At 42.0% G+C, this 72,089-nt stretch overlaps 2 protein-coding genes across 5 annotated transcripts in view; both read left to right on the top strand.

Moving 5' to 3' along the window:
• Positions 1-9,238, top strand: part of ints1 (integrator complex subunit 1) — an 18,775-nt gene extending 9,537 nt beyond the window's left edge. The window contains exons 24-43 of the mRNA XM_024012566.2: positions 42-140; positions 577-698; positions 994-1,251; positions 1,448-1,607; positions 3,035-3,166; positions 3,711-3,891; positions 4,166-4,295; positions 4,377-4,492; positions 4,617-4,704; positions 4,844-5,115; positions 6,246-6,375; positions 6,488-6,621; positions 6,819-7,011; positions 7,304-7,431; positions 7,573-7,679; positions 7,871-7,984; positions 8,081-8,151; positions 8,272-8,363; positions 8,594-8,703; positions 8,879-9,238. Coding sequence (XP_023868334.2) covers positions 42-140; positions 577-698; positions 994-1,251; positions 1,448-1,607; positions 3,035-3,166; positions 3,711-3,891; positions 4,166-4,295; positions 4,377-4,492; positions 4,617-4,704; positions 4,844-5,115; positions 6,246-6,375; positions 6,488-6,621; positions 6,819-7,011; positions 7,304-7,431; positions 7,573-7,679; positions 7,871-7,984; positions 8,081-8,151; positions 8,272-8,363; positions 8,594-8,703; positions 8,879-8,994 — 2,753 coding nt within the window. The 3' untranslated portion in view covers positions 8,995-9,238. The remainder of the gene's footprint in view (positions 1-41; positions 141-576; positions 699-993; positions 1,252-1,447; positions 1,608-3,034; positions 3,167-3,710; positions 3,892-4,165; positions 4,296-4,376; positions 4,493-4,616; positions 4,705-4,843; positions 5,116-6,245; positions 6,376-6,487; positions 6,622-6,818; positions 7,012-7,303; positions 7,432-7,572; positions 7,680-7,870; positions 7,985-8,080; positions 8,152-8,271; positions 8,364-8,593; positions 8,704-8,878) is intronic.
• An 11,494-nt stretch (positions 9,239-20,732) lies between these two features.
• Positions 20,733-34,477, top strand: micall2a (mical-like 2a). Of its 4 annotated transcripts, XM_024013345.1 has the most exons (19): positions 20,733-20,834; positions 20,951-21,110; positions 22,015-22,063; positions 24,051-24,192; positions 24,576-24,754; positions 28,172-28,305; positions 28,392-28,898; positions 29,030-29,190; positions 29,538-29,613; positions 30,092-30,297; positions 30,419-30,529; positions 30,627-30,689; positions 30,865-30,929; positions 31,110-31,227; positions 32,365-32,467; positions 32,555-32,628; positions 32,753-32,867; positions 33,002-33,048; positions 33,145-34,477. In XM_024013345.1, exons 2-19 carry the CDS (start codon positions 20,968-20,970, stop codon positions 33,225-33,227), a joined length of 2,376 nt encoding a protein of 791 aa, XP_023869113.1. In that variant the 5' UTR covers positions 20,733-20,834; positions 20,951-20,967; the 3' UTR covers positions 33,228-34,477. The 4 variants fall into 4 exon arrangements, 3 of the variants coding, with proteins under 3 accessions (XP_023869113.1, XP_023869112.1, XP_023869114.1); XM_024013344.1 differs by having other exon boundaries at positions 20,733-21,110; XM_024013346.2 differs by lacking the exon at positions 20,733-20,834 and having other exon boundaries at positions 21,087-21,110; positions 24,067-24,192.
• The last annotated feature ends 37,612 nt before the right edge of the window (positions 34,478-72,089 follow it).

Genomic DNA, 72,089 nt, shown 5'->3' with positions numbered 1-72,089 from the left:
TGTTCTCTATTCCTGATGTTTCTGTATGTCCTGTGCTACAGACTACATGGCTCATCTGGTGGAGGTGCAGCATGAGCGAGGCGCCACAGGGGGGCACACTTTCCACGGGTTGCTCAGCTCCTCTCTCCCTCCTCGCAGAGGTCAGTCAGGGAAAGGGGGATACCTAGTCAGTGGTACAACTGAATGCATTCAACTGAAATGTGTCTTCCGCATTTAACCCAACCCCTCTCAATCAGAGAGGTGCYGGGGGGCTGCCTTAATCGACATCCACGTCTTCGGCACCCGGGGAACAGTGGGTTAACTGCCTTGCTCAGGGGCAGAACGATAGATTTGTACCTTGTCAGCTCGGGATTCGATCCAGCAACCTTTCGGTTACTGGCCCAACACTCCTACCCGCCAGGCTACCTGCCACCCCCATACAGTCTCTTACTACTACTACTACGTGATTACATTTGTTTATGCCTCTCTGTGTTACCTTTCTTATAAAAGTTTTGGAACAGCCCAGTAAAAACACAGTTTTGGTATTTTGGGTCCATACCTGTCAATAACCGAAGACTATGACGTTTAACCTTACAGATAGTACTGAGGTGAACAGAGCCAAAGTTACCGTGGAAACTCCTAGTGGCTCCTTGAAGATGAGAGCCAATCAGATCCCAGTGATTGGGCCTGAGGATGACCTCACCGGCATGTTGCTTCAGGTAGGAATATATCTCTGCCTGGAGATTGATGACACATTAATACCTGTCTGAAGTCATTTTGAAGTTTATGGAGCAAATTATTTTTTCTCTCCGATTTCATCAACCATTTTCTTGTAGTTTGTCTGATAAAACAGACACACGAGGCTTTTTTAATCATAACTGCACAAGTAGCCTACAGTGAAGTGATTGATTATCCTAGCTGACAGAGTTGTTTGGTTAGTACTATAGTCAGATCTACCACCTGTTTTTCAGAGTGCTGACTGAGGGTTTAATACTTCTGCCTTTGTCTCCACAGATGTTCCCTCTGAAGGTGGACCACCGCAGGCCCAGCCCCCCTCCCCGGCCCCTCTCCCTGGCCCTGCAGCAGGCTCTGGCCCAAGAGCTGGTGCGTGCCAGACAGGGGGGGCAACCCCAGCAGGGTGGGGTGTCAGTGCGTCTCCTACAGGCCCTGACTGCCCTGCTCAGCTCTGCCCACGCTGGGGCCCTTGTCATGGCCATGAACCGCAGCCACGCCCTGTCCTGCCCCATGCTGCGCCAGCTGCACCTCTACCAGGTATGATTGATTTACTCTGCTGTCCTTCTAAACAGTGCTGAATCTCTGTCTCTCTCTGTAGCCTATATATGTATGTGTTTCATCAGTCACCACTATGACAGAATACATGCATGTCTGTCATTACACCAAACAGATGTGAATGTATTGGGTTGTATTTTTCTCCTCCTCTCGCTCTTCCTCCATCTCTTCTACTCAGCGGCTGGTGTCGCAGGACGTGGCCTTCTCCTCTCTCTTCTTCAAGGCTGTCATGGAGATGATGACATGGTTGGAGAACCCGGCCGTGGAGGCGGGGCCGCTGCGGGCCTTGCTCAAGTCCTTCGCTGGACAGTATTCCCAGAAGCACCGACTCACTGATGGTGGGTGCTCCTTATCATGTCCTTGGCTGCGTACAAAATTATACCCCATTGCACATATACAGTTGAAGTCGGAAGTTTACATACACCTTAGCCAAATACATTTAAACTCAGTTTTTCACAATTCCTGACATTTAATCCTAGTAGAAATTCCCTGCCTGTCAGTTAGGATCACCACTTTATTTTAAGAATGTGAAATAGTAGAGAGAATTATTTCTTTCAGCTTTTATTTCTTTCATAACATTCCCAGTGGGTCAGAAGTTTACATACACTCAATTAGTGTTTGGTAGCATTGCCTTTAAATTGTTTAACTTGGGTCAAACGTTTCAGGTAGCCTTCCACAAGCTTCCCACAATAAGTTGGGTGAATTTTGGCCCATTCCTCCTGACAGAGCTGGTGTAACTGAGTCAGGTTTGTAGGCCTCCTTGCTCGCACACGCTTTTTCAGTTCTGCCCACAAATTGTCTATAGGATTGATGTCAGGACTTTGTGATGGCCACTCCAATACCTTGACTTTGTTGTCCTTAAGCCATTTTGCCACAACTTTAGAAGTATGCTTGGGGTCATTGTCCATTTGGAAAACCCATTTGTGACCAAGCTTTAACTTCCTGACTGATGTCTTGAGATGTTGCTTCAATATATCCACATAATTTCCCCCCCTCATGATGCCATCTATTTTGTGAAGTGCACCAGTCCCTCCTTCAGCAAAGCACCCCCACAACATGATGTTGCCACCCCCGTGCTTCACAGTTGGGATGGTGTTCTTTGGCTTGCAAGCCTCCCCCTTTTTCCTCCAAACATAACGATGGTCATTATGGCCAAACAGTTCTATTTTTGTTTCATCAGACCAGAGGACATTTCTCCAAAAAGTACGATCTTTGTCCCCATGTGCAGTTGCAAACCGTAGTCTGGCTTTTTTATGGTGGTTTTGGAGCAGTGGCTTCTTCCTTGCTGAGTGCCCTTTCAGGTTATGTCGATATAGGTCTCGTTTTACTGTGGATATAGATGCTTTTGTACCTGTTTCCTCCAGCATCTTCACAGGGTCCTTTGCTGTTGGTCTGGAATTGATTTGCACTTGTCGCACCAAAGTACGTTCATCTCTAGGAGACAGAATGCTTRTCCTTCCTGATTGGTATGACGGCTGTGTTGTCCCATGGTGTTTATACTTGCGTACTATTGTTACGCAATTACTTGTGTCATGCACAAAGTAGATGTCCTAACCGACTTGCCAAAACTATAGTTTGTTAACAAGAATTTTCTGGAGTGGTTGAAAATCGAGTTTTAATGACTCCAACCTAAGTGTATGTAAACTTCCGACTTCAACTGTACATTTTTATGATACAGACACACATACTTGGGCCTAGTCACAGATAGTCAGGTAATCGACTGTTAACGGTGTGATGATAACTGATTTATGCCTATCCTCTGCAGTTCGTACAGGCTTCCTCCACCTGGCTGAGGCCCTGGCTTATCGGAGGGACTCTGAGGTGGCCGTGAGGGCCATAATCGCCACACTGAAGGCAGGGGAGAGATGTAATGCAGAGCCGGAACTGATAGGCAAAGGTATGGTACTTTAGTGCGTCGTTCACTCTCTCTCCGGCTAGAACATCAACTATCCTCACTATTTCTGCCCCAGTTTGGATGTGGTGGCTGATGTTACTCAATTTCCCCAGATCTGTTTGTTTCATTGCCGCCTCTGAGTCTCTGTTTTTCCTTTGTTGACCTGTTCCTTTATAAGCTCTTCTCTGAAACCAAACCAGACCAGCGGCTTACAGTTTGTTTATGTTCAATATGGGCTCAGCTCTCCATCAAGCCCAGATGAAGGATGTTTTGACTTTAAACTGGTTGCGGCCAAGCTGGTGATCTAGGTTACGCAGAAATYCGATAATGGTAGTTGGTAGTTCATAGTTTTGGTGTGTGGTTTTTGGCTTGCCCCTACACTGTTTTATTTTTCCTCTGAATCACAAGATTTTTCCTGAGCTCAGCATCATGACCAGGTTCGTTTTTTTTAACCTTCTGAATGTTCCGCCGTAGCTGAGGGAATGGCACAACCATCACATCACATGACAGCTCGTAACACTCAGTACTGTTTGTTTCTTGTTCCCAGTGTTACAGGGGCTAGTGGAGGGGAAGTCTCCATATTTGGAGGAACTGCTGGCCTTGCTAATGACTATTGGAACAGAGACGGGGACCGGCTCTACCACCGCAGGCCCTGTTGCCATGGTGATAGCGCTGCTTCTCCAGGAGACTGAAGAGCAAGCCGTGAAAATGGAGGTGGATACAAACAAGTAAGCATGTAAATTCTATCACGCCTAAATCATTCAAGACATGTCTTTTTACCCTTACTCAAACAACAACATACAAATCTGGTTAACTGTGGCATTGGCATCTCATAGAGAACATTTTGTTCGTCTGTTTATGGCTTTATGTGTTTTGTAATGCCTTAGAAATATTACTATTGTATGTTRAATAATCAGTACTTTGTTTGACTGAGGGATTGTATAGATTCATCAATCATGTAGCCTGACCTTGAGCCTGTCGATCTATTCAATTCCCTTTCAGCATCAGCTCCGAGGTGACAAAGACTGGGTCCAGCTCAGGGCTGCTTGTTGATTGGCTGGGACTTCTTGACCCTGAGGTCACATCTGTGTGTCCAGACCTTCAGCGGAAGCTGCTCTTTGCTCTCAACAAGGTAATCTCAGCAAGTGTGTGTGTATGTGTGTGTGTGTGTGTGTGTGTACTTCACCACCTTACTTCATGTGGTTTATTCCAGGGTAAAGGAACTCCCTCCTACAGACCATACCTTCTGGCATTGCTGACCCATCAGTCCAACTGGACAACTCTTCATCAGTGCATCAGTGCTCTTCTCAGCAAGCAGCAAGACCAGCGGTCAGTCACTATATCAATCCCAAATCATTACCTCCAGCAGTAGTAGTCACACTGACAGTGTTTCCCAAATAGTGAAAGTTGTATTGTAATATTCTGTAATGGTGTTGTGTATGCTGTTCTCCAGACTGGACCCATCTTCTGCTCTGGACTTCCTGTGGGCCTGCAGTCACATCCCTCGTATCTGGCAGGGCCGGGACCAGAAGACCCCACAGGTAGCACAGTACACCAGTCTAGCCCTCAAATAATGACTTCAATGAATCCAGTCACATGACACAAACCAGAGAACACTGTTCCCCCTCAGCCTGACTGCTTCCAACACTTCTCTCTTGTGCTCTCTCCCTCTCTCTCCAGAAACAGACAGATACGTTTGTCCTGCGGTTGAACCCGGAGGAGCTTATCAGTCTGGTGGACCTCATCATATCAGAGTCTGAGCTCAACAGCCGCGGCGACTCCTCGCCCCCTGCCAACGCCGCCGTCAATGCCAAGAGCACCCTGGACCACACCTCCTGCTCCCTCATCCAGTCACGGCTGCCCCTGCTCCACAGCTGTTGCCATGGCGACCTGGAGAGAGTGAAGAAAGTCTCGGAATACCTCATCAACTGCACAAAGAAATGGGGAGACAGGTATGGGTGGGCTGTTGGCTCTCGGACTGACATACTTAGTCAGGCTTGTCCAATGGGAGTTTAATACTATTTACAGGGTGATCTGTTGATATGTGATCTACTTTAGACAGAGACCCCCTCTCTCTCAATACCTCATCTGTTCCTTCAGCAACAGCAGACGTGACACTCCATAATATTTTGGTCTCATAAGGTTCACTAAAGTGCCCACAGTTCATTTAGTTAYACATATTTTTCACCCTCCCTAATTAGCCCCAGTATTGAACTTGGTCTTTGGCCTCTTTTAAACTGAGCTGATAAACTTGGGGCCATATCACTAGATTACCCCCAGACGGAACAGATGAAATTCACAGACTGAATGTTCTGTCAGACACAACGTTGTGTGGACCAGGGGAAAGGCAATAATTAGGTCTATTGGTGTGAAATTAAAACGACCAGAAGTCGTGTGTTCTGTGATCTCTTTAAAAGCTCAGTGTATTATAATAAAGCCAAGAGGATTAGGGCTGCAGCTCTAAACGTGCTGCCTGTGTTGTGGATTCCTGCTCCGACTTAGCTGCCTGTCAGAGATCAGGGTGCAACTTCTCTTTGTGGAAGCCAAACCTTCTTTCATGAGTCTGCCTCTGGTTATTAAACCAATTTTAATGGGGAAACTCTGGCCAAGGTCAAGCAGCAAAATTATCTATCCAATTACAATATTTTTATGCACAGCTAAGCTGTCTTGTACAAATAGTTGCGACTGAAAACATGGGTTGCTTAAAACCCATCTTACAAAGCAGACTGTGTTTGGCCTTGTGTGGGATAAACATTTCCCTGTGTGATAGGCATTCTCCTCACAGCCTCTTCTTTTAAGGCTCATCGCTAGATAAGCTGCTGTTTATTCCAATTACATGATGGTTGTTTAAGAGACAGTGGAATCTGACTCTTGGTCAAGGTTGTTGCTGTTTATGGAAAACACCGCCAGTGATGACCAGTGAATACAAATCCTGTTGATTCGTAGACGGTCTGACATGTACGAGCCAACTAACTAAGCCTACATCAGACGAGAGCATTGTAGTAGGAGACCGTTGTGACTGTCTGCTGTGTGGAAACTGTTGTCTGATGTTTGCTAGCTGACTCCATTGTGTGTTCCTTAGTGTGATGAGTAAGCGGTGCCAGAACCTCCTGCTCCAGCTCTACCTGCACTTCCCAGAGGTCATCCAGCACGTGACCTTACCTGACGCCACCCTGAGCAGCGAGGGGGCCGCCGACGGCACCACATGCAAGGTAGACTAGACCTTCAGCTGGCTCAGTCMCRTAACTGTTTCTCAAAGCCATTGGCTGGCACAGAAGCCGTCATYYAGGTCTTAAGGACTGATGTGTGATCCCTCCCTRTCAGCACGACGTCCTGGTTCACCGTCTGGTCACGTTGCTAGGCGATACGGGAGACACAAAGTCGGCTGAGAACCGGATGTCAGACGCTAACCTGGCCTGCAGGAAGCTGGCTGTGTCCCACCCTGTCCTCCTCCTCAGGTGAACACCATGCTCATTACAAACGTAGTGTTGGACATATGAATTCAATGCACCTCTTATGGTAGATTGTAGCTCCATGGCGACGTTCACTGACGTGATTTTAAAATCACCCTGTGAATGTTTTTGTTCTCACCTTTGCTGTGGTAAGGTGGAAACGTCTGGAGAATGATCACAGCTTACCTTTCTTAACTTTCCAGACACTTGRCGATGATCGGAGCGCTTCTCCACGGACGCATCCACCTCAACTTCCAGGAGTTCCGGAGCCAGAACCACCTGACATTCTTCAGCAACGTGCTGGCCATCCTGGAGCTGCTGCAGCCGTTAGTGTTCCACAGTGAACACCAGAGGGCGCTGCAGGACTGCCTGCTGTCCTTCATGAAGATCCTGCAGGTGAGAGAATGAACACGGAACGCACTCACAGATCAGCCTCAGGGTTTTCCAGTTGGTTTGGTGACATTTGCTTGTGTTTTTCTTTTTAGCGTTTCAGAGTTATTTGACTTCTCATAAGTGGGGAAAGAATAGATTGTTGCCACTTACAGCTGTGGTTGGCTGGATATCTTGACTAGATCTAATGTGTTTTCACAGAACAGTAGTATTTCCACACGGTCAGCTGCTTTGTGCATTAAAATAACTATCTTATMGATCATGGAGTTAATAATGTTGTGGTCCATATTCCCTGCAGAACCTCAGGAGACCTCGTATGCATCCGTTGGCCGTCTTCAGTAAATATGTGCAGTTCATTCAGAAGTACATTACCCACGATGCAGCAACAGCCATTCCCTATCTACAGAAGCATTCCGATATCCTTCAGTAAGTCATTGAACTGTTTGTTTTTTTAAATGATTATTGAGACATTAGGATTGGCAACACCATTYCATTAATGTTAGTTGTTATTTCACATTGTGTGGAGCAGCGAAGGAGTGACTTGTTTTTCTCTGTTTGTCCCACTAGGGGGCTCTCGTCAGAGCACCCTGACCTGCTGCTCAAGTCCCTGCTGGCTGGCCTCACCCTGCCTGTGAAGACTGGCTCCTCTGACAGCTCTGCAGAGGACAGAGATGGTAAGCTTATCCGCTCGTGAAAACTTTGCCTTGAATGAAAAAACAAGTGAATCAGAACACATCAACAATTTGGCAAATGAAAAAATATATAATATATTAATTACACATTTTGACTGCGTACAGATACATACGAATCAACCATCTCGCTAAATGTGGTGTTTTTGACACGTGTCTGGGTTTCCTCCGATCAGATGAGTCGTCCTCTGGTTCCCTGCCCATGGTCAGTATCTCAGCCTCCGTTCCYCTGACTGCAGCTGACATGACCAAGTACCTGAAGAAGATRTCCAGGGGAGAAGCCATCGAAGGTCATTAACGTATAATACACTCTCAGGTCAGTTTAACACGTAACTTCAGGGATTTTGCAGAACTTTACCAACATTTTGCTCCCCTCTGTGTTTCAGACGTGCTGGAAGTTCTGACCGAGGTGGAGGACAAGTCCAAGAGGAATCCTGAGATCATCCAGTACTTCACTGTAAGTTRGCCTTCTAATAACACACCTTTATTATGAACAAATAATCCCCCAACACACACTCTGCTGCACCACTCTGTACAGTATAAGTKAACAGGTTTTCATTMCCTTCCCTGCCCTCAGAATGACCTGCAGAGACTGATGAGTTCTACTGAGGAGTTGTGTCGTAACATAGCCTTCAGCCTGGCCCTGCGCTGCATCCAGAACAACCCGTGGTAAGKTCAGAATGCTGACACTAGGATTTRTCTGCTTATTTTTATAGGAATCTAGAGGGCGGCGCACCAGTTGTCTGGCTGGATATTAATTTATAGATGCGTTGTCTAGGAATGTTTAGCTGCAAATGTTGCTGTAGTGATATCTGTAAGGTGTTGTCTTACATGTAAAATAATGTTTCCTTAAAGTTGTGTGTCKTAAGTAAGAATTGTTTTTTTCGGTGGTGCTGCAGCACTGCAGCAGACTTCCTGCCCACCTTCATGTACTGTATGGGCAGCGGGAACTTTGACGTGGTGCAGACAGCGCTTAGGAACCTGCCAGAATACGTGCTGCTCTGTCAAGGTATMATTGTCCCATCTTCTCAGCACTACACAGCTTCTGTGCTTGGTCCTTATTATGGATCTAAACTCGCAAGTTGGAAAGTAAACTGTTCTGTGTTTTCAAGATGTATAAGGATTCACGCTCAAAGCAAACATGTTTTTTTTTTGTTTTTTTTCCGTTGTGCTTTTCTCCTCAGAGCATGCAGACATCTTACTCCACAAGGCCTTCTTGGTGGGGATCTATGGGCAGATTGACACCAGCTCTATGATCTCTGAGTCCATGAAGGTCCTGCACATGGAGGCAACAACATGAGGACCCGGAGGTACAAGTCCTTCTCATCTGACGGGAGGCAGTGTCATCATAACGTTTTTGTACTGTAGATTTAGACTGGTGTCATACACAACTGCTCTGTTCTTTTTATCCATTTGGTCATTTCATCAGGATTTATGGATTGATACGAACTGATTATTTGATTCGAAGGTAATATCGAAGTATTCAAAAGATTGTGATAATGATTATTGTAAAAAATAAAAAATAAAGTCACTCATGCTTGTTTTGCAGTGGTATAGTGCTTCTATTATTTTTGAAATAATGAATACTGGCTATCTATCAACCACTGTCAGAAATGGAAACTTTTGAAATTATGGATTTTTGTCTCTCATATAATAGGAATAACATCACATAAAACCACGGTGCCATATGACATGTCTTTTCTGTTGCGTCTAACCTCAGAGTTCAGACTAAAATGGTGTCTGTGCTGCATGTTTAAACATTTAAAAGAGAAGTCAGTTACCAGCTGAAATTGTGGAGCATAATCTTTGGAATTTCAGCAGAACTAATTATTGCTTTTGGGCATCAACATTTCACCACCTCAAACAAGGGAACCGGAGCAACAGTTAATGGAGCAAGACCCTGGTGCCTTCATATTTCATTCCATGCATTCTCTGAGCCAGATCATGTTTGAAATGGCTGTCATAGTTATGCACTCTTTTCACTGGGGTGTAGAAGACAAATTAAAGGCATGCGATGGAAACCAATTTGCCATGAAAGTGTGAGTTGTTTTGCCCAGTGTCACTGACTCCATCAGAAACCCTCTCGATGGAGTCAAAGGGGTAGCCGAGACAACGTGCAGGCATGCAGGTAACACAGCTAAGTTTTCCTTCCTCACCCATTTATGGGAAATTAACCAAGGCAGTAATTGTTCAATCACACAGACCAAAGCGCTGTTTTGAAGGCTGCATGTGGGCAGGCTGTTTTGGCCAGCACTGAAATGTACTTTGCTGGTGTTGGATTACATGGAGAGGAAGCAGTTGGTTAGTGATGGGAGAATCCTATGTGAAGGTGGAACATGCCCACACTGGTGGGTCAGGGGACGCTGTTGTCCATTGGGACTGACAGCCACTCTACATACTGCACACATGGGGCTGATGAAAGCAGCCTCCTTCAATGAGGTCCACACATGTCCAATGATCTGCTACCCTTTTAACATGTCATAATTGATCGGAAGCTAGGGGTGGAAATGTCTTCAAATGTTCAACTGATTCTGCCACCATCATGGTTTTCACTGTTATATGTGCTGCTGTGCATAGTCAATTGGATACAAATTGGAATGAAAAAGACTCTTGGATGGGTTGACTAATTGTCCAAATATGTTTCTTATTGCTACAAACTAAATAAGACAAGAGGCTTTTTTTGTGAAGAAATTGTAGCACAATTGTTTGCACTACAATTTCTTCACAAAAAAAGCCTCTTGTCTTATTTAGTTTGTATTTGAAAACATTTTACCTCGCATTTGTTTTGAGTGTATTTTTATCTCTATACTTTTCCAATTTAGTTAGAATTTAAAAGCAATAGATTTCTATCTACTGCAATTGTTCTACTTGTCTGTGCTCTCCTCCCACTGTTTGTTTTTTGGTTAATGAGTTAATTGCACCTGTAAGGTGTTCGCTAGTTCACACTGAGTCTGGAGTTGAAAGTTGTTTGTGGTTATCCATCAGCTAGCAGCAGATGCCGTAGATGCCTGGGCTCTTGGTGAGGCGCCAGCCTCCCATTGGCTTGGTGGCAGTGAGGCGGAACAGAGATGAGTGACAGCCAGTGAGGAGGAGGAGATGGAAAGAGAGGGCTGTCATTAACTAGCCTGATGGCCCACTGACATGCTAATAACCTCTGCCTTGATTCATCATCACATCAGACTAGCATTTGATACCCTCAGAAGCACCTGGTGCTGTGGTCTGTACTAAAACTGTCTCAATGTGCCATGCTCCGAGTTAATCATTTTTACTGCTGCACATGAGGTATTTTGTAACAGCCCTATCATGGCTTTATGAAAAGTCACAGATTGCAAACCCATAAAAATTTGTTTAAAGAGTTGTTTTAATGTTAATTTGATGATTTGCTAGTTCATGTGAAAGTGGACAGTGCAGGAAGGTGGGGGTGAGTCCTTGTCTCTCAACCCTGGGAGGGGCCCCGATGTGCCTCTACCTGCCCAGCACACCTGTCTTCCTCTCCTTAGATCATCTCGTCTTCCTCCACGCATGAGTTGCACTTGGCCGACGTGGAAGAAATGTGGACCGGCTCTCGCCTCTCTTTTCCCCTGGCACTTTGAAGCCTAAAGTGTGATTGCTCTTGGATCGTGGCCGCTTTCCCTTGAACGTTTTGTCATGAAAAGCAGGTTGGGCTCTCAGCTTTATCCCATAGCCAGTGATCCAGYACTAAACCAATCAGCCTGCTCTCTGCAGGATACTCTTAGCAACCAGAGAGAGTGAGGCATCGAGCAGATAGGGGCTTCCTCTGCTCTAAAACACATGTCCCTTTGTCTTCCCTGGATGTGACAAACACATCCATCACAATAATTTAATAAGAGAATTAAATAGTACTGCCATGCTTTGATTTAAAGTTCAAGTTGGTCAATAAGAGTAAGTGCAACCACAAGCAACCGATGATGAGATAACCTTGCTGTGATTTCATATGGCATTTTTTTGACAATTTGCAATGAATCGGAAATAAAAATGTGGAGTTTAGGTAGACTATGTATGAAAAATCTGCCTGGCAATCTGAAAAGTCATTAGCAGCAGAGACAGTTAAGTGACAACCCTTAAGCTTCGCTTATGCTCTCATTATCAGTTGATCTTATCAGTGTTCATTGCTGCTTATTACAGACTGCAAATTACACCAGCCATATGCACAGTCCCGTGACACCAACGAACATCATCCATCTTCACAAGACATTTGTCAGAACTTTAGTCGGATGTTTTGAAGTGTCACTCTAATGGGTGAGTATTAATGATATTGTGCGTTGTTCCCAATCTCTGTCATCTAAGTTCCTGTACTAACACATCCACAGTTAAATCTGATAGTTGAGCCAGTTTCAAAGGTCCTTTAGAAAGAACATTGAAGGCTTTTGTTATGTATGGTACATGTATTGCCTAACACTGCACTAACCTAAAGAGCTGCTCTTTATGTTGGTCTTAAACTGCAGAGTATTGGCATTTCTCATTCCAACATTCCTTGTATTGCTTCTCTTGTCCTCTTTGGAACTATCCCTTTACATTTACATTTGTAAGCCATATATACGAGCTCAAACAAGTCCATTTCAAACTAAAGTCAGTAATGGAAAAAGAGGCACAACAACGTTGGTGGGTTTTTGAAATCCATGGAGATTGTGCATTTTGCCCCCAATGTTGAATGCCCACTAATGATGCTGTGATTTTTATTTAAGCCTGCTGTGGAATTCACAGGCTACCATGTGATCCAGGGACCTGGGAATACCTGAGAGACCAGTGAAGACTGGTGTGAGCCACTGCCATTGTTGTCTTAATGCCTCCTTCAATTATCCACAAGCAGCTCATTTGTACACGAGCCCCTTACTGATGGCTAAACCACCCCTGCTGTTTTTTCACCAATTTCTCCCCTGATTAGCTGGATCAATGGGCATTAGAGGAACCCGGGACAGACCAAACACAGCAGGGGGGGGGATCTACTTTCAGACATCCCAGAAATCCCTCTGTCTACCTGTGTGCCAAGGACAAATGGAACGGAGATGGCCATTCAGTATTCAGTGCTAACCCACACACAATGTTTATTTACCCACCCTTCAAACTAGACACTTTTAATCTATTTTCCTTTTTGCTTTAGAAATGACAAAGCCAAGAAATTACTGGGGGCTGCTGGAGCAGAGTGAACGTTGATGCCTCATTGTCGCACGCACACACACGCACCAATAAACATGCTCACAGGTTCATCTTAACATAAAGATTGTCCAGGTATTTCTGATGTTTGTCTATTGACCTCTATACCTGTGCGTAGGCTTTATTTAGTGTTTGAACAGGTGTGGATGAAAGCCCCACTGGAGAGGAGAGAGAGGTGCTGTCCTCTGACTAGACAGTGATTCACCTTCCCCTGGTGTTGGGAGCATGGCTTTGGCCAGATGTCTCCTGCTGATGTTCTGGAACTGATCAAAGGTATMCAGTTCAAACCGCCAGTCTGTGGTGACAACCATGACAGTGGCGTGTTCTAGCCGCCGTCMGATCCGATAAGCAGTTAGCGGGGTGTGTTAGGTGATGCGTATCTCCGGATTAATTGACACACCTGTGTTTCATTCACATCATAGACAGTCAGTCCTCATCATGATCAACTCATCAGAGATCCTTCAACACCAGGGCCACAGCTGGGCTGCTTGGGAAAGGTGTGGATGATCTTTAAGAGTATGCACAGCAACGTGAGTTGACTATGTGAGAGAAAGAGTGTGTGTCTCTCTGTCTGTGTGCGTGCGTGCGTATGAGACCTAATTATTGTGTATACGTTTTGTAGTGGATACGTGTAGCTCTTATGTGAGAGAATGCTCTCTCTCTGTCACGGTCTGTTGGAGTACAGTGCTGTATTACCTTCCTTCCAGCATGTGTGGAGATTTACTTTGAGGCCCCGTACTAAGCTGTGATTTGGGACAGTTTACCTGATGACATGAAAGAGGGATTGAGTAACTCTAACTTATTACACAGTAACAGAACCTGCTTGCATATGTGTATAACACTGGTAATACCTTTTTATAGGTTTATTCGATTTTATTTAAATGTATTTAAACCTGGAAAATCCCATTGAACCCAAGGGAGCCCTGCACACAATCATCCAAATTCACAATATTTACAATTCCAATGCTTGCGGTGATCATTATTGCCATTAATTCCCTATCGATTGGAATCTCTATGTCAATGTATTTGTTATAGTCTTTATGTTAGGATTGTGTATATTACTTGGAGAGAAAGAGGAGATGTTTTAATAAAAATACAAATCTGGGTGACATGAAATAAAATTCCAGTTGAAGCTTAGCTGTGAAAGTTATCTGTTTTCAAAGGCCAAGGAGCCCTGACCCACAGCCATTTTCAGTGAACTCTGTCTTCAGCCGAAGACCAAACAATACCTTCTATTTGAACAGGTGATCCTATTTTAGATGGAAGACTAGTAGAGACTAGATGGGACCACTTTAGTCATTTAATGACAGCATTTCCAATGTTTTTGTTGAACGTTTCATTTGAAAGATTAGACCTAGCTATTAGGAAAGCAATTATTTTTAATTGTATACATTCTTGGGGTGTATAAGGACTGCATTTAGTGTATCTAACATCCAAAATGAACATCAGATCAGGAAATAAGTGTTAGGTAAACATTTTCGATCCAGCTAATTGTCATCATTCAACTTCATGTCAATTAGGTGATGTAATTAGCGTGAACATGTTTACCTTGGCAACAGTGGCTCTGTGTTTGGCACCTCTGAGCCTGTTTTGATCATCTCCGAAGGGCTGTACCAGTTGGTCATCGGAATCGTTTCTTCTTCTTCTGCTTGACAACTATTAATTGAAAGACGAGCGATATTCTCAAATATTTGTGGTGTACGTGTTCAACTGAACGTTCAAGCTTTTTGTTTTTTAATGTCATTTCCACACCTTGACGTCTGATCCATCACTTTGATTGAAATTTCCGAGGCTAAAAGATGTCTTAACTTGTTCAAAGTAAACCTCAGACACCAAATCCATGCAGAGTGCAACATGAAATMGAGYGTGGAAGCTGCTGCTATAATGTAAGTTGAATGCAAAACKTTGTATGGGATTGGTGTGTTGAAGAGGATAAAGTGTACATTGTGGTTRTAAATGGACTTTGATTGAATGATACCATGGTGTGAAAATCTACCTGGAGATMGATCATGGGTCAGATTCACATTCCTGTCTCCATTTCTCTGAAGCCCAGCCCTCTCTCTCACACCCAGGAGTCAGTCTGGGCCCACTGTGAGTCATGTGACTGCTYAGGAAGGAGGGGGGAACAGRAGGATAGGAGAGAGAACRTCYCCAGACTAAGGTGAGACCCCCTTACCTGCTGAGTGCAGTCCTCTCTCGCCTRCCCACCCATCACCTGCATCTCACCTGAGCTCCTCCTGYGTCTCCATGTCAACCTTCATCTTAGGRAMCCTTCTGGATCGAGAYTCAATGTATGGCTGATGACTGCAATTCATCCCTCAGAATTYATGGTGGAAGATTCTGTGARTTCTTTCATTCTGGATCTGGTGATGTACTTCATTAACAGCCCTATTWMATTTCACTSTGGTAAAGAAGCCTCAAGACTTGACCTCTGCTCCATCTTGTGCCAACCTCAACAAGAATGTTTACTCTGATGTTGTGAAGTGCTCCTGAGATACGTCCCATTGTTTTGGTATCAGACTGTCCCCTTTATACCAGTGGATTGACACTTAAGACTCTGGACTCCTCTAAGAGCTTTTGGATAATGTTTGGCCCTGGGCAGTTGGTCTCCACTCTTCTACCTGCYGTCTTCCACTCCTCCGCAGCTCACTTGTTCCCTGCGTTCCCCACCAGACTGGGCTCCCCTCCACAGATCCTGATCCCTGGGCCCCTGATCAGCTATGAGTCCCTGCGGAGTTACTTGCAACCAGAGCCCTGCAAAGAGGCTCTGTTCCTGGCCACACAGGCAGCTGGGATGGGGCAGTTCACGGCCAGCATGGGTGAGTTCCAACCAACAGTCTGCCTTAGAATGTCAGAATTACTGTAACTTTGGAGAGCACATGGATATTTACATTCATGTGTGACAATTTATTACAGATACGTGTTGGCTTATTAGTTGGGGGAATGTATTTTCTCATAGAGAATCATTGAGCACTGTCTAATGGCAGTGTAAATGTTTACAAAAGATTTTCCTAACAGCTCCTAACAAACAATCAATTATCAAGCACGGTTAAAGAGGGCCTAATGAACGGCGGCGCTAATTATCCAATCTAGAGCCATTAGTTCCTTGTCAACTGTTGGCGATTGTGTAATTGGCGGTTGTGCTGTGCTTTCCAGATGAACAGAGGCCAGTGAAGCAGCGTCGTGCGCGGGCCAACTACAGCAGCTGGCAGCTGGAGGAGCTGGAGAAGACCTTTGAGAACACCCACTACCCTGACGTCTTCATGAGGGAAGCTCTGGCCCTCAGACTGGACCTCATCGAGGCCAGAGTGCAGGTACGATCCCAACACCCTCTTCCTTCCAAACCATTTTCACTAATGCATGAACTCTGATTTCTAGAAGCCATCTTTGTTTCTATCAGCTTTCATGCCACAATGTTACTGTATTTAATATATATATATATATATATATATATTATTTGTTTATGAATACATCAAAAAACTGTTAAATCTAGTGGATACTGAAACATTTTTAGAAACTAATGTTTTGCATTGTAAGAGATTTCACTCTCTCATATTCTACATATTACATTGGTTCTATTTTCACCAGGTGTGGTTTCAGAACCGCCGGGCTAAGATGCGGAGGCAGCTAAAGTTGCAGGGCCAGCTAGGAGAGCCATTTCCCAGGAAGGACAATGCTGAGGACACAACAACAGACAAACCCAATAAGAGCTTACCGGAGCTAGAGAGCTCTGACGGCGAGCACTGGGAGAGGAGGCAGGAGAAAGGAAGCTATCCCTGGACTAAAGTACCTCGTTCTGCTGTGATGACCACCCCCATACAGGGTATGATTCAGGGGCCAGCAGGGGAATGGGAGGGGATGGAGGGGCCCAGTCCAGAAGAGTTCCGCTGCTGTAGCATTGCCAAGCTGAGGGCCAAGGCCAGGGAGCACGAGGCTGAGATCCATAGCACTGTGGCCAGGTCAGGAGGAGGAGAGACATCAGCACTGCAGACACAAACAAAGAACACTGACGACAGAGAGAGCAACTGATATGGCTCTTTCTCTCTGCATGGCTTTTGCAAACAGGTCCCTAAGACCTCATCATGGTTGAGGCAACTTGCCTAAATACCCCATCCTTGGTTTTATTCATTCTGTTATTCAATGAGAATATGAACTAACATTTACAAAAGGTGCTGATTTTGTTGTTTAATATTATATAAATGTATTGTGTTTTGAAATGCCATTATTTTTCTGTACTGGACATCTTTTTCTATCAACAATCACGCTAAACGTGTATTTTAAATGCTCAGAATAGGAAGAGGTGAATGCTTTCCAAAATATATAGTATATCCATAATAACATCTTATAAATATATAGTATATCCACAGCAACATCTTATAAATATGTAGTATATCCACAGTAACATCTTATAAATTAATAGTATAGCCATAGTAGCATCTTATAAATATATAGTATATCCATAGTAACATCTTATAAATATATAGTATATCCATAGTAACATCTTATAAATATATAGTATATCCATAGTAACATCTTATATATAGTATATCCAGAGTAACATCTTATAAATATATAGCATATCCATAGTAACATCTTGAAATATTATCCTTAATGTTTCTTTACACTTTGGCTGAACAATTTCAGTTTCTATCATAAACTATCTTGAACTCTTGAACACATGAAACAAAGATAACATTGTTATCGTTTCACATTCCCCACTGAGGTGGTTCATTTTATTTAACCTTTATTTATCCAGGTGAGTCAATTCAGAATAAATTCTTTATTTAATAAATTCATGATTTTTCACACCTAAATAAATCTGTACATAATAGATGTAAAACTCTGATATACAGTCCTGACCTTCATCCATCACCTCAGGGTCTTTCGATATTCTGCCTTATTACTGGTGACTAAATGTTCTTACATTAGCCATCAGATTAGGGTCAAAATCAAAAGAGGAAACGCTCTGATGACTTCTCAATGATCTCATCGATGACAAGCCCAACCCTGGCCGGGGCTATCCTGTTACCTTCACTGCAGACCGAGAGGCAGGATGTCTGCGTGCTGCCACAGGCCCTCGTAGGAAACAATGGAAGTGGCTGAAAGATTACTAGCCCCAATGACAGGAACGCTTTCTGAGGATTACGAGGCAAATACATGTTGTTTTTTGCTGAGAAAGATGAACTTTTTACAACAGTGCTGTCATTTAAATACATCAGAGAGGCTATCACTGTTTGTATTTTTTATAGGTATTGTCGAAATGTATATTAAGACGACTCACATATTGTATCGTCTTGAGCTATACCGTATATCGATGTTTAAAAAAGTACAGTCGGCTAAAACATATTTACAGGATGGGACTATAAGAATAGCCTGTATCATCATTATCACTACTTTTCCAGAGGTGGCACTATTTGTCCTACTAAACCGTATTATGTTGATTTTCAGAGCATGGAAAGAGCAGCTGTTCCAAGTCTAATGGATTTTCAGCCTCACAGTCAGAGCACTTACTTCGGGCTTAGACGTTGGCCTTTTTTGTATGGCCAATCTCCTGTATGACATGAACAGCCTTTAGTTCTGTGGAAGAAACATGGGATATGACACCACTTGGCCAAGGTCACTGCAAATTCCAATGCAGAATCTGGGGATATGAATTGGGAGTTGGAAGGATTGTAATGAAAGGAGAATGTAAATATTGAGTGCAGGGCCAGCCCTAGCCTTTTCGGGGCGTTCTTGACAGCAGAGAGAAACATTTAAAGTTTTACATTTTATTTCCTGCAATTCTAAACATTTTGCCATGGCGCGGAGAGGAAAATGTGCAGTTATACAGAATATTTACTGAAATTCTACATATTTTGCCATGACTTATGATAATATGATATCTGATTGAGAGTGACTAACAAAATCAAAGGGGGCCCATGCACACATGCCCTTCGTGCCCGGTAGATAATTAATTTGCCCATGACTACTACAAGTTTAGATAGCTAGGTAGACTAATTTACCAATCTAAAAAATGCTACCCGACGAGCTAATTGAGTGACTGACATAGCAAGAGGAAAACTGCTAATGCACGACATTGCACCTTGTGTATTATCCTATTCTAAAGCTCAACATTAAGTTGAGTCCCCGACTCCTTTTTTTTAGTTGGGGGCACCATAAAGGCCGTGGGTCGAGCGCCTATGTCACTTATGCCCAGGGCCGGCTCTGCCTGAGTGTTAGTTTGAGTCTTCTGTTTGTTTTCAAAAGTCTCTCTGTAGTCTAACAGTGCCCCCCTCTGGTAATGAAATCTCTTCTCCATTCATGGGCCTTTTATCAGTTAGATTTGCTCACCTCCTCCGTCCTCTCTTGCCTCTGAAAAAGGAACAAGTTAATCGAGGAGTGAACGTGGATGGAAATGCGCTTACTTGAAATGATACGGTCCTTCTCCACTCACTCGTCATTAGGAAAATTACGTTTACTGGGGTGGATCCCAAAATAAGTGTAAAGTGATCAAAACAAATTAAGTTACTTGTGCAAGAGATTTTGTAGAATAAACAAACAATAAGTAGCATATTGTTTTTAAACGTGTGCATGTTTTTCTCCTCTGACAAAACAAAAGCTGATTCCAAGGGGATGTGGAAGATTTCAAAACTCTTCCGCGGTAGGATACACATGAATATCCTTGATGAAAATTGGCTATCGAGAAGGGGAGGACACTTTCGTTTGCCTACTAATGACTTGACACGCTCTTGACCACTTATCGGTTTCCTGGTCATGGAGGAGAGAGGACGGAGGACGATCTTTTGCTCAAACGAGAAAACCCCATAGGTATTATTATAACTGTCCTTCCTTTATTCAATCATTATTGTATATTCATTGTCAGAAGCATATTTATTGCCAGTGTGCATTTGCTTCAGTAATAATTCAACTATCCATATCTTTATATTATATAGATTTCAAGGTCTGGTAACACATATTTTGCTATTATGTTAAAACAATTCATATTTTTAAAAAACATGTTAATACAACGTTTTAGTGTAATTGCAGTGTTACTACACAAGTTTTTCCCAATCGATTTTGTTTTCTTTTTTTTGGTATGTTGTTCCTACTTTATTAGGCTACTTGTATTATTTACACCAAGTAAATGTATCTTTTTTTGCTGTTTGTAAATATATCAATGTCCATCTAATCTCTTTGTACGTTATGCATCTAGTTGAGGTTGTCGAGTTCTTGGTGGGTCAGTTTCTCCTATGTTGGGTCATACTCAAATTTCAGACACACTCAAGTTGTTCTTGATTGTTGTCCAATCTTCATTTGCACCCATCTCATTTGGGTCAAATTTGAAACCACCATTGGTGACCCAAAATGGGTCAGTGGGTCTGGATTAATTCGTTTAATGGAGACTTTAAGCCTCTTCTGAGTTTGCAACATGTAACTTAAAATATGTATCATTGGTTTTTCGAATGAAAATGACCCATATGCAAATTACCCATATGCTAATGAGCAAACAAGAGCTCAGCCGAATCCTTTGTATTCATTGCCTAATTGAGTTGCTCATTAAGGCTTCAACACTAATGTCTGCTCATTAGTGCGTTAATGTAGCCTATAGCCTATTTTGTCCATGAAAACTATTGATATTAAAACCACACAGACTTCAACAATAGTGTAAACATTGATTGTATATATTTTTTTTTATACCAATGATTACCTTTCTGAAATAGACTATTCAGGACATAGTGCAAATGAATATTTGATAACCGGACAGACACTAAAAATGACCGATTAATTGCCAACACTGTGATTATTAAAAAGTGCAATTATGTCACGGTGTAAAATGATAATTAACAGCGTTAACTAGGCTACTGAACCAAAGCCTCGCCCCCTTGCGTCACGCCAATATACTTTTTCATGAGGTATGCAATGGTTGCGTATCAGTCGCGAGCATCAGCTGATGATTGAACAGTTTGAACTGGCTTTTCTTTCTTGGTAATCGGTATCTTGTTTTCTACTACCTGCACATCACCTGAAATAAGACATAACACCCACTGGTTGCATCCTTCTCTTTGGTATATATATTTTTTCTGAAGTCATTTATTTGACAGGACGCGCTCCGGGAAGGATGGCTGCCATCAAGGCGCTTCAACAGTGGTGCAAACTTCAATGTAATGGGTACCGAGATGTGGCTATCATCAACATGACAACTTCTTTTAGAGACGGGTTGGCGTTCTGTGCGCTTATCCATAAGTACAGACCGGACCTAATGTAAGCATTATAATGACTTAAAATATAGATTTGGGTGAAGAATTGATGTTCAACGTAATGGTTAATCAGGTGCAACAAATCATTAGCAGCTGGAAACAATCAATACGTCCAAACACTTCGATGGGCATTCGCTGTTAAAGCTAACGTTAGTTAAAACTTGTAATATTTTGAATCATATTATGAATAACCGACCTCGGGGTTTCCAAACTTGGTGCACTTTTTTTTGTTTTGTTGCCATAACACTACACAGCTGATTCAGATGATCAGAGCTTGATTACTTGATTTGAATCAGCTGTGTAATGTTAGGGCAAAAACCAAAACTTGCAACGTTACCGAGTTTGGGAAACCTTGGCCTACTGTCGAGGTACCTTATCATAACCAAACAGTTCATGTTTTTGTCTTCTACTTTGCAAACACATTTTGTAGCTTAGGCTATAGCTCCAAATCATGATTAAAAAATAATAATTTTCTCATGTAACGTTAGGCCTAATGTAATCCCTTTAACACTACATACAATAGAAATAAAGTGCTATTTGCTATCATGTTCTATTTATTTTGAAGTTAAGTATTCCCAGTGGCTTCCTGTCTAACAATGGTGGCAGGAATCCCCCCTCTCCAGCGTCCTTTTAGCCAGAGGCTTGACAAAATTTGGTTGATAATTTTTTACATTTTATTTAACCTATATTTATCTAGGCATGTTGAAACAACGAAACCTTGCAGCATAACCATTCCCACAAGATTTCTTGCTGTACTAGTGGATTACAATATTATTTGATGTATCCCAGAAACCTGGTTATTTTCCTTGAACAGGGCAGTTAACGTTAGTCACCCAAAATCAATTGCGAATAACCTTTGATCAACCTCCACAATGTGAATTATTAATTTCCCTGTGTTCTATATTCAGAGACTACGACTCCTTGAATAAAGAGGATGTTTTTGACAACAACAACTTGGTAAGATTTACTGTCTATTTATGCATGTAACATCAGCACAGTTAAAGGTTGTACATTGACATGACCATATTGAACTGTTTGGCCATCTTATCAGGAAGTCAGTTGGTTTGTGTTTGAGGGGATTGCATTGTTAGAAATGCATCAAGTCCTTTGTAACGTTCAGGCCTATTATTATTAGCGAAGTCTCCAAAGGACTGGAATTGTGCACAAGTCTATTCATGGTTATTTTGATATAGACCTCAGAGGTCTGTCTATTGAACTGGGGCAAACAAGTTTTGCTCTGAAGGGTGACGTTAAATGCAACTCATGAAAAGAATGTGATGGCTCACCATAAATGTGACCTATTGCTTGTATCATGCATAGTATGTAAACGCAGTGGCCAAATGCAGAACGTCTTTCCCAGTTGATAACTGGACAATATGTGTTCCTAGGATTTCATGTCCCAGGCAAGGTTATTCATATACCAACTGTAGTTTGGGAAAGCATCTCTGCTTGGGGTGCTATACAAGGTCTGTCCCATGTTGCTGTTTTATTGTGAGGAGAATGTCATCTGCGAGTTGTACGGAGCGTGTCTAGTCAGTAAGTCTTACACTGTAAACAATTCACTTGGTAGTGACTTTGGCTAGTTACACTCATTTCTATTGATGCTTCGACAGATGCCGGCTTAGCTATTAATAACTGAAGAACATCAGACATTATGTTTGACTTGGTTGTATTTAACTTATTTTTAACTCTTTGTGGAATTATTTGACCAACTCTTATCCCCCCCCCCCCCCCCCCCRKRRRCCRRCATACCAGGATGTGTGTTAGGACTGTTGGGATAAGAATGAGTCAAACAGCAGCGCAGCTGGGACTTGTCCATAATTTCGTCATTCTCTCTGTGCTGATTTCCTCTGTTTTTGAGGATTACAGACCTCATAGTGTTCTATGCACTCCAGGATCTGTTGCAAAACACTAACTGCTAGTCGTGCCGATCCCCCACAGCGTCTGTTAAGAACCTGAGTACCAGAAGAGGCTCCCTGGGTTATTCATTATGAATGAGGCTTACTGTTATCCGTGGGCCACTCGATCCGCATGAAAAAGGTCCATTTACAAATGTTAGACAGTATGGTGAGACAAGTGTTCTATATTCAGGTTGCATAAGAACATGTTTTAAACCACAAAGAAGAGTGTATATATTTTTTTTCTCAGTTTTAGTAACGCTAGACTATTTGACCAACCAACTAGGAAGGAATTCCCCCATGGTGGAATCCAAACACCCATTTTGTGTAGCTACTTCTTTTTAGTCTGTATTTCATGACAAGGCGGTCCCAGTCCTTCATGTGTGTCTCTCAGGTTTCTCTCTGTGGTGGGTGTTTCTGTCACTACAGACTACAAATATGCATTTGTCTTGTCCAGACTCTGTTTCGTTACGGTACAGCAACAATGGCCAATTCCGTTAGTTATACAGAGAATCTCAAATGTAGAAATTGTTTGGCCTTTCTCCTGCTCCAACGTGAACGGATATGCCGTTCTGCAAGGCTGTACTTTAACATTTTAATGAGCACGTCCAGGTTGATCCTGAACAATGCCCCGTTCTCCTTCTCCCTCCTTGTTCCCAGGGCTGAGTGTGCACAGGAAATGTGCTATTCATTATTCACCCCCTGTCCAGACCTCCCCAGCATGGGGCCACAAACAGCTGCTGGCTGGACTTTACGATTTTCTATTTCTGAAGAGACCATTTTGTCTGGCTTGTTTACAGTTAAATTAAGTAGCTGCTTTGTATATTAAGAAACCCTCAAGAACATTGGGAAAGTGTTATTCAAATTATGTAAGATTTTTCCTTATTACCTCAGCTTTTTTTGAACATTTACAAAAAACATTGTACATTTTTACGAACTGTTCTGCTTACTAGGGGGTACTCCACAATACACCTGACCCCTCTAATTTTTGACTGTCTATGGCTTTAGGGTTGGTTAATAAAACAAGTGTTTTATTTTAACTTCAGGCTTTCCGGGTTGCAGAGGACAAGCTGGGGATCGCTGCTCTGCTGGATGCAGAGGACATGGTGGCCCTTAGGATCCCAGACCGACTGAGCGTCCTCACCTACGTCTCCCAGTACTACAACTACTTCCACGGACGCAACCCTAGTAAGACTGTCTGACTTGAGGCAGCTTTGTTACATTGGAGCACTAGCCTATATGTTGCACTATAAGTGTTTCCTTTCCCGGTGAGGTGTTACTTAAGGTGATTGTGTGAAGTACACAGGTGTCATGTTGTGTTAAATTGGATGAAAACGTTGCTTCAAACCTGTTTAGTGTAATGTGCTTGTCCTTACAATCAGTAGTAAATTTAAAACTTGGCAAATGTTTTTGTTTTTCAAATTGTTTATGGTTATTGGTTTATAAGATGTTGTATATCCAAACTATTTCAGTTTCACATGCACAAAGCATCTCTACTGAGCTGTTGGTTCATGTATCGTAGACTATTGTGGCTCAACCCTTTGACTTCTGATGGCCAATGTTTTTTCCAGTTGGAGGGGTGGGTGCTGTGAAAAGACCAGCAGAGGGCTCCAAGGAGGAGCCATGTGGAAAGAAGAATCTCCCGGTGGTGGCCAAAACCATGGTGTATAAAATGGCCATAGAGAATCGTCCACCTCCCTCCTCTCTCATGGTGAAAACCTCCCCCAAAGCAACCAGAGCTGCTGTTCAGGTTAGAGGAGTACAAATGGCTCTTTGTCTTGAAAAAATTAAAATGTTATCAGATGTTTGACAGGTATACATTTTGGTGAAGTACTGAATGTACGCTGTATGTGGACACCCCTTCAAATTAGTGGATTTGGCTATTTCAGCCACACCCGTTGCTGACAGGTGTATAGATTCAAGCACACAGCCATGCAATCTCCGTAGACAAACATTGGCAGTGGAATGTCCTTACTGCAGAGCTCAGTGACTTTCAATGTGGCACAGTCATAGGATGCCACCTTTCCAACAAGTCAGTTCATAAAATGTCTGCCCTGCTAGAGCTGCCCCAGTCAACTGTAAGTGCTGTTATTGTGAAGTGGAAACGTCTAGGAGCAACAATGGCTCCGCTGCGATGTGGTCAGCCACACAAGCTCACAGAACGGGACCGCCGAGTGCTGTAGTGTGTAAAAATCGTCTGTCCTCTGTTGCAATGCTCACGACCGAGTTCCAAACTGCCTTTGGAAGCAACGTCAGCACAATAACTGTTTGTCAGGAGCTTCATGAAATGGGTTTCCATTGCCGAGCAGCCACACAAGCTTAAGATCGCAATGCCAAGCGTTGGCTCGAGTGGTGTAATGCTCGCCGCCATTGGACTCTGGCGCAGTGGAAATGCTTTCTCTGGAGTCACGAATCAAAATCAAATCAAATTTTTATTGGTCACATACACATGGTTAGCAGTTAATGCGAGTGTAGTGAAATGCTTGTGCTTCTAGTTCTGACCATGCAGTAATATCTAACAAGTAATCTAACAATTTCACAACCGCTACCTTATATACACACAAGTGTAAAGGAATTAATAAGAATATGTACATATAAATATATGGATGAGTGATGGCTGAACGGCATAGGCAAGATGCAGTAGATGGTACAGTATACAGTGGGGCAAAAAAGTATTTAGTCAGCCACCAATTGTGCAAGTTCTCCCACTTAAAAAGATGAGAGAGGCCTGTAATTTTCATCATAGGTACACTTCAACTATGACAGACAAAATTAGAAAAATCCAGAAAATCTCATTGTAGGATTTTTAATGAATTTATTTGCAAATTATGGTGGAAAATAAGTATTTGGTCAATAACAAAAGTTTCTCAATACTTTGTTATATACCCTTTGTTGGCAATGACAGAGGTCAAATGTTTTCTGTAAGTCTTCACAAGGTTTTCACACACTGTTGCTGGTATTTTGGCCCATTCCTCCATGCAGATCTCCTCTAGAGCAGTGATGTTTTGGGGCTGTTGCTGGGCAACACGGACTTTCAACTCCCTCCAAAGATTTTATATGGGGTTGAGATCTGGAGACTGGCTAGGCCACTCCAGGACCTTGAAATGCTCCTTCGTTGCCCGAGCGGTGTGTTTGGGATCATTGTCATGCTGAAAGACCCAGCCACGTTTCATCTTCAATGCCCTTGCTGATGGAAGGAGGTTTTCACTCAAAATCTCACGATACATGGCCCCATTCATTCTTTCCTTTACACGGATCAGTCTTCCTGGTCCCTTTGCAGAAAAACAGCCCCAAAGCATGATGTTTCCACCCCCATGCTTCACAGTAGGTATGGTGTTCTTTGGATGCAACTTGGATGGACCTTAACTTTCCACAATCTCCACTACTGTCCCGTCGATGTGGATAGGGGGGTGCTCCGTCTGCTGTTTTCTGAAGTCCATGATCATCTCCTTTTGTTTTGTTGAGTGAGGTTATTTTCCTGAATCACTCTTCACCGTTTGTCAGTCCGATGGCTGAATCTGAGTTTGGCCAGGAACGCTACCTGCCCCAAAGCGTAGTGCCATCTAAGGTTTAGTGGATAAATAATGGTCTGGGGCTGTTTTTTCATGGTTTGGGCTAGGCCCCTTAGTTCCACTGAAGGGAAATCTTAATGCTGGTTTGTCAAGCTCGGTGTGGAAGAACTTGACTGGCCTGCACAAACCCCTGACCTTAACTCCATCTAACACCTTTTTTGGGATGAATTGGAACGCCAACTGCGAGCCAGGCCTCATCGCCCAACATCAGTGCCCTAACTCACTAATGCTGTTGTGGCTGAATGGAAGCAAGTTCCTGCAGCAGTGTTCCAACATGTAGTGGAAAGCCTTCCCAGAAGAGTGTAGGCTGTTAAAGCAGTAAAGGGTCGACCAACTCCAAATGAATGCCCATGATTTTGGCATGAGATGTTTGACGAGCAGGTGTCCACATACTTTTGGTTATGTAATGTATCTAAAACGTCCCTTTTTCAGGACCCTGTCTTTCAAAGAACTTCACAGATCTTCATTGTAAACAGTTTAAACACTGTTTCCCATGCTTGTTCGATGAACCATAAACAATTAATGAACATGCACCTGTGGATCGGTCGTTAAGACACTAACAGCTTACAGATGGTAGGCAATTAAGGTCACAGTTATAAAAACTTAGGACACTAAAGAGGCCTTTCTATTGACTCTGAAAAACACCAAAAGAAAGATGCCCAGGGTCCCTGCTCATCTGCGTGAACTTGCCTTAGGCATGCTGCAAGGAGGCATGAGGACTGCAGATGTGGCCAGGGCAATAAATTGCAATGCCTGTACTGTGAGACGTCTAAGACAGCGCTACAGGGAGACAGGACGGACAGCTGATCGTCCTCGCAGTGGCAGACCACGTGTAACAATATCGGTACATCCGAACATCACACCTGCGGGACAGGTACAGGATGGCAACAACTGCCCGAGTTACACCAGGAACGCACAATCCCTCCATCAGTGCTCAGACTGTTCACAATAGGCTGGACTGAGAGCTTGTAGGCCTGTTGTAAGGCAGGTCCTCACCAGACATCACCGTCAACAACGTCGCCTATGGGCACAAACCCACCGTCGCTGGACCAGACGGGACTGGCAATAAGTGCTCTTCACTGACGAGTCGTGGTTTTGTCTCACCAGGGGTGATGGTCGGTTCGAGTTTATCGTCAACGGAATGAGTGTTACACTGAGGCCTGTACTCTGGAGGGGAGCGATTTGGTGGAGGGTCCGTCATGGTCTGGGGCGGTGTGTCACAGCATCATCGGACTGAGCTTGTTGTCATTGCAGGCAAATCTCAACGCTGTGTGTTACAGGGAAGACATCCACCTACCTCATGTGGTACCCTTCCTGCAAGCTCATTTTTACATGACCCTCCAGCATGACAATGCCACCAGCCATACTGTTTGTGGAGAGCTCCCCTTTGTTCAGGGACACATTTCATTTCTGTTAGTCACATGTCTGTGGAACATGTTCAGTATGTCTCAGTTGTTGAATCTTGTGTAAATATTTGTATGAACATGACATTTTTGCTGATAATAAACGCAGTTGACTGTGGACTTTATTTTTTTATTTTTTCACATGAGTACATGACCTAAACACTTAATTTGATTTCTCTCTCCCCTCCACAGAAGACTGATGTCTTGGTGGAGAGCTCCAATAAGACGGGCACTCTCAGCAGTAAATGTGTTGTGTGCAAATGCCACGTTCATCTGGTCCAACGGCACTTCATCGAGGGGAAGCTTTACCACAGGAGCTGCTTCAAGTAAATGTCCGCTTTAAACATATACAGCAGCTCCATCATTATGGTTAAAACATATTGACACCTTTTTATGTTGCACCTTTCACCAGGTGCAGTGAATGCTCCAACGTCCTCCTGGCTGGGGCCTATAAACCAGGGAAGGAGCCAGGTTGCTTCATCTGTAATGACCACCAGAACACCAAGAATGGCTACAACAAGCCTCCCTCTGGGGTTGTCATCCAGACCGGATGCCCAAGCGCCAACGTTGAATCCAAAAGTGACACCAGCAGAGTCCAGTCTGTGTCCCGCCCCACCTCTGTGCCTTTGACCCCCATCAAGGGTGTCTTGAAGCCTGTGGAGACCACCACCCCAGCTCCCCAACCATGGACAAGCTCGGCCCAGAGAACCCAGGCAGCACGGCAGAGGTTCTTCCAGTCCTCTACCTCCACCCCAGAGGGCCCCTCCAGCAGCCAGAAGCCCTCAGTACTGCCGACGGTGCCCTTGAGTCCTGAGGAAGAGAAGAACCGAGCCAGGGCTGTCATTACCAAGAAACTAGTTGAGGCGAACTGCAACAACAATAACACCAGATACTTTGTTATCCGACCAGCAGAAAGGAGGTGAGAAAAGGCCTATGGGTTTACCTACAGGCCTTTAGTCTTCAAGTGTGCACAGTTCATGTCATTTTGTGGATGTCAGCAAATACTAAATGTACATTTCCAAACCTAATGGTGATAGTATTGCTTCCTAGGTTTGAAGACATGGTAAGCTCAGCTGACCTCCCCAGCTGGAAGCAGGCTAAATGTGGGCCAGGCACAGCAGGACAACTCTTCACCAGCCCCACCAGCAATAAGGAATTGCTTAACACCGTCAACAAAGCCAGCGCCAGACCATCAACTGTATCCTCCAAAGGCAAGCTTTTTCAATTACACTTCATTTTCAGAACTTTATCACGATCATGTTTTTACAATGGGTCATAAGGGAAGCTTCAAAAGCTGGAACGCTTTCGATTACCTTGTTAATACAAGGGTGTAGCCGCGAACAGCATTTCCATACAGTTTAACAAAAGTCTATTTTAAGAGCATGAAAATAAGATGCGCTGCTAGTGCATTAGCAGTCTTCACTAACAGCCATTTTTAATTTGGTCATCCCAGCTTGTTTAGCCTTTTTTTAAATGTTTTTTTATCACTAAATTAAATTGTAGAATTTGATAATGAGCTTGAATCATACTCTCCTTTCAAAATGTATTTCTTTGGCAGTAAATGCAGACCGTGCAGAGGCTCCTGTTAACTGGCGATCAAAGCTCAAGCCTGTTAAAAATGGACCAGGACTGAAGTAAGTCTGGACTGCTCGTCAGTTATCTATTAATCAACCACTTTCTTTCTAATCCTGTACATCCACACAAAGGGAAGGCAGGTATTGTCACCCGGGTGAGAGATTCAATTATATATCTGATCTGGAGAGCTAACCAGTTGGGCGTCTCATGTATCCACTCCTCCAGCCTGCGGATTCATCGTGCCTCGCCCTGCTCTGTTATGGCTGACTGGCTCAAATTGCAGCCACTCTCCTCCCCCATCCTCACAAGTCCCAAGGAGTGCTATGGCTGAAATGAACCCTAGTGCACCACTAACTAGTTTCCCAGAATTCCCCCTGATGACCCCCTCCACTGTTTTCTCACCTCCATTATTTCTAAATGTATATAAGGTGAGGCTGAATGTTCTTTTTGTACTTACTGTATGTTCAATCCAAAATGGTTGATTTCAGGGGAAAGTACAATATTTTACTGCTCCTTACATGCACCCTCTTTCTCCAGGACCTCTGACTCTGAGGACCAAATGATCATTGTTGAGCAACCCAAACCTGAAGCCACTTTGAAGTCTTTTGCTACTAGTATCGTCGTCAACATCCGCTCTACCTCTCATCCGATTCCCCCACCTGCCTTCAACCCTCCTCCACCTAGCCCGGTGTCTCTCAGAGCTCCGTCTCCCAAGCAGCCCCGTTGCGGCTCTGGAGGCTTGGGTACATGCTTTTTATTATCCTCTATACTTGGCAGAGTAGTGATTACTCAATCATTTATGAGACCCTAAACATTTTCAATGACTTGTTGGGATTTTAAATTATATCACGCTTCACCTTCTAGGTACAAAAAATGGGAATTATTCTACTCCTCTGTTGTCCACTCCTCCCCTGGTTCCTGTCTGGCACAGGGTTCCCACTCCCAATAAGCCTCACCACAGCTTTGCAGGATTGGGTAAAAACAAGAACTCCATTCAGTGATTGCATCGCAACAATATATTTGGAATCTATATATTGCAGTTTATTAATCGGTTACATTTGTTTTTTTTTAGGCTCAACGGATGGCAATTATTCTCCACCTATGTCTCCTAAACAGCTTCGCCAGGGCTCCACAGGTTAGACTGGGCCTTCACTTTCTATTACCAGACATTGTTTCAACCATTGATGTTTTCATCTTTTTTTTTCTTATGTCCTAGCTTGTTTATTTTCAGAAGTTAAGTCTTGTGTGACAATGGCTCCCTGATTGTCAGCCATTAGATATGTAATAATCCTATTTTATCTACCTCTTAGGCTCCAAAAATGGAAAGTATTTGTCACCCACAAACACCTCCCAGTCTGAAATGAGTTCACCCTCGGTAAGTTGTCAGTTATGTCTCATACATAGTGGCATGTTACTAGAGCTTATCAGGAAATAACTATCCTATGTGAAAATATGTAATATTCTTATGACATTTTCATGTCATAGTTAAATAATTACACAGTATTAGCAGTTGGTGGTGACACCATGGGTTTTTCTTTGTTTTGTTCAATGTAAGTCCCATCACATCCCCATGGACCAGATAGTGAAGGAGCTGCGTGATATTGAAGACAGCCTGGGTGACTTGGAGAGGAAGGGAGTGGAGATGGAGAAGAGGCTTCGCAGCTGTGAGGAAGGTACTTTCCAATGAACTTCCCTTTACTCCCAGTGTCCCTCCCTCCTCTGTTGATGTTGACTAATAGCGATTGCCAAAGCAAGTGGGAGGGAGGTCCTCTGCAAACACTTTCTCGCTTTGACATTTTAGTTAAGTTATTGGTTTTGGGACTGGTCTGGCTTTTGAAGGACTTAAAGGACAAGTGATTCTGCACACAGTTATGTTAAAGAAGATGGACCATGTTTCAACCCTAACTGGGTCTTTTTTCAGGACAGGATTTTGAAGGACACCATGGGAGAATCGCAATTGCCTGCTCCTCGCCTCAACCCATTGGATGAGAAAGCCAGAAGCCCCTCCCCTCTGACCTTCTCCCATGGGTTTTGAGAAGGGGAGAGTATGCATTTGAGATTCTCCCCCTCTATCAAAGTTTATTTCCAAGTAAACTTCCAAATAGACCAGCCTTTATGATTAGATATTTATTAATGTACTTCAATTGAAATGGCCCAGTCCCTCCACTATTCTCAGTTTTGAGTTGTGCTCTGATGGTGAGCATGTTATCCCTGCAGCCCACCTGGGACTTTACACAGGAATCCAAACCCACACAGCCTGGAGGGTAGAGGTGTGACTGGCGAACAGGTTCCATTTCCCTCCTCTACGGCCCAATGAGGCGAGAGGCAGGCACTGCCCACATGAGGGCACCTTCTCCCTCTCTGATACTATCCATCTCCCTTGGGTGATAGAGGTGGTGGGTGAAGAGCTGACCAGCCCCAGAGACTGGCTGTGGCTGCAGACAGAGCAGGAGCAGTAGGGGGGCCTGATTGCTCTGCTCAAGGTCACCATCTGGGCACAGTTATATTAATATTATTATCCGGTTCACTGCTTTACTCCCTCCCTCACTCCTTACATGCACCTGTCTGTCCTGCTGATAGGAGGCAGGGAGAGTTAATGGGACACTTCTCTTCTCTCTGTCCCAGGCCAGTTTATACTATTGGTTGTGGCTGGTGTGTTTGTATACCCACAGCCCTTAGGCACTGACAAAGGCTCAATGTGCATGTTGGACTGGAACACCGTGATTCATTTTGTTCATAAGTCTTGCACAAATAGATGTAATTTATTTTATGTATTGCCAATGAACTTCCTTGACACTGGCCTTTTGCAGAGGGCAAGGGGGACATTTTGATGGACCCTCTGATGGTTGACTGGTTCAACCTTATCCGAAAGAAGCAGACGTACATTAGGAGGGAGTCGGAGCTTGTGTACATGTGAGTACTTAAGTTAACTGTTACCCAAATGTATATGCACTATTTCGGGTTTACAATGGCTTAAAAATCACTTATTGCATTTGTCAGAGCTAAGACTCAAGACCTGGAGGAGCAGCAGCCTGGGGTGGAGGGTGAGCTGCGCAGACTGTTGGAGAAACCAGGTAGGAGGCACAATGTTCACACAGCACCTCAACTGTTCACTTTACATCCCCCTAACAGATCAGCAGCTACCGTGTTGTAGTGCTCCTATGTCTAACACAGGTCTTCTTATCCCTGGTGTCACAGATCATCTGAAGTCTACAGAGGAGCGTCGGCGAGAGAACAGGCTGATGGAGAGGTTGATGGAGATTGTGAACGGTAGAAACGCCATTGTAGAAGGACTGGATGAAGACAGGCTCAGGTAGGGAAATGGCGCAACTTTATTGCTTGTACAATTTGATGTGAGTTGTGACCCTTTTTAAAAAAATCTGCAATGGTCACTGAGGTCAAGCTGGATGTGTAACTTGAAAAACATAAACCTGTTCTCTATTTTAGGGAAGATGAAGAGGATCAGCAGTTGAATGAAATGATGCAGACTCTTGGTGAGTATTTTAAAGTGGTTGATTTAAAATGCCCCTGTCTTAACCCTGGGATGTTCCTTGCTTAATGTCATTTTCTCTCTTTGTTCTGGTGGACAGGACTTAAAAAATCCAAAATCAAGAGGAAGTCCTTCAAAATGCTGTTCAGACGAAAAAGTAGTAAAAAGGTCACCGTGTTTTGATTGTTCTACCCTACTCTAGGGGCGAGGTATGCGTCTTCCAATGTGTCTGGATTGTTTTTAAATTGGGTTTATATTTTCAATGATACATAGTGTGTACACCAACTTGTGTTCATGGCGGTATTGGAGTTGCGCTAACAAGTAACAAGATTGTATGTTGCTCATCCTGAAAGATCTGAAGGTCAAAGACCAACTTTTTTTCAGCTACTTATCAGATCAAGTTGGGGTTTCATCGCAAATGTTTGTTTAGAAATGCTTTTTGTTTGAGAAGGCTCCAGGCTTTCACTCTTCATTTAGTGTTCAGTTGTTGTTCTTGAGATGGGTCTCATGACACTTGACTGATCATAATGTGATGTTTTGTCCTTTTGCGTTACGGTGTATATCTAAGAGATCACAGTTTAGCTCATGGTTTGCTTAACTTAGTTAGTTTTTTCGCCACACATCTAGGTTGGGATTGTTGTGAAGAGGTGTTCAAGAGTCACTGTTAGAATGAGTCAAATGCAAAATGATGTAACTGGTTTTGTTGCACCGGATAATGGTGAAGGAGAATCCATATCACTGTGATTAAGTTGTTAGTATCAAAAGAAGAGTGCCTTTATGAGTGATGTTTTTAGCTCCAGTATGTCTATTTTAATACCAATGTACTTTATTATTATTCCAAAAAGTACGTTATTACAAACTAACATTTTGAGTGGAATCTGGTTGTAGACCAGTGAAGTGTTGAGCAGCGTGTTCTACACTGCCACATTTTAAAGGCTGTATTTCTCCTGTCGTGCTGTAGGTGGCACCATGGTTTTACCTTATAGGAACCAGGCAGGAACCTGAATCCAATTTGCCACAGTACAGACAGTTAATTTCTTTGCTAATTTTATAAATGCTGCAAAAAGTTCCAACTCTGCTGATGCACTAACATTGTGAAAGCTTACGTAGAGCAGTAGCTTATGCACAGGAAAAGGCTTATAGACTAGTGGTTGTATTGAGCTTTTAATCTTAAACCTGGTTTAATTAAACATAATTCTATACTAATGTATCTACTGAAGCATTGTTTTATGCCTGGTGCATTATTGCAATGTTTTAAGTAAACATTGTTGGCATTTGGAGTCATCTGTGAAAATCCTGTTTGTGAGGTATGCACAGGTCCCAATATCTTGTGACTTTAAAAAATTGGAAGGAATGTTAAATGAATCTGTACATAATGTGTATTTATTTTTAATTGAAATGAGTTTGCTGTCCAATAAATAATTTGAACATCCTTTCTTTTGAAAGCACTCATATCTAACTTAAGTTCTTGTAGAATTTAACTGTTGGCCTTCTTTACTTTAAGCAATTATCGGCCATGATATTTTATAGTTTCAATTAACATGTTCCTTCAACTGTAGGGGATGTATGTTCAATTGATTTCTTCACATGTGAGACTTCAGTTCCTAATGAAATCTTAACCGATCCTTGTTCTATCTCATAGAAGCACCAAGTTACAGCCTGATTTTTACCGTACAGTCCTCATCCAACGTGTTTTGGTTCTGGACCAGCTATGCCGGGACACTACTTAAGTATCAAAACTCAGAAGTGATCGTTCAGAGCTACATACTTTTCTGCATTTAATGTGGGTTTTAGGGAAGGCATCAAGATAATTTGTTCACGTCAATATATTTTCAGCTACTTATAAATGACATATCCCCAATTGAAGATGCATGAAATTGTGATCATGAACTTGGAACAGCATCTTTCTAGCTGAGAGAAACTGGGGATGATATTGGTGCAGTACACCATGCGTGATGTGGGTGACAGTCAAGACAGAATATGTGTGATAGAGTTAATTAAAGCTTTGCGCCCCATCTACTGCAAATGCTTGCGCTTCTGCAATTAAGAATCAAAGGCGAGGGCTTAGTGTCAGGGGGGTGTCTAATACATGGTTTTAACAGGAATGGGACCTGATTTGCCAGGCTCCTAGCGACAAGCATTAACAACGGCCTCAAATTAGAGGGACATTAATATTCATAAGTAAAACAATTCGTCCTGTGAATGTGCTGAAACAAAAACCTCTGAGGTGAGCTCTTGTGTCCGCTCTGTCCATCAAAATACGCCATTACTGATGGAGTGGTTCATCTTTATGAAAGGGTGGCAATGTGTTTTACTGGCTCTGACAAAATACACATGTTATACTGACTTATTCAGGGTTTTACATTCAATTAATTGAAATTATTTTTTACACGGATTTGTGCCATACTCTACAGACGTATTCTTACTAGTAAATCTCAATGTGGAGGATAGAGATATTATGGCATAAGAACATTGTATTGCATGTTTTACAATCAAGTACACTACCCATCTATAGTGTAATTTATATGTGATAGTTTTAGCCATAATTGCTATAGTAACAAGGCACCAGTAAGTATTTTTTAGGGCCTATGGGTTAAACACCCCTCTGTGTAAGATGTGTCTGCGTGTGTTTCAGTGTGTGTGTGCGTTGTACTCATTCAGAGTGCCAGAGTCTCTGCCACTAGCCTGTAATTATGATCCTCGAGGTAATTTTATCAGGCTCATTAGCTCTGATGAGTAAACGAGAAGCGTGCCTCTAATTTATTGGCCATCCAGGCTGGAGACTTAATTCTCATCAGAGAGATCATAATATTTGTACAGAGAGACAGACATGTTCTATGAGTTGCTAGGCTGTAAGACCAACACTAAGTGAAAGGGAAAGACTTTATGACTTATAATCATACAGTAGTTGCAACCCTTTTAGTGGACTGACCGACACTATACACAGTTGAGCATGTGCTAAAAGTTGTCAGATGTGTTAAAACTAGGGTCTAACCCGCATCACATTAATTTCATCTTAAAGCATACATTCAAATGAAAGTTGTTTGTGTAGTCATGAAATTGTAAATGCATGTGTAAAATTAGATTCTCAATATGGCAAACCGAATCGCATTGTTTTGTTCACTGCTTGACTTCAATGTAGAATTCATTTTTTAGAGACAATACTTTTTTGGGGTCAGAACGTTTTGAGCGAGCCGAGGTAAATATGCTCACAATTTCAGTGTAGAAATTTGCATTGAAGAAATTATGCGTTCTGGCTAGTGGAAATTAAATACATAAAGTACATGACTGGTAGACTTGACAAGTGGAGCTTTCATCCATCTCAAATGAATAATTTTCACTTCCCTTAAACATCCCTAATCCAACCATGTTATCAGTGGGCATGCAGGATTCTGCCTGACTTTCTGCTCAACGCCAGAGCAACTTTTAACTTAACAGAGATTCTGCAATGCAGTTGCGTTACCACAGGGTCTTATAAAACTCTCACACTTATCCTTTTCCTGCTGGTTTTGTGGATCAGTAAAATTCCCCTCCCAACACAATATACATAACGTAAGTCTTAATAGATGCCAGACTGTCTCTCAGCCTATGTGCTGGCTCGGTGGATGACGGACTTCACTGTATTTTACCAGTGATTCACATTTGGCTGAAAACCCAGAGAGGATGGTCTCCAAAGAAACCAAGGAACAGAATTTGGCCTTTGGTCCTTTTGATATCAGAAAGCGTCCTAATCAGAAGTGAGATGCATCTGTGGACATATTTGGCATTTCAGATGTTCCATAAAGAGATGTTTTAAGTGATTTTAATGTTGAATTCCAGTTTGCTATGCAAGAACAGTTTGGTTGGTGTAATATAATAGTAATACCCCCATATGAAGATAGTGATGTCTTCTCCATGATATTTAATTTCTTTGAATTATGCTGTTGTATTCCAGTATCTAAAGACTATGATAAACAATTCAATGAGTAATTGCTGTTTACATTGCATAAGTCCTGTTTGATACCCTCTAATATGAAGGGTTACGGTACCGTCTACCTTTTTTCAATATCCACTTTCACAGAACCCCTCAGTTTGCGATAAGAATATTAACCTCATCAATTTCAGGTAACTTTCAACGCTTTAACATCTTGTCTTAAAGACCTACATGTTAGCAGGAGTCTCAGCTCTGGCATTTAGTGACATTTTAAGCCTTTTAACAGAATCCAGACAGGGATTTGCAGTTTCCTCCAAAGGAAAATCATTTTCTACCCTTTATTTTTTTTCTGAAATTGTGGGCAGAGGGATTAAGTAAAACAAACGTGTAGTAGAAATAGAAGTCTTGTAAATTATTTTAGTAAATATTTGTAATATGTTGCTACAGTAATTATTGCTGTCAGAGGCAATTACTTTATTTTGGTAATAGTTATTTTACACTGCCTTTTTCCATCAAGCATTCCTTTCATGTCCATGCCTCTAAGGTCAGAGGTCAATGCAACATCGACAGTGTTTCTGTGTAACTGAGCACTCTTTACAGTATGGTACAATATGTCCCCTCAGACTCCTGGATGTGTTCCGGAAAGTGCTCCAATTGTGTACAGTGCAATGCGGGAAGTTCACCTTGCTTTCAAACAAAAAACACACTTCTCACTCAATACTGTTCAAAACATAACGGATATTTAGTTGTTAGTTTCTCAGACAGCCTATGAGTGACACAGTTTAGGACACAAGCTCCTTCTGAGTTTCGCATACGTCTGTGGAGTGTCTCTGCTTGGGTGTGTGAAGGCTGCTGTGTAGTGGAGAGGCTGGGCTCTGTTCTCTCTCTCTCTCTGTGGGCAGACTGCTTTGATGCAATGCCTGTCTTATCTCTCGCCTGGCAAGGTTAATGAAGTGGTGGCGTTTTTGGAAGGAAGTCGGAATGGGATGAGTAGCAAAGACCAGAGGAAGCTCCGAGATGAAACGTACGACTCTGAGCGGCTATAAGTGGCAATTCTGGTGAATTACTTAGACAATAAGAGGGAGGTTGTCATCCTCTTAAACACAACGGAAGTGGGTATCAGCGAATGGTCGATTGGATCTCTTTAAGCCCAGTTCATGTGAAATTACATTAGCATTTAGGCTCTGGTTGTAATATGATCTGTCGCATRTCCCATATAAGCCCATGTTGGTGTWGCCATGTGTCGTTTTAGTAAAGGTAGTTGTATTCAACTTGCACTGTAGTACTAAGCAAGTGTAACAGAGTTGCTTTGAGACACTACGTTTGACTGCCCCCCTGAAAAGAAACCTTTGCTACATATTAAGACAGGCTTTGGTCCCGTTTCCATATGACATTGTCTCGGCTTAGGTACATTTGAAACCTCATTATGGTTTGTCAGGTGCACCAGGTCCCACTTAACTAAAGGGATGGCTCATTTTATTTACGAAACTTCACTTGGAGCCTGGCTCTTGGGCGCAGCTTAAACAAAGGCCAACAGTGGCACCCTAATACGACTATAATAACAGGTGATGTACTGCTAATGCTTTGTAGCCCTCAGCTTTTTGGTTTTTAATATTCCAATTTCCTTTTGCATCTATAACAGCTAATAGGTAAACAGGAATGAATCAGAGAAATGAAGCAGGTCTACATGCCAATGAATTAGCATATAGATGAGTTCATCTTATACAAATAGTGCTCTTTTACCCAGACCTRCCTGRGCTGTGCAAGAGATCATACAYTATATGTAAAGTATGRGAGGAGAAAATGTAAATTAATCCATTTCAACCTAATAAGAAAATTATTTTTATGTTTAACCCTCATGCTCCATTGTCCAGAATTATTGCGAGTGCAGTGAAATCATTCCCAGATTCAACTTAATTGTTTCAACAGGAACACACCGACACTGACGCATAGCGGACATAAAGTAGCTGTGCATATCAAGTAGTCTGAGCATTCTAATCATGAATATGTGATGGACTGGAAGTGTTTTACATGATCACAAATGTAATTTTACAGAACTTTCATGAAAGGAGCATTATTGACCATAACATTTTGTATTTCACCCTCATAATTGTAACCCCGTAAATAAACCGAGTCGTCATGAATCACAGCTATGTGTTACGTAGGTCTTGTTAATATGCTAAAAGAAGCTTATCGAATTGGGTCAGCTAATTAAGTAATTAGCTTATTGCAGATCTGTGGTGACACTGTACTAATCTATGGTATTGTGAGCACAGATATGCCAAAAACTGAGAGGCAGACATGGCTCTCTCTCTGTCGGGCTTGGCTCTCTTCTCCTTTCCTCTCACTCACAGGATAATGTTTGAAGTCAGTCTTCTTCTGAAAGTAGATGTTGAGGATGTCTGTGTTCACTAATACTCCCATTTCTCATGCAAATCCCTGGAATTGAATAGGTTGTTTATTGTCTGGTTGTTTAATATATCGAGACATTTATGCACTGTTGTCGAAGTGTTTGCTCTCTGCGTTTGTAGCTGTGTTAACACACATGAAATCCCCGACAGATTAGACTTTGATAGGGTAAAAGCCATGATGAACGTCTGTGGCTATAGTTGAGCCTCTTCACATGGCTTTTTACCAGCCGTCTGATGCTGTTTACACTTTGACTTTGGAGCATTAAACCCAAACTATGTTTTATGGTTATTGTACGCTTTCATTTATCTAACATGTTTAGGATATGCATGAAAGAGAGCCTACTTTGGGCCAATTAGAAGAAGCTGTTGACTCTCCCTCACACTACAACACCGTATTATGCGCTGTAAGGTTGAGTGCAGTGCAGTCTTAGCCCCCGGGCTATGCTTAACCTAGGGCAGTAATTAGCCCAGGCCTAACATGTTACATGTCAGCTCTTATTAATGGAACTTGCGACAGCAGTCCCACTTTAAATAATGTACAACTTAATTCTGACTTAGTTATTTGGAACGCTGCTCCTCTTACGCCGTTTTAAGCTAGAAACTCAATTCAAACTTTAAATGTGCAGACTGGTCTGGAATAGGTTTCTTGTAAAATAAGATTTTTGTCCTCCTAAAAAGACTTAATCCACTTTAATTGGACTTCTTCAACATTCTAAAGCTCCCATTGTTAACTCCCATGACTTCCAACCTTTTATTTACTGTTAACAATTTCACTTTTGACCACTTTCCCAACAACTTAGTCAAAAACTTAGAGTATGAAATCTTAGTTTACTTCTCTGCTAGTCAAATCTGAAATCAGAACAGCTGTTTTAGTAACCATATCAACTACATTTTCTCTTAACTTAGACAAGCTTAGAGGGTATCAAATCTTGGTTTGTTTCCATGCTATTCAAATGTGAAATCAGAACAGAAATAACCAATCTACCAATCAAGAGGTACAGCTGTTTTAATAACTGCATCAGCTACTTTCATTAAGCTAACTTCCCACTGTTAAATTAACTGCAATGAGCCTTTCAATTTTTTTAATAATTATAGCACAGGGGGAACACATTCCAAGACAGATTATGCCCCACAGCTCACTCCAACCCACTAAATGAACCCACTGTAGCAACCTAACACAGGAAGGCGGTGTCAGAGGATGGCCTGAAAAAATTGCCAGAGACTCCAGCCACCCCAGCCATGGACTGTAATCTCTGCTACCCTCTGGCAGGCGATACCTTAGCATCGGGTCTCAAACCAACAGACTCCGAGACAGCTTCTATCCCAAGCAATAAGACTCTTGAACAGCTGACAATGACTGCCCACCCTCACCCAAAGACTATCTGCACTGACTCTATTCAAACTCTCTGGTCTTTACATGTCACACTCACCTACACTGACACTCTTGCGCGCACACTCACATCACCATTCACACAACCATCAACCACTAACACTGCTGCTATATTTAATGACTGTTTTTGGGTCATTTTTCTGCACTGAACCTTACAGCAACTAAGCTGGTGCAACCCTATTATATTTGCTGATGTTTGTTATTATTCTGGGTTCTTCCACCAAGGAAAATAACATGCCAATTCCTGTGAGATGGTAAGGCCTAGGACAGCCCAATTTGACATGATGGTAAAGGCCCATGGGCCACACCCTCTCATGCCATGCCAATTGGCAAAATGGTGGCACTATAACAAGCGATTGAAATTTGGTATACAGGTCCCTCTCCTCACAGAAACAAATTTGCCTCAAGGACCCATAAAGTCTGCCATGATGGATTTTACAGCATTTAGATTTTTTTTGAAAAACGACACTACTCTTCTGGCAGGGAATGACCGATCTGCACTAAACTTGATATCTGGCCTCTATGGACCAAGGTCTCTCAACCCACAATTTTCCAGCCTAGTATGTCAAACAACATGACCGCTACTGACCAATAAACATTCATGTGGGCGTGGTCTGGCACATAAGTCAGTCAGAGATATTCGTATTTTAACACATCTTGGTACACGCGTTGCAAACACTGTCAAGACTCAACATATGCAAGTACCTTCATATCGACTACACAGTGACGCTATAACAGGCACATTTTTTTGTATCTCTTGATCTGTTTGATTCAATGATGAAATTTGGTGCACATACTCAAGGATATGAGTAGCTAACCTGTATAGTTGAGTTTGGCCACATTGTGGCGCTGTTGGACAGGAAAAACCATTCATGCAAGTCATCGGCTCATAGCGGCCATATTGTTTACGCTACAGTCTTAGAATATATTTGAAGATGTGCATCCATAGAAGCTGTATACCAAATTAGGTGCCGATCGGTCCAGCGGTTCTGGAGAAGACGTTTAAAGTAGTCAACATCATTAAAATGGTCAAATACATCAAAGCATATTATATTGCATGATCAGTTTGATTTTGAGCTCTGACTTGGCAAGCATAGTAAACATTACAAAAGTAGCTCATCCTATGGCAATGTGGCACAGTGGGCACACAGCTGAACCCCTGCAATGATGCTTCCTGATGGGCAGCCCCCAGGTGGTGAGAGTAGGCAACAACACATCCGCCATGCTGACCCTAAATACGGAGCCACTCAGGGGTGCTTGCTTAATTAAGGATCCGCCCCTTTTTTTCAATTTTCACCTAAAATGACATACCCAAATCTAACTGCCTGTAGTTCAGTCCCTGAAGCAAGGATATGCATATTCTTGGTACCATTTGAAAGGAAACACGTTGAAGTTTGTGCAAATGTGAAAGCAATGTATGAGAATATAACACAATAGATCGGGTTAAAGATAATAGAAAGATAAAAACACCCGTTCGTTTGTAGTTTTTTGGTACCATCGTCTTTGAAATGAAAGAGAAAGGCCATAATGTATTATTCCAGCCCAGGTGCAATTTAGCTTTTGGCCACTAGATGGCAGCAGTGGATGTGCAAAGTTTTAGACTGATCCAATGAACCATTGCATTTCTGTTCAAAATGTTGTATCAAGACTGCCCAAATGTGCCTAATTTGTTTATTAATAACTTTTCATGTTAAAAATTGTGCACTCTCCTGAAACAATAGCATGGCATTCTTTCACTGTAATAGCTACTGTAAATTGGACAGTGCAGTTAGATTAACAAGAATTTATGCTTTCTACCGATATCAGATATGTCTATGTCCTGGGAATTTTTCTTGTTACTTATAACCTCATGCTAATCGCTTTAGCCTACGTTAGCTCAACCGTCCTGTGGAAGGGACACCAATCCCGAAGAAGTTTTAATTCCCTCCTGTACTCCCTGCACACGACTCCAACACCTTCATTAAGTTTGCTGACAACACATCGGTGTTAGGCCTGATCACGAGGACGATGAGACCGCCTAGAGGGAGGAGGTCGGAGACCTGGCAGTGTGGTGCCAGGACAACAATCTCTCCCTCAACATCAGCAAGACAAAGGAGCTGATTGTGAACTACAGGAACCGGAGGGCTGAGAACACCCCCATACACATCGACGGGGCTGTAGTGGAACGTGTTGAGAGCTTCAAGTTCCTCGGTGTCCACATCATTAAGGAATTATCATGGTCCACACACCAACACAGTCGTGAAGAAGGCACAACAACGCCTCTTCTCTTTCAGGAGGCTGAAAAGATTCGGGATATTCCCTCAGATCCTCAAAGTTCCACAGCTGCACCATTGAGAGCATCTTGACTGGCTGCATCACCGTTTGCTATGGCAACTGCTTGGCATCCGACCGCAAGGCGCTACATAGGGTAGTGCGTACGTCCCAGTACATTACTGGGGCCGAGCTCCCAGCCATCTATGACCTCTATACCAGTCGGTGTCAGATGAAGGCCTTAAAAATGGTCAAAAACTTCAGCCACCCAAGTCATAGACTGATCTCTCTGATACCTCATGGCAAGTCTGGAACCTACAGGACCCTGAACAGCTTCTATCCCCAAGCCATAATAATGCTAAATAGTTAGTCAGGTTAGGTATTGGTTAACTATTTAACTATCTGCATTGGCCCTCTTGACTCATCACATACGCTGTTACTGTTTGTCTGTCCTGTTGCCWGTTTATCTATCCTGTTGCCATATACAGTTGAAGTCTGAAGTTTACATACACTTGAGCCAAATACATTTAAACTCAGTTTTTCACAATTCCTGACATTTAATCATGGTAAAAAATCCCTGTCTTAGGTCAGTTAGGATCACCACTTTATTTTAAGAATGTGAAATGTCAGAATAGTAGTAGAGAGAATGATTTATTTCAGCTTTAATTTCTTTCATCACATTCCCAGTGGGTCAGAAGTTTACATACACTCAATGAGTGTTTGGTAGCATTGCCTTTAAATTGTTTAACTGGGTCAAAAGTTTCGGGTAGCCTTCCACAAGCTTCCCACAATAAGTTGGGTGAATTTTGGCCCATTCCTCCTGACAGAGATGGTGCAACTGAGTCAGGTTTGTAGGCCTCCTTGCTCGCACACACTTTTTCAGTTCTGCCCACACATTTTCTATGGGATTGAGGTCAGGGCTTTGTGATGGCCACTCCAATACTTTGGCTTTGTTGTCCTTAAGCCATTTTGCAACAACTTTGGAAGTATGCTTGGGGTCATTGTCCATTTGGAAGACCCATTTGTGACCAAGCTTTAACTTCCTGACTGATGTCTTGATGTTGCTTCAATATATTCACATAATTTTCCTTCCCCATGATGCCATCTATTTTGTGAAGTGCACCAGTCCCTCCTGCAGCAAAGCACCCCACAACATGATGCTGCCACCCCCATGCTTCACGGTTGGTATGGTGTTCTTTGGCTTGCAAGCCTCCCCCTTTTTCCTCCAAACATAACGATGGTCATTATGGCCAAACAGTTATATTTTTGTTTCATCAGACTGGAGGACATTTCTCCAAAAAGTGCGACCTTTGTCCCCATATGCAGATGCAAACCGTAGTCTGGCTTTTTTATGGCGGTTTTGGAGCAGTGGCTTTTCCCTTGCTGAGTGGCCTTTCAGCTTATGCCGATATAAGACTCGTTTTACTGTGGATATAGATGCTTTTGTACCTGTTTCCTCCTAGCATCTTCACATGGTCCTTTGCTGTTGTTCTGGAATTGATTTGCACTTGTCGCTCCAAAGTACGATCATCTCAAGGAGACAGAACGCGTCTCCTTCCTGAGCGGTATGACGGCTGTGTGATCCCATGGTGTTTATACTTGCGTACTATTGTTTGTACAGATGAACGTAGTACCTTCAGGCGTTTGGAAATTGCTCCSAAGGATGAACTAGACTTGTGGAGGTCTATAATTTCTTTTCTGAGGTCTTGGCTGATTTCTTTTGATTTTCCCATGATGTCAAGTAAAGAGGCACTGAGTTTGAAGGTAGGCCTTGAAATACATCCATAGGTACCCCTCCAATTGACTCAAATGATGTAAATTAGCCTCAGAAACTTCTAAAGCCATGACATCATTTTCTGGAATTTTCCAAGCTTTTTAAAGGCACAGTCAACTTAGTGTATGTAAACTTCTGACCCACTGAAATTGTGATACAGTGAATTATAAGTGAAATAATCTGTCTGTAAACAATTGTTGGAAAAATTACTTGTCATGCACAAAGTAGATGTTCTAACTGACTTGCCAAAACTATAGTTTCTTAACAAGAAATTTGTGGAGTGGTTGAAAAACGAGTTTTAATTACTCCAACCTAAGTGTATGTAAACTTCCGACTTCAACTGTAGGTATCCCTACCTGTATGTACATACTGTATCTACCTCAATTACATCGCTCCCCTGCACATCGACGCGGTACTGCCTCATGTATATAGCCAAGCTATCATTGCTCATTGTGTATTTATTCCTCGTGTTATCTATTTCTATAATTATTATAGATTTTTTAAATTATATTCTGTATTGTTGGGAAAGAGCTTGCAAGTATGCATTTCGCTGTACTATTTTACACCTGCTGTATCCTGTGCACGTGACAAACTTTGAAACTAGAAACTCACTAAACACTACAATAGCTACCCGACTTAGCATAGCTAAACCTACCAATCTACATCTAATACTATTAGGCTACTTTTACACAGTCAATGTACTACTACAATTACTACCAAGGTTTTTTTTTATTTTGTGTTTTTAAGATAGAAATAAAAACTAAACTCAGCAACAAAAGAAAAGTCCTCTCACTGTCAACTGTGTTTATTTTCAGCAAACCTCACGTGTAAATATTTGTATGAACATAAGATTCAACAACTGATTCAACAAAAATGGAATAATGTGTTCCTGAACAAAGGGGGGGGGGTCAAAATCAAAAGAAACAGTCAGTATCTGGTGTGGCCACCAGCTGCATTAAGTACTGCAGTGCATCTCCTCCTCATGGACTGCACCAGATTTGCCAGTTCTTGCTGGTAGATGTTACCCCACTCTTCCACCAAGGCACCTGCAAGTTCCCGGACATTTCTGGGGGGAATGGCCCAAGCCCTCACCCGCCGATCCAACAGGTCACAGGCGTGCTCAATGGGATTGAGATCCGGGTTCTTCGCTGGCCATGGCAGAACACTGACATTCCTGTCTTGCAGGAAGTCACGCACAGAATGAGCAGTATGGCTGTTGGCATTGTCATGCTGGAGGGTCAGGATGAGCCTACAGGAAGGGTACCACATGAGGGAAGAGGATGTCTTTCCTGTAACGCACAGCGTTGAGATTGCCTGCAATGACAACAAACTTAGTCCGATGATGCTGCGACACAACGCCCCAGACCATGACGGATCCTTTTTGCCAGTCCTGTCTGGTCCAGCGACGGTGGGTTTGTGCCCATAGGCGATGTTGTTGCCGGTGATGTCTGGTGAGAACCTGCCTTACAACAGGCCTACAAGCCCTCACTCCAGCCTCTCTCAGCCTATTGCAGTCAGTCTGAGCACTGATGGAGGGATTGTGTGTTCCTGGTGTAACTCAGGCAGTTGTTGTTGCCATCCTGTACCTGTCTCGCAGGTGTGATGTTGAGATGTACCGATGTTACACGTGGTCTGCCACTGCGAGGACGATCAGCTGTACGTCCTGTCTCCCTGTAGCTCTGTCTTAGGCGTCTCACAATACGGACATTGCAATTTATTTCCCTGGCCACATCTGCAGTTCTCATGCCTCCTTGCAGCATTAAGGCACGTTCACGCAGATGAGCAGGGACCCTGGGCATCTTTCTTTTGGTGTTTTTCAGAGTCAGTAGAAAGGCCTCTTTAGTGTCCTAAGTTTTCATAACTGTGACCTTAATTGCCTACCATCTGTAAGCTGTTAGTTTTAACAACCGTTCCACAGGTGCATGTTCTTTAATTGTTTATGGTTCATTGAACAAGCATGGGGAACAGTGTTTAAACCCTTTACAATGAAGATCTGTGAAGTTATTTGGATTTTTACGAATTATCTTTGAAAGACAGGGTCCTAAAAAAGGGACGTTTCTTTTTTTGCTGAGTTTATTCGTTTAAAGATTTGTATTTGAAATTCAGTTTAGTTTCAGTAAGTTTTCAGATCTGATTTACTCGTTTTTATTTACTTTAAGTTTCATTAACAAAATCTATTTTGTTTTTATATTATTTAGTTTCAGTTTTAGTGTTAGTGACAAAGTAGCCTATGCATGGAAGGTTAGGACCATTTAGGTGTTGTATAGTTTTAGTATTTTTTGGGATGTCACTTCTTGCCACTGTGAGGCAGTAATCTATAAGGAGATGGGTCCGGTCATACAGTATGTTAGGTTTGGTCAGGGTTTAAAGGTAGACTCAGCAAGATGACGTAGAAGCACCAAGTAAACAGTAGCAGTGGGTTAATTTCCTCAACAACCAGGAGCGTTGAAGCTCGAGGCTAAACTTCTCTACTGTTTTGTTCCTGTAGCTACCACTTTGTAGCAGTGTGAAGCACACCCGTGCACATGCACAGAGACTCTGTGTGACTGTGTGAGAGCAAAGTCTTGCATCGCTCTCATCTCAATGGGCACGTTCCTCTGCTCAAACATTGCAGACACCAGATCTTATAACACCTGGATAGGTATTTTACCTATCAGTTAACCACATCATGGTCGTATTCCCCTGCTCAGACGTTGCATGGCTCAACCAATGGTTTAATGTCACGTCATCGACTATGCAGTCAGGCATAAGACTGCTATACCATATGTGGTTAGCTGATACTTATAATACCTATCTACTCAAGTGTTTCCTTTATTTTGGTAGTTACCTGTATGTTTATGCTGACATTCAAGGTGCTATAATTCACTCTAGATCTCATTGGTAAGGCCTTTTGTGCCCATCAGTTTGCATTATTAAAGATGCATGTAACCTTGCAATCTCAGATGGATGGGACTTGTGGCTCTGAACTCCATTTCAGAATGCTTGCCGGTCATCTTTACTAGTAGCAAGTAACAGTCTACTGACAAATTAATATCTGCATCGCATTTCTTCACATCATGCAGGAGTCAAATGTTGGGAATGTGAGTGTTGAGAAATGCCCAAGATTTCTATGGGAAGTGTCCTTTTGGAGTGTCTATACATCTCAGTAAAGCCCCATTATCAAATATACTTATCTAGAGATGTATTAGGTGAGATCTTTAGTTTACAGAACACAAAAAGGCTTGATGCTAAACGTTTACTATATTACCCTATGCTAACGTTTCTTCTATGCATTATTCATTTAAGCTGGAGCCCATATTTGGCTCAAGGGCATGGTCTGGATTTGGTGACCAGCGTTGAGTGGTGGTGGCAGAGTAAAGCCACTGGCTCCTGAAGGAACGCTATACATAATGTAGGTCATTGCTCTTAGGTGACATTTCTCACACGCTGTGCCATAATCTCCTATTTGAATATGAAAACGTCTTTGCCACACAAGCATGGCAATGCCTAAAGTATGATCCACTTACTCCTAAATGCAGAACCGAGTGAAATATGACTGACTTCTCCACGACTCGAAAGCATTGATTTGACATGGCAAAGCACCCCAGGCTCTTGTGGATACAGCACACTTAAACACATGACTTAAAAGACTTTTGGCTTGGGTGAAAAACCGGCTATATAGAATTTCAGACATAGGAGTCAGAGGTATGGTTGTTACAAGCATGATAATAGGCCTGGAGCTTTTCCTGTCTTCTTTTTATGCATTCTGTGGGTTTTTTATTAAGAAGAAGAATCCCAGTCTGTCTGGCAGCGCATTGACATCATTTGAAAACAAATGTGATCCAGATTTTTACCATTTAAATGTAATATTTATTGTTTATTGTGTAGGAGATAGCTACAATCATTCGATATCCATGCTTTTCTTCCATGTTCTGCTTAATGGTCCAAATTGCTGAAATATAGAAATTATACTTTGCAATTTATGAAGGGAATCAGGATATCATTTCTGGAAATTGACTTCCTGAAACTATGCCAGATTATTTCCCTGCAGGGAACCATTGGTACTTGTGGGACGGTGCTCTACAAGTCTCAAATAACGTCGCTAGAGGAATATTGAAAAAGATTACTACTTTGCTACACTTAACCCCTACACGAAGCTAGTGCACAGTTGGTCACGGGACTTCCCAAAATAGCCTACATGTTGAAGTTGGTCTATTTAATAATCCATTTGCCAAGTAAGACGTGCAGAGGTGCTCAGGTCTATTAAAGGTTAATAAGCCTCAGCTGCAGTGTGGTTATCCAAGGTAAATGTCACTTAGATGCGGGCCACCATGGGTCAAGATCTCCCCCCAGATCTAAATGTAATCACATGGCCGTCGTTTGGCCCCGCCTCACCCTCATTAGTGCTTGGCTTGTGCTGGAGTGTGATCTGCTTCAGCCCTGGCACTCCCTTTTAACCCTGCCTCTCCCCTGCCCCAGGCATGTGACCAGCCAGCAACTAAATAGCTGGAAAGTCATGCTCAAAGCTGCCCAGAAATGAGGCCTTGGTTGAACTAAGATTTTCACTGTAACTGTAGGGGGTTGTACCAGGGGGAACCACAGTGAGCTGACTGCTATCATGTGATCTGATCTGCTGCGCAGGCTGTGAGCTGTCACCTGACAGAGTGCTGTGCCACCTGCCAGGCCCGTCCCCCAAATAATGGCAGACTGACCAGTGATCCACACAGTCGTCTCATCTTAATTATCTCCTCTGTGTTTAATTAACTACCCGCTTCTAGCAGCCAACAATGCRGCTTTAGATTAGTCCAAATCATAAGCAACTCAAGCAGAATGTGTCATTGTCAGACTACTTAATCTCATATCGTGGGTTGGCTCCTCTGACATTTAAGTAGAGTGAATGGATCGTTGGCCCAATAGAATTATTGTTTAGTAGTCTAAGGCAATTAAAATGTATGACCTATATRATAATCACTCCAGGCTGTGCAGTTGCATGTGATTCCAGTTTTTGCATGGCCATATTGTTTGTGAGAACACTTAAGGGAGAATGTTTGACACATGCATTATGTCTGTGTGTTCCCACTTATTCTACTCTGCTGAAGAGATGCTATGGTGCACAGGGTCCATATGGACCCAGAATACAGAATTATTTCATTCTGAATATTAATATGAATTATACACAAAATGGGTAATAATTTTCCTGCCCTACAGAAATGATTAACATAATTCTGATAAATAACCAGATGGCAGAATGTGTGAATTGAGTTAGATTTATCTTAATTAATATCTTGAACCTACTTGGAGAAAGGTAAATGGCTCCACCGGGTCCAGTGATGTGTCTCTGCCTGTGTCTCTCTGTGTGTGTGTGGGTGGGTGGGTGGGTGGGTGGGTGTGTGTGGGTGTGTGTGTATCTTTCTCCTGGCCTGCCATGTAGTGGCAGCCCGAGGATATTAAGCTGCTCTCCAGGTATGCATCAAACCTAGGCAGCCTGCTGATAACACACAGACAGGCACACAGAAGCACTCACACTAACATGCATACGCACAAGCACACTTTTCCCATTTCCAATCCAACATAGTTTGTACCTACTTTGTAGGATCACATGTGTATTTGTAGAATGTATGCATGACGTTTTTAACAGATGACAATCAATTGACTGAGTTTCTTTCTTTTTCACATTTTACCTCAAACTGAGGAGATCTATTTGTGGCCATGACAACTTTCTTCTCTGTTTTACAATGAACACATCTCAGCTCTAATTTCCCAGCTTTATTGCTAATTAAAAATAAAGTYTACATTTATTTTACGCTGTCACAAATGAAGCCAATTAAAATGTTAATCATGACAAGTAGAGAAGGGACAAAGGAATTCAAATAAATTGATGTATTGACGTTTCTTTAATTAATTCATCCGGGGTCCTACTGTGTTGCATAATTATGCTTAAGTGTTTAATTACATATTTTGATGGGATCCTCAATTACTCTGACTTAATAAAATATCATTAGCCTGTCTCCCAGGTTCTAAGCTGTAGAGACATTTATTAGTCTATCTATTTAAATAAAATATTAGATTACCGACTGGCTAGGATATTTGGCAGGTATCCAGGCCTCAATCTACAGTAAATCTCAACCTGGAAGCCGCTCCTCACATCAAAGTTTGACATAGCAGCTAACAAACAATGTGAAATTTACATATTAATTAGTGTCAGGGAATCAGAAGCAGTGATGAATTCAAATGACTACTGGCCCCTCTCTCTGGTGTCTCCCCAGCCCGTCCCCTACCAGTCTGCAGTCACACTGCCGCCATGCGGAGAATAGAGTCTTCATAACAATGGAAAATGCCAAGACCCAAAGGGCACCTAGACCTCCATCACAGACTGGATCTCTTTAATTACCCGGTGAGTGCAAATATTCTATACCCTTTCACCATCCTGTATCTGTACAAAGCGCTTTACAGTGTTGTGATGCCTACAATATGCAAAAGACCAAAACTAGTCAACACAGATAGTCTGACAAAAATGTATTTAATTTGACCATTTTGACTTATACCGGAAAACCGTGAGTGAGCCACCATACTATAGCCATTACACAATGCAATTATTAGCATGTGAGAAATCACTAAAGGTTATCATTCCWCTGAAGCTGAAGTGTCAGGCTCACAGCAGCGTTTCACACAGTGTGGGTCCATATACACACACACACTCACAATGTGTTTAAGCTCTGTCTTCTTCAGGCCGTTCGTTYCCACGTCTCCGTGTATCTGAACATGTTTCACATCTTCCACCACAGGAACGAGAATCCTTGGCAATGGCTCTGAGGCGTACGCCTATAATTAGAAGGCAGCTCAATTGGGTAGCAGGTAATTTACCTTTAGGGGGAGACGACTAATTATTGTCTTTGAAAACCTAATTTAGCGTCAAACACTTCAGGTGTCTTTCCCCCTCTCTTTAGCAAAGGGAAAGGTATCCTGGAGCAGTCTTGGGTTGGGGCGGAGGATCCATGTCTCTGGTGTTATACTGTTTACATGGATGATTTCTAAAGAGAAACTAAGAGCCCGTGTCGCTGTGCAGAAACAGTGCAAAACAGAACAGAGTGTTTTTGTTGTCCTCTTTTTGTCTGTCTCTGCAGGTTCTAGTGGAGGAAGGCATCACTCTCTGCAGGTGTATGGGGTTTCTTCTAGAGTGGAAGGCACCACTCTTAGGCCCTCTGTTAAATGTTCCTAGCAGGTGAACCTGTTCCTGGCAGATGGTGTTTGTGTGACTGACGCCCGTTCCCAGCAGAGGCAGGCCCAGGGAAACGATCACYGAGCACAGTCTCTGCAGAGAAGCCCCATCCAACCTGATGGCATATGCTCTGCTGTGGCCTACACCTGCTGAAGGATGGCGTTTACACCYCCATCCCTGGGCTCCACCGCCAAGTGGGGTGTTAATCACAGCTCACTGCTCACTCTGCTCACACACASTTTTTAAAACCAGTAAATAACTGAATACACAACTGCAGGGGCTCCGTCACTATGGACGTAATGTTATCATTTCCCCTGTAAGGCATTGGAACCTCTTTTGTTAAGCTATGTCTATCGTAGCACAATGTAGGCTAATGTGTGTAGTTTGAAACGGAAGAACATTAAAACTAATTCCACTCAATTATAATGTGTCCTTTCCCAGACATGATGTGTCCATTGGACGGCGCAAACGTGACAAAGTCATCACAACTGGACAGTTGAGAGTACAGACCTGTGTTCTATTTAAATCTATGACCTATACAACCTCTTAGCAAACAAAAACATGACAATTATATCAAGTTACTCCAAGCACAGTAGTCAAGCGAAGCCATATTCAAGCAATTTTATGGCTCATCCATACCAACTCTCACAGGTGTATGAAATGATTCACTGGCTGATGCTACTCATCACTAGAGCTATAGAAAATATCACTTTACGAGAGTGTTTTCCCAGGCCTTTTGACTAACCAGTGCTAACTGGAGTAGGGCAGTGTCCAGTGTCGTTGTCGGACTAGATTGGAGGTCCGTAACAGGTCCACTGTTGAAATATGTAAACAGAGTTAATAGCCTGTAACTGCCCCATCCAACTGGAAACCAGTGAGCTGCTTACACTAAAACTGGGGATTAGGACACAGTCGCCCAAGTCACTGCCAATTCAGATGGCTCGGAGACCCTGGGCAAAGCAGTTTGATCTGGCGAGCTGTCATCAATTCACACAGCTTCCAGCTGGAGCACAGGAACCCCATTGAAGCACTGGATGGAACCCTCTCCATCTTGGCACATCTTGGCTGGCTCAATCCCCCGCAGGCCATTAGGGACAAAATATGTTTTGTTTTTCTATTTTCTTTTTTTTCTCCTCTTGAAGAAAAATACAGTCTATCTTCATGCTATAACAGCCATTACTTAATTGTGCCGGATTTTCCGAGCAGAGTGTTGCTTTAATTAAGCAGCTAATTGCAATGTAGCTCTTGATTAGCTTTGGGGGATGGGAATGTTCAGACAGGCTGATATGTTGTGCACACTTCAGAATCATTTACAGAAATTGAAGCTAATTTCACTCTCTGTGTCTATTGCTGCATTAATTTAATTTGGGTTGCTTTTAGCTCATTAACACTTCTAATTAATACGTTGACATCACTATTAAGATGTCTCTTTGAAATTGGCGTCTCCTGATAATCAGGACGGAAGAGGCTGACGGATCGAGTGAGAAGCAGACTATAGTGAGACAGAGACGGAGAGAGAGAACTCCTCCAGACTGAAGGAGAGGAGAGGAAGATAGTGGCCTCGTTTCGTAAACCACAGCTAGTTTATCATAGTGGACACTAATAGGGTTTTGTGGGTAAATTGGAAATGAAAGGAATGTTGATTGTTTTAAATTGGATAGAGGTTACAGTTAATGTGCGTGTGCATGTGTAGTACGTGTGCGTGTGTGTGTGTGTGTGTGTGTTGCTCTTGAAGAGGGGTGGGGGTGGTGGCGAGGGCTGGGACGTCAGGGCCAGATGCCGTACACAGCTGAAGATCACGCCTGACTAACTATGTGTTTGGGTTTGTCACTTTAATGAGGAGGATTTAGTGACTATGGGTTAGTAATCCTCAGTGTGAAGCCTCATCACACCACCGTCAGTTTAGCCAACTTTRACCACCACACACTGCCATCTCCTAGAGCTGGCTGGAGGATTTTACTGATAGGATCTTCTTTATTAAACATAAACCAATCATGTTATTTACATTTCTTATGTATTTCAGTCAACCTGTTAAATATCTTTGCACATGTCTGTTATTTGGATTTCTGAAATATTCATTGTACTTTAATTTCCTAACTTTACAATGGGTGGCAAGCATGATTATACTTTCTTATAAAATACTGAATTGAAATGACAAAAAATGACCTGTATCCTTCTACAAAGCATTTATTAAATGTGTGGCAATTGGATAATGACTGAAAGAGCAAATGATCTAACAGAGGAGCAGTCAAGATGCTGGTTCCAAACCAAGGTTCTCTCTCATTGGTCAAGTTTCAGAGTCAAAATAATGGCTCTCCAATTGACTTTCTCTCACTTTGTCTTTCATTAGGGAATACAAGTCAAGAAATCAGCATTGATGCAAAAATGATTGTTATTTGGCAGGCAAATCAATGGTAAACCTTGTTTTTTTCAGTGAAGTGCTTTGTTTGCTGGTAGTATTATCCCACTGAAGGGAAAGCCTTCTGTTTAGTACTTCATTAAAAGTCTCTCTAATAGGAGCCACTAGGGAGCGGATCCCTGCGTCACATGTAGAAGCTATCAACATCTGCATCAATTAACCCCTTCCTCCTCAGGGACCCATTAGAACGAGGAACACCCTTTAAAATTGCATATGGTTCAGATTAGGCTCTGCAATGGTGAGTGGGAGCGATAGTATGGGCTTTTTTGTTTTACTTATAGATTTGTGTATATGAGACATCTCTTGGCTTTGTTTAGAAGCTTTGCATCTGTGCTCTTGGAATACACTCGGGTTAACAGTTATGGTACAAAGCCACCAGCAGCTAATGTATAGTTAACCTTGTTGATATAAGGTATTGAAAAGAACATGGACATGATACAGTATATTATGTACTGAAAATAACATACATATTATGAAATAAACAAATAGAGACATAAAATAGTTGTCAATACATCAGAATATGTGAAGTAGTTTCATATTTTAATATTTATGTTGTTTTTAATTTACAGACTGTCTAGTGTTGTTGCATGGAGTCCTGTTGGCTCTAGGCGAGATGTGAAATCTTGAGAGATCTTGCATAGGATTAACGGATCCCGTTAACAGATCCTCTATTTCCATCCTCACTAGGGGGAATCAAAGATGGGCTCAATTAAAGAATCTTTTCAAGCAGCAACAGTAGGAAGTGCAGTAATCAGTATTGGCAAGATGCAAGAGAAACACTTGTGTTTAAGACCTATTACCAGCCAAACACTGTGCCCAAACAATCTGAAGGGATGTTATTAAGATTGTAAATACCGCTAGGCTATATCTTCGATCCTTAGGGACCAAGAATTTACACTTTTATATAGCTACTCCTTCCTTGAGGCATGAAAGCAACATGTAGCACTGACCCTAGTTCAATAGTGCTTTAGTTAGACCCTTTACGGGAATATGATATTTAGCATCATTTCCAAGAAATAAAGGAGACTGTGAGGCCTTTCACATGACAAGAAAAAATATAAATCAGGCCATATTACATGAAAAGCATTCATTTTGTTCATTTGTAATGGTGTAATTTAATCAGAATGAATATTTGAGACATAATGTAATTAACACGAAGCCATTTTCATTTAATGGCCTCAGAAGTGATTATGTTAGCTTACAATTTAAATTATGAGAATTATTATTTCTGTTGAAAGTGATTTTGTGTGAGGAGAATCCACATAATTAGATGCACATTTATGCATTTTAAGTACAATCTTCACAATATACATTTTGAACTCTAACATGGTTTGTGTTACCAAGTTTTCCTTCTCCGTCAAGATACTTTCAATAAAAATAACATCAAGTAATATAATACACCCTAGGACATGTCATACTTTAGTCAGGATGTGATCAACAAGCATCGTCTGCTAACAGTGCGGTGAATTTCAATATCAATCTGGAAATGTAATTTGTGAGCAGTGTGATGTTTATGGTTGAATTGGGACACAGCTTTAAAAATATGAAACAAGATAAGCTGCAAAGCAGAGGCCCGCTGCAGAATGACATGAGCCAGCACTGTTTATCCTTCAATAAGCAATGACAACTGAGCTCTGATGCATTTAACAAACCCCTAACCAAATCAAGAGTAATAAAATCATTCATTTTGGTTAATGAGGATATTAACAGCAGCAGTAGTGTTTGAGTACAAACAAGAACAACAACATTAATAATTGCAACTCTCTGGCGCTTGGCTGATGTAAGCTTTTAATAATTAACAAGTCTTTGTCTCATCCCCTGGAGGGTACACTCCTATTATCCAACTAAGTTACAYACGGGTAATRARGTTGCCACTGGATGGTCAAAACAGTCGCRTCCGAACATCTCCGGGCCCAAACTTTAAGACCCAATTTCAATCAATCCAGCTTACATACGACATCCGCCTCAGTTAAAGGGAAGACATGGCATTTCCWCTTATTTATTTWWKAAAMGTTCTCTTCTCATTAGAGGATTACTCCTCTTACCTCCTGTGTTTACATATTAGTGCTAATCCAATTGAGTCAACAAGGGCACTTAGTACTGGCTAAGAACTGAGTCTGGGGGACTTAACTTGGGAGGGAGTGGTTATTAATTTACTTCTTCTGATTTTTAGGCTTGAAGGGGAAAATAGTTTTTGGAACATCTGTTATGACAAATCAAGCATTGAGAGCATTTTGTCTTGTCTGAGATTGAGCTCAGCTGCGGTGAGTGATGAGGGCCCTGTTGTGAGGTGAGCACAGTTCTAGAACCTTCCTACAGAGGGAGCCCCTGGTTCTAAGTCTGTCCAGGAGGACCAACTTGTCCTGCTATACAAGACACATGTCCAGGAACATGAGAGAGGTGGTGCATGACAAACAAACATCCAAAACAGTCTCTTCGAACATAATATCTACAAGCGATTATAATAGGAACTATAAGCACAAAGATATTTAGTCGGTGTGTTGACGAGCAGCGGTTGCCGCGGTAATGAGAGGGGTTGAACCCTTGGCTCTTCCCTGACCCTTTCTCCTCACCATCATCCCCATGACATCAGTCAGGATCTTTGACCTGAGGGGCACGCCCTGTCAGCTGAAACTAATTAGGGTTTGATCACTTGTGACTGTTACAACAACCAATAAAGCAATAGTCACACAGGAGAGTTTTAATAGGCCTATGGTTGTAAATTGGCATAAAAAAGCAAATAATTAGGTAAGAAAATGAAGACAAAGGGAAGCTTTAGTATATGTTTTATGAAGTGAAGTCTATGATTATGCTGCACATTACACACAAATCTAACGCTGTACATTTTCCTTAAGAAATTATATCAAAACATGCTCTTTGATGATCAATTTCCCTCATCATACTGTACTACACTTTAACAAGGCCTGAAATACCTCTAGATATCCCTCCTAAAGCTCTCCTGAAATCTTCCAATACTGGAGAAATATATATGATACTCTATTGGCTCATCAGAGGGGCAGTATGTGTGTAGTTAGACCGTTTATCTTCCCCTAATTAGTTATAGATCAATAAAGCAATTGATTTTGCAATTCACCCAGAGCTTTAGCCAAGGTGTCAAACCATAAAAAATGCTATGCAATTCAACCATTAGACACAAAGAGAGACAGGGCTCTTCAAATTTCCCCATAGACTTCGGACACTCTTTTCCTTGGCTGACACCGCTATTAGCATATCTGCTCTGAATTTGGCTTTAGCATACAGGGGGAACCATATGGTTTAGGKAAGCAAACAAACAGTATCACATAGCTCCTACTGTGTTGAACCAACAGAGCTTGATAAACAAATCAGAGCCTAAATCAGGGTTTGATCTCATACATAATCGACGTGGCTTTAAAGGAGGAGATAATACATCCATAGTTCACTCTGGAGCACGCCCGGTGACATGTTGTGTTTTGTCAGAGGTTCTTTCCAAGCAGCTTTATCATTAATCTCCTCTCCTCTCCTCTCCTCTCCTCTCCCTGCCCTGTCTCTTATACACATCTAGATGTGTATAAGAGACAGCTCCTCTCCTCTCCTCTCCTCTCCTCTCCTCTCCTCTCCCCTCCCCTCCCCTCCCCTCCCCTCCTGTCCTTACCTCTCCTCTGGGGTTGTGCTGATGGTTTCTAATTAAGTAGTGGCTGGTGTCAGGGATGCTGAGAGACATGTTATCATAACCAGGGTACCATGGACACAGACATACTGCATTAGGCACCAGAATAAAATCTCACCATCTTTTGCTTGACAGGGATACATCCCAACAATACACATGATATGCCTTTCCAAAGTAATAATCAAGTGATGTTTGGGTAGGGAACGAAGCAGAAAAAGTGTTCAAACAGCAGGAACCACAATGTAAAATATGGAATGGTTTGGCCTTGTTCCCGATAAACCAGTGCCCCATTCGGGGTAAAAGGATTTGCCACTTGAGCGATGTATTCCATCTTAGAGGAGAAAGGATTTCAGTTGAGCATCATGACAAGCAAATGAATGTGCAATCTTATCTTAATAAGTTAAAAATGATGATGTTTTTGCATTTTCATTTGGGCATTAGTGGAGTGGTCATAAACTGTAATTGGTTATTCTTGCAGAGGGGATTGTGAATGAGGGGTGCTTTGTGTGAGGTAGAGACATCACATCCCAGTAAAGTAACACCCATTAAAACCTAATTTGCACCTTTAGGCAGTTCATTAATACATTGAATGGTAGAATCACACCAATATAGCTTCTGCTCACTTCAGGGCATGTGCAGAACCAGGCTCTATTCACCAAAACACTCACCATAAAACCTCATTTTCACTATAGAATTAGTTAGCAGCAGTGATGACATGTGCTAGCGTGAGATAAGAGGACACATGAGTACTATTGTACTGTGAACTCAAAAGCCATACACTGATTATAGAAAACATTAAGAACAACTGCTCGTTACATGACKGACTGACCAGGTGAATCCAGGTGAAAGCTATGATCCCTTATTGATGTCACTTGTTAAATCCACTTCAATCAGTGTAGATGAAGGGGAGGACGATTGAGACATGGATTGTGAATGTGTGCCATTCAGAGCGTGAATGGGCAAGACAAAAGATTTAAGTGCCTTTGAACGGGGTATGGTAGTAGGTGCCAGGCACAACGGTTTGAGTGTGTCAAGAACTGCAATGCTGCTGGGTTTTTCACGCTCAACAGTTTCCCATGTGTATCAAGAATGGTCAACCACCGAAAGGACATCCAGCCAACTTGACACAACTGTGGGAAGCATTGGAGTCAACATGGGCCAGCATCTCCTTGGAATGCTTTCGACACCTTGTAGAGTCCATGCCCCAATGAATTGAGGCTGTTCTGAGGGCAAAGTATGGGGGGGGGTTTGGTATACTCAGTGTATATGGCAGTAATTCTAGAGCAGTATGCATCTCAGTGCACCTCAGTGAATGGGAACAGTGACACACAAAGGGGTAAGAGACCGCCCTGCTTCTTCTAGGTAGGCCTATAGTGGTCCTATCACCCCTCTCTGGCCTGGCTGTGGCTGCAGTTCTGCCCCCTGCCAGCAGGTGACCAATCCTCTCTGTCCCCAATGGGCCGTTGTGTCTGGGGTGACTCTGTGAATTTCCCTTTCTTTTCATCATCACTCTCTGATGTCCAGCTGGTCCTGTCAACACCTTCTTACAGCAGGCAATTCATCGCAACACACTGGCAGCTGAGACCCCCGTGATGAACTTCAATCTGCCGTTCGCAGAGGGGGCTGCACCCRGAGTTGGGCTAATCAAGGGAAACACCCCTTGAAAGGGGGAGGGCGCCCACAGACAGATTGAGCCCAAGTTACCCTATAATTATCCTCCCACTGCCCCCTCTGCCGCAAGCTGCTGCATCTGAACACGGTACGCAGAGTAACAGACACTCGCGTGATTACTTTCCGATCTGTTTAACCTTAAACAACAACAACACACCGTCCGTTTCTATTACACCGGTAAACAATTAAGTTTTGGAGCAAGCATTAAGAAGGCTCAGATCAAGAAGCATTTTCTATGCTCTCACACGATAARAGTGCAAATGTCTGTTGCCGCAGGTTTCGATTATTTCCAAGTTGGTAGAYAAGTCCCRGGGGGMAAGTTCTCGYGGCTTCTGAATTTGATTAAAGCATCTGTACAGCTGATTACTTGGAGTGAGGCGCACAGGTTGGCGCATTTTGGGACTGGAGTGGAGACCTGACAGGGTCATGTTTAACATGTCCACAGGCAATCAATTCACCTTAACCCCTCCTGGTACTCCAGCCCTCTCCACCTAAGCTGTCCTTAATAACCAGGCAATGGTGAATTACTGATAAGGCGTGGACGTCTCTGACCTATATATCCTCCCCTCTATATATTGGAAAAATCCATCCCCAGAAAGAAATGTACCCTTTTTCTAATGCATATAAATAGTGAAATTAAACAATCCGACGCATTGAAAGCCTGTGAAATTCAATTTTAAATCACAGTCACCTAAATGTGTGTTTGCTATCCAATTTAGAACAAATGCATGCACCTATTTGGTCAATTTATTATAGGTTATAGGTGTTTGTGTATAACCCCAGTATCTGAATTCAATTGCAATTTTGGATGTCATTGCATCCACTACTTTGTTGTATTATTGAAATTAAGCAAATACAGTACAAACCTGTTTCAGTATTGTTTTGTATCAATACTAGCAAGAATATTTAATTAGATTTCATTTATTTTTTATCTGACGTTATACCTTCGAAAATGTTATGTAGCTACGTGGTTACATTGCATTTTTCTTAATGTCAGTGACCTCTATGTAGGTTTTTACTTAACAAGCATGCAGAGGGTTCTACATATGCCCCCATTTGACAGTGACTAATTGCCCTAAGGACGRGAGCTGCTTGTTAGGCCAAAGGAAGATTCACTGGCTCCTCACCCTAGCTAAATTCATTATTTCTCCCTTTCTTTTCACCGCACCTTCTCCTATGAAGGTTAGAATACCAGATTAAAATATATTAGGAAACAGGCTATTTTGTTCATGCTCACTTCTGAATGTGTTTCTTATTTGTGTAATTATTTAAAAGACCTTATTGACATTTTATATTTTACATATACTTTGTGAATGATGAAAAGATTGCAGTGCTTTACTGTTGGACTTGTTMTCCTCTATTTGGCTTTGCCACATCTCAAACTTGTTGTTTGTCTCTTTTTTCAGTGAGTCCTCTCTGAATGGAGCTCTTTGACTGAGGTACCTGTGCAGCTGTCAGGGTCATGGCTGTTTAGACAATTAGAAATGTGAGACAGGAGGGGTTCGAGAATCACTAGGAACATCAATCTGTCCCGGAAGTTGTGCTCTCACATTACCAGCCTGCTGTTTTGGTATTTATGCCCACTGTTTACCCAGAGCACACAGTGGGGTCCAGCAATCAATCCTGACAGGACTACATTAGATTTGTTGATGCTAGTGGTGTGATGTGGTACATTTGTAGTGTAGTTAGGTTTTCCACTTGAAAAATCTAAGTTGAAGTGTCCCCAAAAACAGATAGCAAAAGTGATTGGACCTAGGATGCACCCTTGTGGTACACCTACTTAAACCTGACCTTTATATGTGTATTTTGAAGGAAGATGTGAGCCTGAACTTTTCCTTTGAAAACAAAACACTCCCATTCTCTCCTCCCCTTTTTAATCTGCCTCCTTGACTGCCTTACTATGTTGTCAAATTTACCTCGATCCACCTTCCCCCAACCAGCCGTCCAGCCAGCCCCGGTGCTGTAGCTGTCCCTGGACAGGTTTCAGCGTTTAAATTTGYAAATGATTTGTCCTGCCCTCTTAATAATAGATGAGAGAGCAGAGTCAGAGTCCCTTCAATAAACTCTCTCCTCACTTTAATTAGTGAACAAAAAACCCCAGCCTGCTGAGGACTCTGGCTTTGGCTCCGTGTTGGTAATTAAAACTGAAACCACCAAAAGGAGAGGAGGAGAGAGGGAGGAGATGGAGGAGAGGAGGAGAGAAGGCTCTATTTTTAACGGGCCGGCTGTTTGGTGCTGAGTGCCCGTATAAGGTTGTGCAATAAAGAGTGATAATGAAGGTGTGAGACCTCTGGGGGCCAGCTGGGCGCTTGCTACAAAGGCTGCTCTCACACCAGACTGAAATACAGGGAGCAATTAGAGGCGGCAGTGCATAGACTGGCCACCAGAGATTAGTTAACACCTCACCAGCTTTGCTTCAGCTTCAGCTTCAGGACAGGCAAATGCTTGTTTTCTCTCCACCGCCACCGCTTTTTKAATATAACAGACTAGTGCCTTAATTTGGAGATTTATTTCATTTAATTGTCATTTGAAGGTTGACAATGCGCAAAGGTTATTTTGCCATAGGTGCTGTGCCCCGACAGAGGTATTCTCATKATCTTTCTCCTTTTCAGGATTTTAAGCACATCCAATATGAATCTTTTTTTATTATTATTTTCAAAGCTTTTTTCARATARGGGTTTAAAGTCCATGACAAGCAGTAGCTGAGCTGTAGAAGACCTTAAGCCCAAGAACCAATCAAGAGGACATTGTTAATGGAGGCCACATATAAGCCGTTAAGCCAGTATATGCATAATGTTATTTAATTGGAGTCATAAAAAGCCAATTAACCCCACCCTCTCTCTCTCTCTCTCTCTCTCGTGCTCTCTCTCTCTCTCTCTCTCTCTCTCTCTCTCTCTCTCTCTCACACTCACTCACTTCACACACACACACCACAAACACACACACACACACACACACCACACACACACACACACACACCACCACACACAACACACACACACACACACCCCCCACACACACACACACCACACACACACACACACACACACACACACACACCACACAGGTAGTAATTCTTGTGTATGTTAATTGAGTAATTGAAGATATGTTGTTTAATTTGCCAACAGGTTTGTTTCATCATGCAACAAAGCCAATGATCATACAAAATCATTTTCAAATTCCCACACTATGGAGTTGATGAGAATCAATAACTCCTGATGTGAATCAGTCTATCTATAAATAGGGCCAGMAAAAAATACTGGTGSCTCCCATTGAGATGTGCAGAATAGAAGGAACCCCAGGAGYATGGACCCCCATGTGATCACCCTCTTTCTGACTCTTTATTCTCTGTGAATAAAGGGATTCTGACAATYTATTTGCTCTCAGGAAAATAGCAACGGTGGACCGCAATATTGGATCTGTCAGATTCAGGCCATTTAAATTTCAATGCAAGTAAAGTGGGGGGAAGCAGACACTGTTAAATATGATGCTTGAATGAAAATCTAAACCCTCCAATACCTCTAAGCAATGTACCTCAATGAGATGAATTAACTGTAAATGGCTCATTCTCTGTGTGAGTGTCTTCCAATTTAAAATCTCATTATTCCTATAAGATCCTGAACAAGGTGACTCTTAGGATAGATCGAATAAGTGAAGATAATCTTACCGGACAGTTTTATGCAAATAGGAAATGTATTGAATCAACTAAAAGGAGAATGGGGAATCAAATAAGCTAAGAAAGCTTGGTGAGGTTGAAAAACACTACGAATGGTGTTTTCTCATCAGTGTCTCAGCTCAGTGCTTCATAGCAGTGCATGAGAAGTTACAGTGTATTKATTCAAAGCACCCTGTCATTTAACTTGCATTCKGTATATTCAAAGCACCAGGGGACTTCACTGTCTGAGTCTTTATCAGACAGGTAGAATATCTCAGTGCTTATTTTCAAATTACAAAGCGGCTTCACCACCTTAGATAACATTGTAATCTATACCCTCATTGCAGATAATAGCCTCTATTATTAAGGTGGTTAGGTTAGTTCATTTTTTAAAAAGATGATTCAAACCACCAGCGAGAGTGACAGAAGTAGCCACTAATGACTGTTTTGTTGGAGAGCTGCCACAGACAGGGATTGATTATCAGCCGATCCCCGTTCAGGACTGTGAAGTTCTCCTCAAGTTCATCAATAATTCATGACATAAATAATGTAACGTTCATTACACAAAAAATATGAACTTTTGCCATGGTTTGCATTGCAGACGGACGAATATAAAGCGAACACAGTGAGTGCTGTAATTTGTTCTCGACCCCAAGGGTGAGCACAAATGACAAATGCAATCATACAATTAATGTGCCCACCTTAATAGACAAAGCTTGCAGATAGAGGAACTTCCAAAAAGGCCACGCATGTTATTAAGATGGGGAAATGTTGTATTTATTAACCCAAGAGATGAACCTTGTCTAGTAACCATACGCTATGTATCTAATGTGTTTACTTATTTACATGTTTTAACCAAATGTCAATATCTTTAAACAGTTGATGTGTTTAGTAGGTCATTGGAAATGTTATTTAATAGCCTTTCATTCATACATTTGAGTCTAATCATTCATTTCATGTTTCCTACCATTCAATGGTAAAGGAAAGTTCTTACCTTACCTTTTCACTTTAACTTCAGTTTTTCAGAGCAGATGTAATTTACCACACAAAGAATTCTCAAGAGAGGWTTTTTTTGTAGAGTGGATTTGCCAAGACTTACAGCAAAGACAGCTGTGTGTCAGGCGCTTTGAGCTACTGTAGGCCCCCCATCACTCCATATTAGGACTCCTTTGAACATAAGTATACTTCATTCTGAGTTGGTGACATGCCGTGTGAATCTGTGGATGTGAAATTATACACATTTGGGCACAACCGCTTGGAATTAGTGGATGAGAGATGAGACGGGAGGCGAAGCTATAAAGAAGATGGCTAAGAATCACGGAGCTGTATGTTTTATGACTTGAACAAATTTCCCAGACAAAAATGCCATCCATTTTCATGTGTGCTGACTAGAAGTGTCAACGCCGTGTCTGACGAAGTGTCTGCGACTTCCTAATTGTTAATGCATATGGTGGAGGGTTCCACAGTGTACTTCTTCAGCATCTAAAATCATCTGATTACACCTTCAATCCCAAACAATTATTCACTGACTCAATGCACGTGACAACAACTGCGTAAAAAAGTTAGGGGAATTTAACAAACAGTGAAAAACCTTATCAGAGGATAGTGCATTCTTGGTGTAGGGGCAAAAAGTGAAACAATTGATTTTCCAGGGCTGTCAGAAGGTTGGCAGAGAGGGGAACCAAATCTGTGGTCAGGAGGAGCAGATACCAGGCTGTGAAGAATCTCTCCTTCCTACTTCCTCTCCTCTGTCTTCCCAGGTAGAGTTGATAGGCTGGATCAAAGCTGGACATGCTGGATCGGTGACACTGTGACCTCTCGCCATACATCTCTGACCAGTCAGGAAGAAACTCATCCCTCAACACAGACAAAATGTTAGGTTTGTATCTAATCGTATGTTTACCACAATACCCATTTTGATTGAATATGCAGATGTTGTTGACCTTGACATAGCTATACGCGGGGGTTATGTTGAACTTATTTTATTCCTTCAGGTAATGTGATTGAGGAACTGCGAGCTGTTGAGTTCAAAGAGCTGAGATTGAGGTTGAATACCTGGCCTTAGTATAATAATATGTGCAATTTGACGTGAAAAAGTAGTCTCAGCACTGTGTGTTTATGGCACAACACCACTTCAGACTTACCATCCTGCTTGATTTGACGGTATATTAATCATTTCTGTCAATAAAAAGCGTGATGAATGGAAATTTCCGGGCCGGCCATCAATAAGTAACCATGAAACCAGCACAAATTAACCTCTAAATGTCATGGGAAAGCTCAATACCATATCCATTATCCACTTAGAGGTAGAACATTTTCATATTATTTTGTTGCTCTAGTCTATAGACTAAAGACTAGACCAGACACACAATGAGTGTGAAACAAATAGTTCAAATCTCTGCTATACTTTTGTAGGGAACATGACAAAAGCCATATAGGCCACTTAAAGATAAAAAAAACATTGTACATTAATTCCATACAGACATGTAAACAGTATATTTTAAATGCTTACCAAAAWTCTCTGTTTCTAGTGTATTTTTCCCACATTCATTGTAATATTCTYCTTAGGCAAATCATTTGAATTATGAATTCATYGCCTGTGACCTTGTGCTCTAATTATTGCCTWGRATTCATGGAAATACCTCTGCRTCTACACAGAAGTGTGTACTTTTCAGAGAATACCAGAAATCCATTAGAGTAAAAGGTGCACYCTAATTTTTCTCTGCCTGATTTTAATGCAACATAGCATTTTATTATTAACCTCCGCTGTCATTTTATGGTAAACAACGGCCGAGTTATTCTACTACGGGTGCCCTAATAATGGTTCTAAAAAGAACTCAACTCRCTTTCACAATGTCAATGGTATGACCACCACATAGACATACTGACCCAGTGACCCTACGTCCATTAGATTTAGTACTTGTTTTAATGCTTATTATTTTTACAGTGGTGCTTTACCACTGAGAGTGTGTTTGTAGCTAACGTTGTTCCAGCAGTATGGCCTGGTCACAAACAACTGAAACGACCGAGAAAACAGCTCTGAAATGTGATCTGTGTCGGCCATGACAGGTCGTTCCTTCTACCTATTGAAATGTTGACGATAAGTGCCGTAAAGCAGCACACTAACACAGAAGAGAGTACGTCTATGTCATTGCTATCACTTCCAGTGTCAATATCACAGAGATGTCAACAGTGAAGAGCTGCCAGCACCTTGTGTCAGATAGTCAGAGGAAGTAGTAGGGCTTATTATGTTTATATATCTCAKCTTCTCCCTGGCAGAGTATCAAGTGTGGCCATATATTGGTGATAGGTAGCTATGCTGTATTTTCGTCATAACTTTATCAGTCTCAAAACAAATGTAGCTGCAGAGAGGAKYTARATYATGATTGAGCYGAGGTTCACATWGCTAAATCTGATATTCTGATGCACAGTGCCAAAACAAATTTCCTAAAGATATTTATTCCGTTGTTTACTTCACCATGACATTTAACAACAACCCATTGTATCCTTTCTGAATGTTAATACCCATGAATCAGTTCATGACGTGACATGACTGCCGGATATGTTGCTCTTTGGAATTTGTTTTCGGTTGAGAATTATGAGAAATAGTCATTCGTTCACAGAGGAGCAATATTGCCTTTTTGGAATGCATTTCTGTATGCAATAGTTAAAAGTTTTTCTCAATATAATATTCATAGTGGTGTGTGTGTGTGTGTGTGTGTGTGTGTGTGTGTGTGTGTGTGTGTGTGTGTGTGTGTGTGTGTGTGTGTGTGTGTGTGTGTGTGTGTGTGTGTGTGTGTGTGTGTGTGTGTGTGTGTGTGTGTGTGTGTGTGTGTGTGTGTGTGTGTGTGTGTGTCTGTCTCACTGTCTCTGTCTGTCAGTACAGTACACTGATATTTACAAAGGATGCCTATTTATTAATGCAGCTAAGTCATTTGCAGTAGGTTCGTAGATACAGTATTTCCATGTTGTCTCAATCTCAGAACAGCAGCATATGGTATATGACGAAAGCCATTAATACTGGAGAATATAGACATTGCAGCTCTTGGTTATGTAATGTGTGGCTTTGTCAGAGAATTCCTATTGTTTTACATACTGTACAGTCTCGCTTTGCAAAGCACTGTTGTTGTACAATGTAATACATGCTGACATTTTAAAACACAATTTGAAATGACAAAGAAAAGGTTATTCCATTTCATCCTGTGCTCAGCTCACAGATCTACACTGACGCCTCATCCAAGCAAATGATGTATCACACATGTGTTCTCTAATCCTATTTCTTATTTCACACAATTTGGTGAAAAACAGGTAGTCACATTGTACTGTTGTTTGGACATGCAATGGGGCATCTATTGTCTCTGAATATGTTTTCTTCACATTTGCTGACTTTATCTTTCCTAGACCCCTCTCATGTAAGCCCTGGAATCTTTGAAGTATACTTGATTGGTCTACTTTACAGAGAGGGGAGACATAAAAAAGGCGTTTTAAATAATGGTATTCGATCACTTCCTGTGACAGTCATATCCTTTCATCTGATTGGTGCTGTGTGTAGTCAGGTGTCTGTGTTGCTAGTACAGTGTTGTGTCTAGACCATAGAATTAGCATTACCATTCTACTCTTATGGCATACACCTCACCTGAGATAGTGATGGAATGCCTGTTCAAAGAGTGAGTTTCTCCTGATTGTCGTATGTCACAAGCACAGGGGCTTGAGACGACTGCACACAGCCAACGACAGGCTGATACTGCACAAATCAGCCTGCTAAAACACCCTTGTTAACATTTTAAACCTACAGAATCATAAAAGGTGATGCCAGGGAATTTCGCACTCGCATTCCCCCTTAAATCATACACACTTGATTTGCTATTCCAAATCTAGAACATAAATAYGGCTTCACGGCTGCAGCATGAAACTCAACTAAAAAAAGCTTGAATAGATTTTGAATTTTAAAAGCAAGATCAAATGAAAATCACACAAAYGAACGGGGAAGTGGAATTGAAAGTYTGATACAGAGGAGGGGGGTGAGGATGGAAACAGGATTAGGCTCCACAGGCCTGGTTCCCACAGATTGCTTGAAATGGGGAAGAGATTTAAAGCAGGTACTGTGTGTTGACAGGTTGGGTTTTGCACAGGCARTTCCCTTCCCTTTTTTCAGCATGTCGTACACATTTAACCAGACCCATGTCAAAACCTGTTTACATGTAATCAAAAGGAGCGGAACATGTTCAAATCGGGTAAGCCACTGACAGAGAAACTCGGATGATTTGACAGTTTGAGTCTTTGTCTCGCTTTTGACATRACKCTGTGAGTTTATGGAATGCTGAAACGTGATCTTTACTGTCAACCGTAATTCATCATCTTGACTCTAGACAGCTGCATTTTATATGCTGCTACTGATGAGGATATTCATGATTATGATTATATCGTTTTTATAGAGGTAATAACCCATGGGCTTCCGTTGTTGTAGGCTATTGCTAGTTGCAGTTGCTGTATATTTTTCAGAGGGAACATTTTTGGCTTGATGTTTTTAACAAACACACATGTTTGAGTATTTCCCAGTGTGTCAGCAGGTTTTGCAGATTAAACTGTTTCATGTTTAATGGGATAAAGAGGAACATGAGCTTCTATCCAATCCTGGGCCAATTTAGTATTTTTAATGCAATTTGTAGACTCCCTGAGCTAGTGGGATTTGTTCCATACTGTTAGATGGAGAGTCAATTACACAGTACCTCTGAAGTGTATTTTGGTTGAGGAACTGCTCATCTGGCAATATATCTACTTAGTAAGTATTTAAWGTATGTTAGGGTGGACTGATGGAAATACACTGACAAACTGGTTTCCAATTCCATAAATCCTGAGAAAAAAATATGAAATTAGATATGAAGTGGTAAACTCTATCTAGATTTCCAAACATATGATTAACTTGCTGTTGGGCCAATACACATTTAAAAAGAGTTGGACATTTAAATGCTATGTCATACACAGTACCAAAGGAATACATATTCAAATCATAGTCATTATTGTATGGACCTCATAAACGGTACTCTTTGTCCAACTAACTGTAAACCCAAAGCCTTAATTCTAGTACTGTATACTGTATAGTCTATAGTACCTATATGGTCTTTGGTGGTCCTTTGTAGCTCAGTTGGCAGAGCATGGCACTTGTAATGCCAAGGTAGTACGTTTGATTCCCGGGACCACCCATACGTAAAATGTATGCGCACATGACCGTAAGTCGCTTTGGATAAAAGTGTCTGCTAAATGGCAAAAAATATGCATACATTATATATATTATGATTCAAAACATCCCATATGATTAATTATGGACTTGAKGCATTACAAATTACTTACCAGATAATGTTAACAAATATTCTCCCTCAAGGGCTAATTATTAATAATTTAATATTCTTTCCAAATATTATTCTACCCACCTACCGGGAGAGAATCTTTTTTTCTCTCTTTTCGTTTGGTGATCATACATAATTTAGTCCCTGGCCACATCTAATAAATGATGTTGACATATGCTCTAGGAGAGAGCACTGCCTGGAAGTGGTGGCTGATAAGCTTCTTTGCATTCTCACTGGATCCAATTTTGTCCTATCAGTACGTGTGTGTGGCTCTGCTCACATGGTCCACTAGGTTAGGACTTGAGATGTCCTGGGGCTTGTGATTAGTGAGAGCTATGTGGGGGAGAAAAAAAGAATCCTATAGCAACACCAATTTACTGCCAATGCTTTATTTGTCTGTCAGTGCTCTGTTTTAGATGTCAGTGGACCTTGTGCCAGGTGTCATTCATGTTTTGTAAAAAATACTGTAATTGTTTCATTTCATATGCCCTCCATTGGTCCATTGCTAGCCTAGTTGGCTTGTTGGGTTCCCTGATGATGAGTCATAAAACAGAAAGAACCCAGAATCAGACATCATTCCTAGAACCTGAMATTATAGGCTACACTGATCCATCAATAACTCAATCACTAATAAACACTCCTTCCTAATGATAGAAAGTAATAGAACAATTATAATTTTACAGTAATACAGTAAAGGGAAATGAATAAATAAATACATTACTAAATGGTTTATCAAGCATGTTATTGTTTAGGCTGTGTTTAGACAGTGGTCCCTCTGATAAAGGGAGAAGGCCTTTCGCTAGACTGTTCAACGTCCGCCAGATGCTAAAGGAATTTGAATAGCTTCTAACATTGCGAGGGAAGAGAATCAATTCAATCAATTTCTTCCTATCAATTGTTTGTTCTTTTTTCTGCTGACCACACCTCAAGGATTAATATTTGATTAGCCTTTAGGAGAAGTGGAAAGTACTTATTAACCTTATTTGTCAATCTGTCAGTGCCACTGACTCTGTGGACTGGCTCRTGCTGCAMGGCGCCAGGGGGGAGGGGGTGACTTGAGGGAATCACATGTTCTCCCTTTGCCTGCTCTGGACACTTCATCATAATTAGACAACTTGGGCCTCTGTGACACTTGACTCCCATTCGTTCACACTGAATAAAGCCTGTATATAGATGAGATGAGATGTTAGAGCTAAATCATTCTGAACTGTAATGCCTTGCTGAAAAGGGCCCAGTAACTAATCTCAATGAAGAAGCCATCTTGTGTCATATCCTCATGCCATTCACTGCAGCATACCTGGGCTTCTTCTTACTTTATTTGTAAATACAATGGTCTTTATTGTTATTCAGGTCACTTTTCATTAACTTGCATGAAGATAAAGCATTTCCCCATTTGGAAATTGATAAGTTTACTTCTATACTGTAAGCAGACCATTTTTCATTTGTCATTTTAATTAAGTCTTCTGCACAGGATTGAAATTGACTGTTTGTATAATTGTTCATTATACATCTTGTTTTCTACAATGGGGAAATTAAAAATGCCCTAAATGGATRKATTTGAGGCATGATTAGTCTTTTTCATCCCAAATGTATAATTGCTTACTGCTGGGGTAGAGCGTTACAGCAAACTGAAATTGARACTGCCTATATCAAAATGTTTATTCCTTTGGAAATATTAATTAGATGGGAAAGAATGAATTGCCATTTTGCTGTCACAATCGAGTGGAGAGAGTGTGAAATAGATTTTRTGATGAAATTTAGGGTCGTTTTGCSCTCAATTTCTTGGCAGGTTTTGAGATCATACTTTCYTTGTTTGAATTCCCTTGAGATTAGTTGTGGTGTGACAATTGCAGAAAACAAATCAAKCATCAAAACAGTCAATGTTTTGTGACTAGATMTACAATTTAAAGCCAATTCATGGCTTTAACCAATGGCCTTACTGAGAAACGAAGTGCTTTAAGTAATTAAGTCAGCATGAGTGAGTGCTATGATTATGCCTCTGCATTTCACTCATATCAACACAAAAAATAATTACAATTCTGAATTATAAAACCATACAAATCCCAAAGTATGAAAGCCCACCAAATGTAGTGACCGTTACCTTTGTCTACTCAATGCAACTATTGCATCATGGAAAATGTGTTAGACAATGAGACTAGCTTCTTTCTCTAATGTGTGTTTTGGTTAAAGCCTGGAGTGGGCTTGTTGTGTCTATAATGCTAACCCCTCTCAATGCTCATTGGAGGCCTCTCAGATCCATCTCCCCAGCTCAGCCTAGTGTTATCTGTGATCGTACACCCCCATGCTATCGAGCTCAGTCAAAGACCATCCCARGGTTAGCAGTGTTAATTACAGATCCTTTGATGTG

This window comes from Salvelinus sp. IW2-2015, linkage group LG20, assembly GCF_002910315.2.
Source record: "Salvelinus sp. IW2-2015 linkage group LG20, ASM291031v2, whole genome shotgun sequence".
Classification (NCBI taxonomy): domain Eukaryota; kingdom Metazoa; phylum Chordata; class Actinopteri; order Salmoniformes; family Salmonidae; genus Salvelinus; species Salvelinus sp. IW2-2015.
This window is presented reverse-complemented; position numbering and strand designations above follow the sequence as displayed.

Bases quoted from the DNA above. Each gene is read 5' to 3' on its own strand.
- micall2a (XM_024013345.1), top strand. From the start codon at position 20,968: ATGGCTGCCATCAAGGCGCTTCAACAGTGGTGCAAACTTCAATGTAAT. The intron at 21,111-22,014 runs GTAAGCATTATA...TTCTATATTCAG, and splicing joins AAGTACAGACCGGACCTAAT to AGACTACGACTCCTTGAATA. The intron at 30,690-30,864 runs GTTAGACTGGGC...TCTACCTCTTAG, and splicing joins GCTTCGCCAGGGCTCCACAG to GCTCCAAAAATGGAAAGTAT.